Here is a 72,089-nt window from a genome sequence, read left to right on the forward strand (position 1 = left end):
TGGTGAACAATTGTGACAGCACTACCAACAGAGATGTCAAGTTGAGCACTGAGTTGTTTGATGGTGATCCGTCGATCATCTCGAACGAGTGTGTTCGCACGCTCCGCCATTGCAGGAGTCACAGCTGTGCACGGCCGGCCCGCACGCGGGAGATCAGACAGTCTTGCTTGACCTTGCGGCGATGATGACACACGCTTTGCCCAACGACTCACCGTGCTTTTGTCCACTGCCAGATCACCGTAGACATTCTGCAAGCGCCTATGAATATCTGAGATGCCCTGGTTTTCCGCCAAAAGAAACTCGATCACTGCCCGTTGTTTGCAACGCACATCCATTACAGACGCCATTTTAACAGCTCCGTACAGCGCTGCCACCTGTCGGAAGTCAATGAAACTATACGAGACGAAGCGGCAATGTTTGAAAATATTCCACAAGAAATTTCCGGTTTTTTCAACCAAACTTGGCCGAGAAAAGAAATGTGTTGCATTACTTATTGAACTGCCCTCGTAGTTTGTTTCGTTGTTTGGCACGGTAAACGGCTTTACCCACAGCCGTGAGCTGTTTCATCACCAGTCATCTTGCACGTTTTTATCCGACAAAGTGTGGTGCGATGTACCTTTCTATTCAGACTTTGGGAAAGTGGGCGCAAAGTGCAGACTGTTTCCCACACCGCTCCCAGTCGCAAGCGACGTCGGTCTCACGACAATAAATGTATAAGAATTTCTGCAAATGAGTACGTTGAGAAGTCAGCGATCACTGTATATTTCTCGACAAATGTTTCCAGGCAAATACGTCACCTTCTTACTTAAGCCACAAAGGCAACGTAGTTGGATGAATGAAAACTGTGCCCTGTGTAATTTGCGCTCAGTACTCGTCAGTAAGTTACGACCTACCAGACCCTCGAGAATCCTCGTCCACCGGAAACTTTCCCGTGCGTTACGCCGTATCTGAGCTCCGAAAGTCCTCGCCCACCACAGTGGATGGCCCCTTGAAATTGGAAATTTGTGGTAAACTGCTGAGGTCATCTGTCCCTAAGCTTACACACTACTTAATCTAACTTACACTAACTTGCGCTAAGGACAGCACACACACACACACACACACACACACACACACAGACACACACACACACACACACACACACACACACACACACACACACACTTTACTAGGGAAAACTAATGTATTAACTTTGATTTGTGATTGGGGTGCCTACTCGTTACATTTTGATTCCATTTTCTTTTTGAATAAAAATACCTGTACGCGAGAGTCGTCCTGAATACACCAGAAAGGCTAAAAGACTGATGAAGATCGTGAGAGGAGACTTACCGCCGATCGAGAACATCAAGCACTCGCTCTTTGGAAAACGATTTCGGAAAGCGATCGAGAGCATCGTGCATCATCTCGCTCCACGCACCTCTTGCGTGGCTGTTGCTTTTTGCACGGCCAGCTCTTCGTAGCTCTGTCCTGTATTTTTGAAGCAAACAAGCTCTTCGTTCTTGTCCCCAATTATACTACTTAAAGGATTGTATACAAAGAAGGGTCAAAAAATAAATTCCATACGTACGAAGTCTCGGGCACAGCTGCAAATAAATTATCGGACAACGCTGGGTTTGTCAGCTAGTATGGAGCAAAACTCTGCCTAAGAGCCCTGTGCTCTTCTAACTGCCGCGCAAGTTACGGAGATCATACCCGGCGATTTAGCGGTCCTTTCCTAGACCTTTTCCTGCTTGCGGTGTGTAGGACACTATACCCGGGCCGCTGAAACATTGCACTTGACGTTTGCGCATGAAGTTGGCAGCGTAACAGAGTAACAAGTGAAGAACGATAGGCGCTAGGCGTTCAGCGTGGGGCGCCAGCCAATCACAGCGCAGTGAGCACAGCTGTTACGTGCTGTGACGTCAAAGTTCCCGCGTTGCCGGCTTTGTTTAGTGAATGTGTATACAACGTGAATTGTATGTTGTTTACCGCGTGTTTTCGTTGTACTGTGTGCTATATCGTTGTGACTTTTGTTACGTTGTGGGTGTACATACTTGGAAAATGCCACCGAAAAGACTTCGTTCACTTAGTGACAATCCTTTGCGTCGAGGGGTGCCGCTAAACAGCCAGGCACTGGAGTTACGCAGAACTCGTGAGTTTTACGAGCAGGAGAAAAACTACGTAAGCATTCATAGACAGCCTTCAATTCCTGCCGACAAAGTGGTGGAACGTACGTCGAAAACTCTTGGTATTAGTGCAAGAACCGTAGTAAGTAAGGGAGTATTACTACAAAACTTGGAAGATACTGAAGTGAGCCGTAATGATTCCGAGCTGTCTGGATCAAATAATACATTTTTATCAACACCGGGAAAGAAGAAAAAGCGGCCTAGTCCTATCACAGATTCAGATTCTTTCCAGACTGATGCAATTCGTAGGCATGTTTATGCTTACTACAGCAGAAAAGAGTATCCGACTGTAGCTAAGTTATTAATCTCTTTAAAAGAAAGTGAACTCTTCAGGGGTGGTAAAACATCACTAAAAATTGTGCTAAAAAATATGGGTTTCCGTTACAAAACGCTAGACGGACGCAAAGTACTGTTAGAGAGGGCACATATTGTTACCGCTCGTAGTATTTTCTTGCACAAACTTGTGGGCAGAGACATTCATTCCATAATTTGGCTAGACGAAACGTGGGTTAATGCCGGGGAAGCTGTCAGTAAATGTTGGACGGATAACACACCCAGCAGTAGCGGCCATCAGCCGACAGGAAGAGGAGCTAGATTAATTGTGGTTCATGCAGGCTCCTCCAGTGGTTTTGTCCCTGACGCACTATTAGTTTTTAGATCGAAAAAGACTGGTGATTACCATGAAGATATGGATCACACACGATTTGTTGAGTGGTTCAGGAACCTTTTAAAACAATTTCCTGTCCCTACAACAGTTGTAATGGACAATGCTCCATATCATTCGGTGATACAGAACAAAGCCCCAACCACAAATGATCGGAAAGAAGTTATGGTGCAGTGGTTACAGGCTCGAAATATTGCAGCGGATATGAGTATGACAAAGGTTCTGTTGTATTCTCTTGTTAAAGAAAATAAACCTACGACACCTACATATGCAGTAGACGAAATTGCCAAGGAGCAGGGTCATACTGTAATAAGGCTGCCACCATATCACTGCCATTTCAACCCTATTGAGTTAATATGGAGTGATGTAAAAATGTATGTAAGGAACAACAACAAATCCTTTACAATAACAGAGGTGGAAAAGCTGTTGCGTGAAGCTCTTGTGACTGTGGATGCAGCCTCATGGAGAAAAAAAGTAGAGCACGTCGAGAAGCTTATACGAGCAGCACAGACAATAGAAGGAATTATCAGTGGCCATGAACAATTAATGATTTGTCTTGCTGATGACGACGATGAAGACGGTTTTGGCGATGAGTCGGACAACAGTGACGATGGCGAGCTGGATGGAATTGCGCCATTATCGCTGTAAATTGGTGAGTGAAAAATTACTAATATTGGTTATTTATTGCAATCTCGGTTATTATTTATTTTGTAAACTACGTACATTATTGATTTGAAAGTACCAGTCGTCAGATGCTTGTTTTTTTGTATTTCTTTGCTCCGTTATCGAAAGGGTGCGCATTGTTATGCTTTTACATGTATTGTTATACGGTTGTTTACTTCCTGTCATTGTAGTACAACTAAAAACGAGTTTTTATATACACTGTAATTGCTCTGTCGCTTGCATTTACGAGACGGGTTGGAAAACTGTATCGTCTGCTGTGTGTATAGAGGCTGCTGTTGCAACATCGCTATTACAGTGTAGCCAACCTAAATAGACAAAAAGCGAACTGTCAAGTGCAATGTTTCGCCGGCGGAGGTTTAGCTTGCTTTCGACACGACCCTTGTAGGGACGGCAGGCGAGCAACTTGGGCTGCACACTGTTCTCGGGACAGACTTGTGAGTCGCCCGGTACCAGCACACAGTCGGTGTGAGCGCACCGCTGTCGGAATGAAAGGAGGACCTGGGAGGGATATTGTCACGCTTGCAGTAACATCCACGCGCAGCCAGTAATTACAGCGGCACATTACCGGCCCAGTGCCAACAACACAATCACGCAGAGCTTGCGGTCCCAAATTGCCCATTTCCTAACGGCGGCACTTATATTTAAACAATATTCGCCTGCGCGCGCGCGGCGCCCGGCACTGTAATCTTCGATGCGGCCACGGTGTAATTGTAACTTGTAGCCGGCGGGGCGACGCTGTGGGATGGGGGAAGAGCGGGAACAGGAAAGGCATGGCAAGGCAGGGAAAGGCAAGCGAGGGAAAGTAACAGCAGGGCGGGCGCAGCCAGCGCGGATGCTCGGCAGGCACGATGTGCGCGCCACGCCGCGGCGGTCTGGGGAGACAGAGAGAGCGCAATCTCGCTCGCAGATCACGAACGGCGGCCGGAGAATGTCTTAATGCCTTCGTGCGAGGGTTTCACTCCATTGTCCGTGCGCTCGCGCCGCAGATTATTTTGCGAAATGGGAGGAGGAACAGGGGCGGGGAAAATAACTCCGCTTTCCCGCGAAATTGAATTGCTTTCGTCGCGGGTGGGAAGAAATCGAGGTTAAGGCAAGCAGGTGTAACGGTGCGCGGAATACTTCCCGGCCCCCAGGTTCCGACGAACTGGCTGTGCTCTCTCAGTTAGCATCCGAGCGGCTGCGGAAGCGTTTCTAAATTTCGCCCGCGGGACGTTTGATAACAAGTGGACACTTGCGCAGCTTGAAAGTGAGCCAGTATCATGGATGGAGAAATAAAATAAGAACAGACGCGCTGTACTGACCTTGATGTTTGCTGGCGCCTGAAATCTGATAAAATTGCACAGGTTTGTTGTAGCATTAAAGCTTTGCTGGTATAGATAACCACGTACAGGAATAAAATTTCCTGTTACAATCTCTTGAACTTCTCAGTCAATTCAAACTTTGTTTCGCTGTATGAGAACCCTCGAATTAATAAATGTATTAAAGTATCAGTTTCCGTTTGTTTTTGTTTCAAGGACAGAAGACTGCCTATGTACCTCGAGACTTGTCACAAAATGACTTGCTGAGGCGGTAATTGGTTGTATACAGACACATTTGTTTTTTATTGAAAGTATAAACAACACCCAGTCGTTGTTAACTGCATGTTCAGAATCTAGCCTTTGCTGTTGACAATCTTGTTCACCCTAAGATGGTGGTGGGACACACTTTACTTTGGCTTTTACGCTGATATATTGGCGGTCTCCAGCTGTAGTCAGACTGTACCCTTCGGCAAGGTTTTTCTATTTTAATTTTTTAATATTTCGGGTGACAACTTGCATTGGCATTGGCACTTTATCTCCGGTATAAAGCATTGAGTCGTCACTAATAAGAGACTACAGAATTTCGGCGTAAGAAGCACAGAAAAGCGTTCATGAATTTTTTCAGAAGTGCGATAAATCGATATAGTTCATGAGACTCAGGAAGACGATCACATTTCTTATGCAGGGCACCACTTTTCCAAGAAATACTGATCGCGAGAAGGACACCATCCTAAGTCTCATCACCAACACAGTATAAAAGCGTTTTGAGTGAACAATGTAGTCAGGTATCTTGCCTGCGTTTTATGCTCTTAGTCAGAAATCTTCAGTAACACAATAGACTGGTTCACAGCTGAAGAGTGGAAATGGAAAAGTTTCTACATACCATTTCTTCACGCATTGCTGTATTGCATGTCGCTAGACTCGATCCAGGTGCCAAACCACGAAAGACAAAGTCTTCCAAACTTGAGTTAGTACATGACGCATTGTCTTGTGCAGTGCTTATCTCTGGAGGTCCAAAATTTAAAATATTAGAGATGTGGTTATTGTTGGCTACAGTTCTATATATTCATGAGCAACATCATTAACTAAGTTCGCCAAGGGTCAACAGAGGATGATGTGAAAATCATAGCATATGCAGATGTTGTGGTAATTTGGGAAGAAAATGAGCAGAAGTTGGAATAACAACTGAACACCTGGCAGAGTGTACTTGAAGAAGCAGGCGTGGAGATCACCTTAACAAAAACTGAAGTAACGAAGTAAGGAAAATGAAAGAAATGAATGCTATAATTTGCAATGGAAAAATTATGAAAGAAGTATTTAGGAAGTAAATTAACCGAGGAAGGAGACATTACGGATGAAATTTGGAGGAAAACAGTAAAGTGTGACTTCTGGATCATAGGGTTTGACTTAGACAAAGAAAGATCTGAGCAGAAAACAAAAACAGAGATGCACTTTCTACGTGTTGTCCTCGGTAAGACGAGAAGGGACAGGATGAGGAATGAAATAATACAAAACACCGTGCAGATAAAGTTCGTTAAAAAGAAACCATGAAGACTAACAGGTTTAAATGGTTTGGACAAATTAAAAAAAAATCCAACATTTCCGAGAAGAGCCTCAGTAAAGACAAAATCTGGACGAAGAGCAATTGAAGACCGCGAACAAGATGGAGAGACCAAGTGAAGGCTGATGTGAACCAAAGAGGACTAAAAAGGGAGGAGATGCTAAATGATAGGCTGAGATAGAAAAGAGAAGCTTGGAAGAGGCTCTGTGAACGACCAGCTTAGGCACAAACGCTCCGGGAAGAAGGAATATCCTAATGAATTATTTCTGTACTTGTACGTAGGTTTGAACTTAAATAGTGGCAACTATTTATTCACAACCGATACAAAAGAGTTACATGTATGCACCTGTTACTGTTCTTCAAAGTAGTCACCAGCGTTGTGTAGAACCCGTTGCCAGCAATGTGGAAGGCGTAGTATACCGTTAGCAGAGCCTGTTCTGTCGATGGTGCGAATGGAGCGGTCTATTGCCTGTCGAATCTCTGGAACAGTTCTGAAGCGATTGCCACGAAGTGGTTCCTTAACATTCGAAATCAAATCAAAGTCACAATGACTTAAGTCTGGGGAGTATGGTGGATGGTACAGTACTTCCCAGTCCCATTGACCAAACAGAGCACTATTTAAGTTCCAACCCTCTTATTTTCACAAATAAGACGTATAGTTAGTGGGACTATGAACGAAAACTTTATTTCTGTTGTTTTGTCGAAAACTGACGTTTTTGAGACCGTGACGGTCTCCAATGCTGATCCGTGAAAACAAGAAAACAGCAATCAAACACTGTTAATAATGCTATTTATTTACGCAAATAGCGCCGTCACCGGTTTCGAATTGATAGGTATACCTTTAGATGGCTGTTCATTTATATTACAATAGTTGTTGTTTACATTAGTTTCTGGCTCTTTCTTCAACAACTGATGTAAGTATCAACAAATATAATACAAACGTGAGCAGCCGTTTGAACACAGAGCTGGCGGTTCTAAATCTCTGCGCTGTTTCCATAATAGTGGCTGGTTGTTCATTTCTTCTTTGCAGGAATCAACCTGTGAAAACTTTCTTATTGGTGCTTAGAACCAGTAAGTTCCCTGGTCTAGTACTTAATGTTGTTAATACAGTATTTATCTTGTACTTTTTCATTTTTTGTGATGAGCAACGTAGTTCTGTGATGTCTGAACAACTCAGGTTTTTAATGTACAAATGAGGCATGTACAAACAGTATTTTTTATTCCCCTGACAAATTTCAGTTGTATGGAACATTCCGTCAGTTCTCGGAGGAACATAGGCGTATTAATAACTTGAATCACAGTATTAATGTTCCACAATGATATTTATTCAGTAGTTCGTTATCAACCGGCTTTCGGCTTCTTAGGCCTGAATTTCCTGCAATCCGTGTGGCAAATTATATGCTGCCTAATCAGGTCAGGCAGTAATTACTAGACTGATTGAGCATGAAAGCAGCTGCAGGCTGAAAAAGAAAGATGCCACGTTAGCTGAACGTGCTCTGAATGAATGTCACTCATATGGTGTGAAAGTTGATGTTCGCAATAAAGGAACTACAGGCAGAAAACTAACGTTGCGTGAAATTCTGACCATTAATACGACAATCAATGAAACGTGACCTAGTCCTTAATGACCAAACCATTACTTACCCTTAATAAAATAGCTGCAGCCAGTTGCTATTTCTCTAGCCATTAGATAATACGCTTGTTGTAACTGTTCCACACCCATCCCACAGACTTCTCTCTCGCTCCCTCCCCCCCCCCCCCCCCCCCCCGTCCCTTCCCTCCTTTTGTTCAGCCTGCTCATCACATTCAGCACTTTGTCAATATTACGTTGTAGCCTGTGCCATTACTCACTTGTCCCTTTGGCTTATACATTCATATAGTTTTAATATTTGAATAAACTGTAGTATAATATTTTTTGGAGTCTCTCTAGGTTTTACATTATGCTTGTGTGTCAGCATAGTCATAAAATGTCATATCTTTGTACGCTACGAATTCTCGCTGAAGTTTTGTGGACTATCTGTTTAGTATTAAATTATCTGACGATGGCCTAAGAAACCGAAAGCCAGTTCATAATGGACAACCTCGCAAGAGACCAGTCATTCACAGCATATCGACGCGGCAGTTCAGGCGAATACAAGTGTTTCGGCACCGGAGACGACGTTTTGTAGCGTTGCAGGCAATCGAGTTTTTATTTCTCCCGAATGAGGACGGAGACAGTGATCGCGGTAACCGCCCCGCGAGTTTGCTGTGCTCAGAGAACTGTGCGGCTTGTAACTTTTATAAAACTTCTCTCGCCGGGACGGAAAAGAGCCGACACATTTTCGGGGGTGCGCGGTCGCAACCGCGGGGAGGGCAAGAAGAATCCATTCCGGCCGACCCCCCGCATCGGAGCCCGGGCAGCTATTGCCGCGAAACGAGCCAGCAGGCGACGACAACGTGTGGGGAGGGGAGGGGTCGATAAAAGCGCGAGCAAAGAGGGAATCGGCAACTGGCGCAGTCCAGCCAGCCGGGGATTGTCGCCGCCGTGCCCTCGTCAGCTCTAGTCGGCTTCTCCGTGCGGGTATGCGGTCCTATAAAACCGAGCGAGCTCCCAGCCAAAGGCGGTAGCTGTAAAATACCTTCTTTAGTGCGGCGTTCGCGGCGCGGCGGAGGTCTGCGAGCGGCCACGTCCATTAATGTTGAACAGCGCGCCGGGGCAGAAAAAGAGCGCAGAAAAGGCGAAAAAAAAACAGGGAGGGGGAAGAAGGAAAGAGGATCAGAAGGGTTGAAGCAGCCGCGCGGCGCTTACCTTGCGGAATGGGGAACGCCGGGAGGACGCGGCAGCGAGAAGAGAAAAAAAAAGGGGAAAGAAAAGAAAAACAAAACAAAAGAGCGTCTGCGGCTGGCTGGGTGGCTGCTGTGTCGTAGCGGTCGGTTGGCACCGAAACAAAAGAGCTGCGGCCGGCCGCACAGGAAGGCGCTGCCAACATGGCAGAGGCGGCGCACCGCGGCAGCTGGGGGCCCTGTTCTGTTCTGTTCAGTCCTGTTCTCCCGTGGCCAGGCCGGCTAATTGGCGCCAGCGGTTACACGTGTTGCGGCGCCCTGGCTCAACGAAACATTCCGGCGTCTCGGCTGCCCACCCCACCCCACCCCACCCCACTCCTCGTTACTTCCATTCACTTTTTTTCCCCCTAGCAGAGCCGTGTCCCTCTTTACTAAGGCTCGGAGGTAATTTGTTAACTACCTCTATAATGAACAGTTAGTGGGCGATAATACGCTCAGATACGGCCTGATTGACCACGAAGCTATTCATGTGCTTTTTTTGGGGGGCATTTATTTCGCTCGAAATTTTATAAGAAATAAAGCTTTTGTTTAAGAAACCGGTTGCTTCAGCTTTCGCCAAGCTATATTTCCGTCACTTTTATATCTAGCAGATTAGATATGCAGTATTACAATTTTTCTAATTTTCGTATTCGGTTCTTTAGGTACATAATCGACGAGGTTGAGCCGGAGATTAGGGCGCTGGCGGCAAGATTGCGTTTATACGTATTGTATCGACGACAGCGGATACTCCATCTGTTAGAACATATCTCTGACGGTAATTAGGTTTGCAATTGGGACAAATTACTTCACACCCAGCATAAAAAAATCAGATAACTACTTTGGAAAATCTGTAAATATTTATCTCTAGAGGTCGTACTCAACTTGTGGTTTAACCCAGTATACACGAAGAACGGCAGATAAACATTCCGAGTCATAATAACAAAACTTGGTGAAAGACTTTAGTGTGTGACAAAATGTGGAAACACCAAAAACAAAACACATCACCGTGCCTCACGTTGGCATTGAAAACTGCTTCCAACCGCCTCGGAATGGATAAATAAAAGCCGTATGCTTTCCAAAGGAATGTTGCAGCATACTTCCCGCAATGTAATGGCAAGTTCGGGTAACGATGGTGGAAGTGGGTAATACCGAGACCTGGTGACTGTGATGGGCACGAAGGGACGCGACAGTTCATTCTCGTGCTCGCAAAACCAGCCCGGGAGGAGACGAGCTACGGGAGCAGGGGCCCTGTCGGCTTGGCACACAGATCGCCACAGGGGAACGACCACTGTACCACGGGGTGGAGCCCGTCAGCCAAAAAGGTACTACAGTCATTGGTAGTAGTGTAACCGTAGGGACCGTGGCTGCTGATATCCTCACCGTATCCCCGCCATGTCTCACGCTTGGGACATAAACTCGGCCGTAAGGTGGAAACAGCATGAAACAGAGCTCATCGGTCCAATTGACATCCTCCCATTGCTTTACAGTACAGGTTTTTATGGCTTCGGCACCACGTGGTCCTCTGAGGGCATTTGCGTCGTTGGTGGGTGATTTCGGAATGTCACCTCACCCTGGAATTCCGTGCTTATGGAGCTCCATTCGGCTGCCAGGGATGAGGAGCTGCACAGCCAGTGCTTCACCGAGTTTTGCAGCTGTCAGCCCGTCGTTAGAGTCCCCTCGACTGACCGTTCGTCACGTGCACTCCACACACATGTGCATCCGCGATGTGACTTAGCGACTCGTGATGTTCCGCCTTCCCTGTATGCTCTGTAAATCTTAGATCCGATGTCTCTCGAAACACGAAACAAACAGTTTGGCTTCTTTTGTTAAGAAAGCGCCCACCATACGGGCGGCGACGTTTTGCACAAGTTCAAATGGACTGAGCTCCGAAATAACGCACTCAACCTTCACAGGACACAGTTCTCGGTTCAAATGCCTCTGACATCTGAGGTCATCAGTCCCCTCGATTTCGAACTTCTTAAACCTAACGAACCTAAGGACAGCACAAACATCCGTGCCCGAGGCAGGATTCGAACCTTCGACCCTTCGACCCTAGCAGCAGCGCGGTTCCGGACTGAAGCGCCTAGATCCGCTCGGCCACAGCGGCCGGCAAGACAGTTCTGTTCGCGACTGAGCACTTCCAAAGTGTTGACATTGCAGCAGTACCGTTCGTGGTCTAGAAGAACAGCGCAGTCTGCAGGCTTGGCTAGCATCTCGAGCACGCATTACTCGCCATGTTTCGGTATTCTCGTCCGACCCCTGTCTGTAGGCGGCGTAGCTTTTATCGTAACCTGTCACGTTACTGTGAAACGGCTCCTCCTGCAATATGCGGCACCTACTCGTCGACAGGCCTTCCGGTCGTAACAGAAAGGAGCGCCCTCTACAACCAGCTGGTAAGGTACGGAAGTGGCTCGGAACCTGGTGGAGCGTCTCGGAACACGGGGGCGGCTGCAGAGAAATCCGCGCAGCTTATAAGAGGCGGTTAGTCGCGGTAATCCTGCGCTACCGACACCCTCGGCCGTTCCGCCTTTAGGGCCCTGCCCCCCCCCCATCCCCCACCCCTTTTAGCCCATGCCTACCCCCCCTTTTTTTTTTACGACGGAACCGCTTTCGCGACCTCAGCCTTTCCTAAACGGTTATGGCCTTGATTAAGGGAGTAATGCCCGCCCTTTATGGCCGAGCCCAGAGATTCGCGCTTGCCGCAGAGCCTGCCTTTTTATAGCGGTCCCGCAAAATTGAAAATCGCGCCATTTTATATATATGTACATGGCGGAGTATAGGCCTAGACGTATCTATATATACATCCTGAGGCCCGGCCCCGCCTCTTTTAGAGAGCCGCCGTAAAACGGCGCGGCCAGCCCGCGTGGCTCGGCTCGGCTCGGCTCGGCTCCCCCTTTTCGGCTGGCGGCGTTCGCAGTGACGCTATTTACTGTTCCGCGCCGTGCCGGTGGCGGCGCAGGCGACCTTTATAAATTATCGCGTAATCGAATTTCGATATGCGCGCGATCCCGCGCTGTCAAAACGCCGGCGAGTATTTACTCTGATGCGAATTGTCCGCGGTTAGCCTGGCCGCGGCATAAACGAGGCACTGATTGCCCGCCAAACAGCTGACAAGGGCGCGCCGCGTTGCTGCGACTGTAAGCTGTGGGGCGTGTGTTCGGCTGCGGCTCGACCTCTGTTGGCGGCCTCTGCCGGCGGCTTTTACACCGTAGTTCGCACGTGCGCAGAGTGGAGAATAAGAATTAAAACTGTTAGACCGGGAAAATAGCGGTGATATATCGTAACGAGGCATCATCACACAACTTCACTCGGCGTGTTTACTGCGGAAAAACATCGCCCAACTGCAGGGCCTGGGAGGCTGTGGGCGATCAGTCTCGCCAAGGGCGCATGTAGTGGAAATGGTGGGGGGGGGGGGGGGGGGGTGCGGAGTGCAGAAGTTGCCCGCCGCAAAAAGAAAGAAAAAACAACTCCTTAAGAAATAACAAAGGTGTGACATCTGGCGGAGAATGAAGGGGAGGCATTTATTAGGTAAGAGTTGGAACAGTACCGTTTGAGGATTTCATAAATGAAGACAAAACCCGTGACTTTTACTGGAAAGCACCCTGTACGGACAAAAATTGTGACTAATAATGGAATAATATAACAGATCAAACACCTTCACTAATTTCGTTGCGTGTCACATATCACTATAATGAAGACACAGGAAGAAATTAGCGAATTTGAGGAATATATCTGCAACAATAAACAAAAGTCTCAAAAATGAAACGAGGAACGAAAGAAAATTAAGACAATGTCTGTCACTTCCAGTGCCTTTTTACGGAAGTGAATTGTGGGTTATAAACAAACATCAATTAAATTGCATACAAAAATTTGGAAATCTGTGGTAAGGTCTTATGGGATCAAACTGCATAGGTGATCGGTCGCTAAGCATACCCACATACATTAAGTAATGTACCTTACACTCAGGACGACACACAGACCCGGAGGACTCCAATGTCCGACGGGGCGGAGCCGCGCGGACCCTGGCAACGCGGCCAAATTGCATACAAGCAACAGAGATGAGATTACTGAGAGCAGTAAAGGAATGTTCGAGAACAGAAAGGCTCTGGAATTCGGAAATTAAGGAAGGAACTGAATGTATTATTCAGTTTCCTCAGTAAAGTACAAGAAAATAGGCCAAGTTGGAACTAATATTTCGAACGAATGAGTGAATGCAGTGTCCACAATACTTCGCGAGTGTCAGTCGTGGAAATAACAGTGTTCTTTGCGGTTGTGAGTGTGTTATGCGGGTGCTGTGTGAATTCGAACGTAGGAAAAATCTTGGCGATCGTATCCGTAATCAACGTAGGCAAAGCGCTCGGTACTTCCAGAGGCGCTGCAGCGAAGAGTTGTACCGCGTGGTAGGGTGCACGATCGCTATCCCCCCGCCATTTTCCGAGCAAATCGTATAAGATTGCCTTGAAAACCATTCTTATGCATTCCGAGCGTTTTGATTTCCTACACGGTGTTAGGCACGATAATGTTTTTTTTTTTTTTTTTTTGGTGTTTCCATGTTTTTGTTCACCCTCTGTACATTCGCCGCAAACCACTGCACCGTGGTATGTCGCTACAGGCAAGCAAAGGGAAATGGTTTATCCCACCGATGGAATAGTATTGCGCTCGATACGATGGTTTTTGACAACAGCGGAAATGTTGCAGCTGTCATGCCAGTCCAAATTCCAAATAGAGCGTTGTTTTCATTTACTTCCATCTACTCGGCACGTGTTGTAGCAGCTCTGTTCCTGTTCAAATTTAGAAATGGATTGTGCGATTTTGTTGTGGCGTCTGCAGAGATTTCAGTGCGTACCGGGAATGCAGACACGTAGCTGCATACAAACTAAAATTAAGTACCTGACTTCCTTTTCGAGGTAACACGTAAAACATTGCTAACAATTTCGCCACTACCTGTTGCAAGCCTGGGACCCATCTCGTAGTAGACACTCTCTCATCAAAACCCGGAAGGAATTTAAAGCAGATCGAGAAACCTTGGAAATAACTAAACTGTCTCTTCTAAACAGACTCTTACACGCACACAGTACCGAAAGTTAAATTTCCTTGGACAACTTCTAGTCCCTTTCAACATCTATTAGGAGTCAAGGCAAGGTCACTGCTTGTCACCATTACTGTTTAACTGTGTGCTGGAAAAATTATAACAGAATGGAAAATAGAGGAAGGAATACAAAAAGTTAATAAGTACATAAAATGGGTAGATCGTAACAAGCAACAAATTATTTGTTCTCTGCAGACAACCTCGTAATAACAGGCAGAACCTCATAGAATGCAAAGAACACACTAGAACTTCTGTAGGGAATACCTGTGAAGGGACGTCTACTAACATCGTTTGGAAAGGAGAATACATGACCAATAAAAGTAACTCTCAAAATTTTTTAAAAACAAAGCATGACAACATTAAGAAAACACACAGTTTTAAATATCTGGTTGAAAATATAAACATAAAAAGTGGAAAAAGAAACAGTTATCAGAACTGACAAAATGAAAAAAGAGACTACTTGAAAACTCAGAAATCTGTACAATAAAAATGGTTTTAAGGCATTATAATACAGTTCTAAAATCGGAAGGCCTTTGCGTGTTAGGAACACTATTTTTATCTGGATCCAAAGTGGCGTTAGAAGATTAGTAAAAGATAGATAGAAGAATCTTACGGAAATTATTAGATCCAATTAAGAGAAAGATGGCAGTTGGGTTTTGAGAAACAAAGGAAATATACCTGCTCCTCCTGCTCTAAAATATCATACGAATATCTGGAAAAGGCGTGTTACCCATCAATGCGCATCTAGAGAGAAGGACGGAAGACAGATTAACAAAGAAGATCCACGTATTGTTCCAGAACAGGAAAATAAAGGAAATGGGTGGGGAGGCGAGACAAAAAAGGATCTACGGGAACACGGCGAGTGCCCTAACCCGATTTCCCAGAAACTTGGCGCAGTGGAAGAAGGGTCAGAATAAGAGAACACTTGTCTCGGCTTATCTGATGACATTCGACCGTTTCTGAGAGAACGAACCTCGAAGTTTTCGACCTAGTAGATGCTTTTTAGCGCGCGATAAGCTCGCCTCATCTGGTGGCACAGTGGCTAGCGTACCAGCCCCTCACATTTGCGTCCGATGCTCGAAACCCGATTATCGTTTTCATTTATTTTGTTTCATTCATTTATCTACCCACTTCCGCAGAAGATTAATACACAAGGTGGGGGATATAAGAGCGCTATATTAATTGTAAATTACAAGTGGGTTTCACAATAAATTCCGTAGATTCATTGTATAATACATGTGTATATAGCACAGGGTGTTCCAAAAAGAACATACGTATTCCGAATGCATATATTTATTAAACTTTAAGACATACGAATATGAAACTTTACGCACATATTTACGAACATCTCAAGTGGGTCTGCTCCTGAAAACTGAAGGGTATGCCGAATATAGGAAGCGAGTAGGAGCAGGAAAAGTGAAGTACTGCGGTACTGCGTACGAGTTATAACTCTTTTACTTAACGTTGCGTACAGATGAGCACATAGGTGCGAAGCCGTACAGGTATCGACGCTAAGAGCTACTAGTAGTCAGACAAACTATCACTGAAGTAACAGAGTCTGTAATGACTAGCCCCCTATGAAGCAAAAGCTAAGTTGCTCGGTCAAACGCACAGCATCTGGAGCGGCGCTCGTAGATCTGCACTGCGCCGGCTAGAGGCCGCTGTCGTCAGTGTCGGTGTCGTAGTGCCAACCTACCAACTTGCACCTACGCCGTGGCATCGTGGCTACCGATACCACAAAATTAATAATCGGGTTTCGAACGTGGGGCGCAAAAGTGGGAATCCGAGACGATAGCCACCGAGACACAGCTTCCGCTAGGCTGTTTACTCGCGAAACTGCACATTAATGACCTCGAAAACTTTGACCGTGGTTTTCTCAGAAGCGGCCGAATATCTACGGATAAACCGAGACACGTGTCCGCTTATTATGGCCCCTCTCCCACTGAGCGAAGGTTCTGGGAAATGGAGCTATGGCACTCGTCGTATTCGTTTCGTTAGAAGAAATGCTCTTTGAACACACTTTACTCGAGAAAGAGAAATTCAGACAAGCAGTCAATAAATTTGAGCGTGTTCAGGAAGGTAAAACGCTCTGAAAAATAGCTCGGACTGCTCCTCGTCAATGGGATGGACAGTCGCGGCCGATGTTTCCGTACCCTTTTAGATGTATATGAATTTTGTACCGACTTGTGCGACTTCCGTCATTTCTCTGTCTCGCGTCAGTCTGTCTCGGAGTAAATCCCCACCGCCCCGAGTGTGTGTGTGTGTAGCAGCAGACAGCGAACGATTCGCGTGAACAGGACGAGGTGAGGTAAGGGTTACGCCGGCCTGCGTGGGCGCCTGTGGAAATATTTGGGCACCGCCGCCGCCGCGGCCGCCGGTAAACAGGCGAGCTGAGCGGAGCTGCGGGCGGCGCGTTTTATGTTCATTTCGCATCCTAAAATAATAACACATCCCTATAACTCATTTCGCGTCTGTTTATTCACAAACACTGGGCTCGCCGCTCCCAGCTTCGATGGCTATTGACTTTTAATTTTAAAACATGCGACCGGTACACGCGCTTTGCTTTAATTTGAAAACACGCCGTCATTCACTTCTCGATTCTCGGCGCCGGGACGTGTAATTCTTATGAAAGCATGCTCGCGTCGAGTTCACAGCCCACTGGCAGAGGGGTGCGGCCGCATATTTTAAAATGCCGCGCCGCCTGGTCTATTTTTCGAGAATGTCCCCCCGGTCGCGTTATTGGCATCGGTTCTGCTGCCGGCAGCGTGCAGCTTCGATCAGAAAATTGTTTCGTAACAGCGGTGATTGGCGCGGGTTTGTCATAGCGACAACTCGCTCCCTGTCGCAGTGCGTGCGCAGTTCAGCTGCATCTTGTTGCAGTTGACAGTCGCGTCTTTCGTTATTAATGCTAATTTTGATTCGCTCTTTTGCCCACGCCTCGAAACGATCACTGAATAATGGCCTCAATCTTCTTTCTAAGAATTATTACACAAAATACAAACGAAAACGCAACGTAACCAATAACTAAATTTTAAGTTGCTTTTATTAACAAAATGTTGGCAAAAAGGATACGACATATAAAGTTCAGTAAAATGTCTCTTTCGTAATTTGGTGCGGAAAACAAACTGAAATTAATATAAAATATCGGAGCGTTTTGGCACGAGAGTAGCTACATTTGCACAAAAAAAAAGGTGGATAAAAACATACATATGACATTCTATAATGAATAATTCCAGGGTAACGGCAATACTTTAATTAGTAATCTTTCTTCTTTGCTACACTCTTGTTTCGGCCATAGTGCCGTTCTAAAAGTAGTTACGTAGGGGTTACATTTGGTGAGTGTATTTACTTGTCACGAAATTAATTACCCATTAGTCTAGCCAGCAGTATCTTGAGACTAGAATATTCCCTCTTATATTATTGACGTTAGGTCCTGCTTGCCTGCCATGCAGAAATATATTGAATGTTCACTAAATAATAAATTCACGTACCATGCATTTGTACTTGGTTAGTGATTCGTATCAACATAATAAAAAGTAACTGTGATTCTACAGTCACACTACCCGGCAGGTAACCGTCGTTGTTCTAGGACAGACAGTGCTTTATAGAGCAGTTGAGCGCTATCTCGAAGTCAACACGTAGCCTCACTTAAGTTACACACCTGGTTGCATGAACAGAAGCGGCACTTGGTAAAACCACTTTCACCTTCAGACTGTTGTTGAGTCTTCCTGTGCATAGCCGCAAGTCTTCCTATGGTGTGTGTGTGTGTGTGTGTGTGTGTGTGTGTGTGTGTGTGTGTGTGTGTGTGTGTGTGTGTTTGTAGAGTACTTATGCGGCATGCTCAGTAATACTGTACAAAGGGCGCAGAATATGTTAATGCATGACATTCAAAAGTGGGAAAACTTGCGAAAACAGCGAAATTTTTGTTCACATTATCTTGACAAAGATTGCAGTGGATGTTTTCTTACGATTCTGCACGAGCCAACTTTTTCCTCTTTTATTTCGTAAGAATTAAATTTTAATTCAAAATGTTCACCGGTTTACATTTCAACGGTTAAATTCTAGATATGGAAAGCCCATAAGTTGTTTGAATATAAAACACAGAAGTACCATTGAAAAAAATTTTTTTTTTTGTTCATGATACATATAATTATGTACTCCTCAGAAAACACAGATTACTTATTTGCTACCCATTCTCAATGGTAGCAGGCCAATGAACTTTTTTTTACAGAACTTATAACAGTTGTTACATAATACGATGTAAATAAAACCCTGTTCGATTTTAGCGTTACTTCAGTATTCGAACAGTTGGCAGTGCAGTGTTTGTTTACAAGCGCGGTTGACTTTCCAGACGGTAAACTAATACCAGTTTTGATACACGACAGGTTGTAATTTTTCATAACGCGGGTGGTAAATAATATAGACAAATCGCTGCCATGCTCAGCATGAGTTAGATAACTGCGGCAGACATCGCTAGACAATTCAAAGACGAGAACCGGATTGACCCTACAGCTCAAAAGGGACAATCAAAGAACTTTGATGCACTTGAAAAGACGAATCTATTACAAAAAACCGAGTATCCTACACTCAGTGACCCAAATTAGCAAGTAAGGTTCTAAAGGAAAATGGACAGGAGGTACGTCCACAAAAGATTCGTAGAGCATTGAATGAAAGTGACTCTGAGAAGAGTGGCCAGGAAGAAACCGTATGTAAAATTCAAATGGCTCTGAGCACTATGCGACTTAACTTCTGAGGTCATCAGTCGCCTAGAACTTAGAACTAATTAAACCTAACTAACCTAAGGACATCACACACATCCATGCCCGAGGCAGGATTCGAACCTGCGACCGTAGCGGTCGCTCGGTTCCAGACTGTAGCGACTAGAACCGCACGGCCACTCCGGCCCGTATGTAAATAAACATGTTCGAATGAAGAGGCTATAGACTCTGTTACGAAGGAAGGAACAGTGGAACGATGTCGTTTTTACCAACGAAAGTAAATTTAACGTTTTTGGATCGGATAGACGAAGATCGGTGTAGCGGAAGAATGAACAGTTGGTAATCACGAATGTAAAGCCTACTGTAAAGCACGGAGGCGGCAGTGTTCTTGTCTGGGGGCTGACGCTCCTCATTTACGCCGGGCGCATTAGTGTTCGTCGCTAGTATTTTGGACAAGTATGTGTAGCTGAACATACTGAAAACAATTGACGCCAAAGTTCTGAAAAAATGTGGTATCAGAGACATCCGAGTTTTACCATGACAGTGACCATAAACATTAGACAGAAATATTTTTTGTACAGTTGCCCGAAAGCCTTACAACCGCCACGTAAATCACCAGACGTTAACCCTATTGAGAAAGTCTGGGGTGGATTGGAGTGACGTATTAGAAATATTTACCTTCCTAAAGAAGTATGAAGGGTGTGTGAAAAGAATAATGGGACGGTGTGTGTACAGACTATTGAAAATTACCATTAGCAGTATCCCGGAGCATTTGAAAGAGGTGATATAATAGAATTACTAACCCACAATAGACTGAAATATGCGTTTTTCAGAAAAATTTGTCTCGAAATGATAGTTCTGTAAAAAGTATCCGAATATTAAAATAACTTCAAAATATTTTTTTTAAATCACGTAATTAAAAAAAACTGTAAATTGTATTAATAAAGTTTATGCTGTTATTTACAGTACGTACAAGTTATTATGTTAACTTGCATATATTTTTTGTTTTGTTAAGAATAAAATTATGATGCTACAAAGTAGAAATTTCGTAGTGTCCGAATATTAACAACTCAATTGGAACAGGCCTCGGAAGGCCCAACGGTACCGACCTACCGCCGTGTCATCTCCAGCGCGCATGCGTCCCTGGATGCGGATATGGAGGGGAGGGGCGGGGGCAGGTGGTGGGCACACCGCTCCGCCAGTTTTCGCGGCCGCAGACGCCGCTTCTGAATGAGCCAGCTCCTCAGTTGGCCCCACAAGGGGTGCTCAGCAGACCAGAAAGGTCACCCATCCAAGTGCTGGCCAAGACCGACAGTGCTTAATTTCGGTCATCTGACGGGAACCGGTGTTACCACTGCTGCACGGCCGTCGACAAACATCAAGGTTACTCGCTGCATTTATCGCACTGTTCTCGCGTACCCAGTATCTCCTGTTCTTTTTCGGTGTTTCTAACTTACAAGCTTCGGTAACTTCATCTTATAAACAGGTTACGATTGCACCTGACGCTGAAGCGGGAGCCTGATCTGCGCTGTCTGGTTGCCTTCGCATGTCGAGTCACATCGCGTGACGTATCGCTCCAGTAGAGAACTCTTTTTGAGTGCCGCACCTCCAGCTCGTCGTGCCGGTGTGACCCGCACAGTGGAGACGGTCGGCCCCCCCCCCCCCCCCCCCCCTCCGCAGGCTGCCGCCGCCAGCACAATGGCCGGGCCAGCGCACCGGATCCTCGCTCCATTTTTACGGCCCGGCCGCCGAAAGAACCCTTCGCCATTCACCGAGGCCTTTTCACCCGTCATCCCTACCACCGTCCTTTTTGTTTGTTTTTATTTCCGTGCAGCATTTCCTCCACCTAAAGAACACTTGCTATCGTCAGACCGCCAATATTGTCGAGATCGATCTGCGACCACGATTCAGACTTGTCTGTCTGCCTTTTTCTCTCTCGCTGAATGGTTAGAGCGAACGCCAGTTGGACCAGTCGATAAGAGGAACACCAGAGACGTGCCGTGGACGTGGCTGCAAATATTCGCCTCCTAGTCTATAAATGACGGGTTTGTTTACAAATAACTCTTCTGCTACCAGCCACAATTTTATTTTATTTATGTTTTACACGATGCATTTCGGGAAATGGTTCTCATTTTCGAGTGCGTGTCTCTCTGTGTTGTATTCCAGTTTTTCGTAATTTTTTTATATCTCAAGTTCAGTATCGTCCTGTTGACTTTACTGAAATATAAAAAAAACGCAATTTTTTGTTGATTATCATTTTATCTACTTAGTGTCGAATTTTGACAGAACATCTCCTTAATTTTCTTATGTTCCATTTTTTGCAGCGTGTAATACATGTTAAACATTACTCACAGTTTTCTGTGTGCACAGTATACGTTGAGAATAACAAACGTACGTGAACAGTTACAGACATGTTTTTAGATGTAGTCAACAGAAATAATGTTACAGGTCTTCCACAGAGTATGAGCAGGTGTTTACGTGTGTATTACTGTTTCTATTTAAGTATACTGTCGAAGCATCGTACTTAAAAACAGTAACACGTAGAAGTAAGCACCATTGTAAATACACATAAGGGAATTACGATTCAGGTTGTTAAGATAAATGCCCTCTGTTCGAAAGTATATCATACTCTGTGGAAAACCTGTAATCCCATAAGATTTCACACACATTTTTGACTACATCTAAAAACAACTTTGTAACTGTTTATTTAAGTTTGTTATTCTCGATGTATGCTGTGCGCAGAAAATTGTGTGTGACGTTTAACATGTGTGAGAGACTGCACATGTGTATATAAGGAAATTCTAAGTGCAAGTTCTACCAAATTTCGTCACTAATTACGTATAAAGATAGATAATCAACTAAGAATTGCGCCTTCTTAAATGTATAGCAGTAAGGTCAACAGAACAAAGCAGAACGTCATACATAAAAAACATTACGAAAAATGGAATATTACACGGAGAAAGACGCATTTGAAAATGGAAATTATTTCCCGAAACGCTTCGTGTAGAACATAAATAAAAGAAAACTGTGACCGGCAACAGAAAAATTATTTATGAATAAACCAATTGTTTTTACAGTTGCATACTTTCACAAACCATTTCTAATGGCTCAAATAGGATAATGCGGTAAGTATTTCTCCGACTATTCAAACGTGATGCTATCTGTAGGGGAAGTTGGTGAGTGCTTCGGTGAATGCGTGGTGTACGAGTCGCTACACAAACGCAGAAGTTGCGCATTCGTTCATCAGTTTGTCCAGAGATTCCCGCCGCCTCCACGCCATACTTCACCTAACTCGCACATCTCCCATCACATAGTCCATACAGGCCTCTACGAACCAAGCCAGACGTCTTATACATTCTGCGTAGACTGTCCTTCGACAGTGTATTCTCAGTCTCTGTACCAAACGACAGGCTCCAGTTGCTTTCTCTCTCTCTTATTTGTAGAGAAGCACTACTCGAGAGATACTTTGTGACAGTTGTGCTTTGATCACGGTACGTATATCTCGCATATGGATCAGACAATGAGTTGCGAGAGATGATGGCGCGTATAGACGCATAAAGACAATAAGTCGTCCCTCGCCCAACAACCGGATAAAGAGTAGAATAGAATAGAAAATCGCGGATGTCGGAATGAATTATTCATCTTACGCTGACACCAGATGAGACACGGCTGCCTTTTCTCAGTCGTGAAACGAAGTGTCGGTCAGTTCAATGGAAGCTCGCACACTTACGATAAAAAAAAAAGTTGTGTAGGCGCCAGTGTTGAATAAAATGGTTGAAGCGACGTTCTGATACAGCGATGACGCAATCCTCACCAACTTGGCTCCAAAGGGCGCCACAGTGACACGCGCACCCTACCAAGGAACAAGCTCCATCCATCATTGCGCAAACACCCATCGCCTTTTGGTAGGTGGGGATCCCGCACCACGATATGCTCATTCAACCACTTACGTTCTAATGTATGTTTGCCGTCTGAGTTATCGACCGTTATGGCGAGCGACGCGCTTACGTTTTATTTCTCACGCGTCGCAGCTATATGGCGAAGGATATTTAATCTCAAGTTCGTGACCTTTGTTGTCTCTACGGCGTATTTTGTAGACTAGTCTCCAAGAGAAACTCCTTGTTCTTAGCTCTCTTCCCCTTCCATCGATTGGGCTTAAGATGTAGTCGCTTTTAACTCCTTTTTCGCATTAGCGTTCTAAGTTTATGACATGGGGCGCGTATGACCTAGTTGTTTTTGCGCCCTAAAACAAAACAAAACAAACAGCATTGCGTGAAAAACGGCCGGAAAGGCTGCACATACGCTCTTCCACCGAGACAACGCACCGTCGCGTCGGCAGAACACGGACTACAGTTTCTTCGCGACAAGAAATTGGGAGTAATTTCTGATGCTCGTCCCTCACCGGGCCGGGATCCTAGCGATTTCTGATGTTTCCAACCACGAACGGCTCTCTCTGTGGTCTCGTACCTTCCGGGCCGCGCCGCTACTGCAGCGATTTTCCAGTGGTCGAAGCAGACTTGTAGAAAGCGGTCGGAGCGGCTAGATAATTGTGTCGTCGACGTCGTGTAAAATGTGTACGGCCACAGGGAGATAACGTGCACACGTGATACAAGTTTCGCAGGTATCGTGTGACAGATTTGTGAGAAAAAAATATGGGGGATGTTGTAACTCGTATGCACATAGTACCTCTTTGAGCGCTCCGAACCGTGACCATTCTGCTATTAACCCTAGAATGTTAAATTACTACTAAATTAAAGTTCAATGCTCCACATTTTATTCGAAGGAAGTCATAACGTATAGGTTATGCATCAGTTAATTACCGTTATTAGATCTCGGACGGCATGTTGCATAGCAAATTAAGTGCAAAAATCGTGTTTAAAATTCTACAGCAGGCGTAAATTTTACGAGGTTTCGGTAATCGGGGGTTGAATGGTTTCCTTCTTCCTAGAACTCTCTCCAGAGCTGTGAAATGAGCCGGCGTCCCTATACTTGTGGCTTTCTTTCAGTGACGTCAGCATCCAAATACTGATAAAACACGGGTTGCGGTGACTGGAAATATAAATGTATTTCCATATTTGAACACAGGCAAATTGTTCGCGTACGAATATTCGGAAAGCGAGGACAAACCGGTATCTTTTCCGTAAAGAAATGGATTTGCAGCTATATTATTTACGAAAGTTGCCTGGGGAAAAAAAATTGTACAGAGACGATGTAGTGTGAGTTACTCGTGCTAATGTAGAGAGACAGAGCAACTGTTGACGCGGTGTGTGTAGAGCAAAGTTTGGAGGAGGCGCTAGGATAGGAGGCGGGGCTGTTGGCCGTGCTTAGCGGCCGCTTGTTGTGCCTCTGCCTGCAGCCCGGCCCGGCCCGGCCTCGTTCACAGCACGGCGTGGCTTTCGCCGCCGGGCACCGCGCACGTCTGCCCACACCGCCTCAGCACGCCAGACACAGACAGACAGAGGCAGTAAAATTCTGTGGAAACCTGCGAAACAGTTACATATGCCTGGCAAGTATCTGTTCAGACAATTTACGTATAACCCTTTTTTTTCCCTTTGTCATACGTTGGTGAAACTGACGTGTATTTCGCACACCTCTTTCTAGTCAAAGCAGAGATACGGTTTTTTCCAAACTGCTGTACCACATTTTCAAATCAATGAAGTAAGCACTGTCATAGGGAATCCTCCATTAACCATTCTAAAGTGGTATAACAGTGATTACTGGCCTATTAAAATTCTTTTGTGTTAAGACACCTTAAAAACTGAATCTGATGTACGGTACACACAACAGCGTATTGGAAGATTAACAGTCAGCACTAACTCCGGATGCCTGTTTCCGGAAGCTCTGTCAACATCGGCGTGGAGAATATTGTCAAACAGTCAATACTTGATCCCACGCGTTCAGTACGTACTGACAATACTGAGAATATTTTGAGGTCCATCAATGCTGCTCGTCAATGTTTCTAGTATTGACAACACGTCAATACGCGCCCTTAGGCGGTCGTTACATTAACAGCTCGACAATATTATTGATCGTGTGAGAGCCCCTAAACGATTCATTGTCATCGACTTTCCGACGTCACGCGAACTAACAGTTGAGTTGTTTATGCTTACCAACGAGTTCTTCCAAATATTTGATGCTGAAAGGGCGAGAAAAAAAACACATCTTCGTAGCCTCTGATGATGTCTCCCACAGCAGGGAGCGAAACGTGAGCCACAAATTGTGCGTAAGACCGTCTTATGAGTTATAAAAGACTGTGGTTTATGTAGGTAGCCTTTCACGACCTCCTTTATTAAGTAAGGTGCGTTTACCTTGTACATTACTTCCGTACATCATCGTGATCTATGTCCTGGTTGAACAACACGAGGGAATAGCCCGCAACACTCTTATCTCACTCCGTTATTAATTATTGAATCGCTTTTGTCCTTACGTTCTTATAACTTAATCCGCTTTTCTGTATAAATTGTAGATAGTCTTTCGAAAATAAACTTAACATCAAAATTGCGGATAGTAGACAAGTGAGATATTTCTACTATGGACGAAGAAAGGAGGATATCAGTAGCAGATTAACACAGGCGAAGAGATCATACCTCGCTAAAAGAAATCTACTTTTATCAAACATAGCCTTTATTTCGAGCGGGAACTTACTGAGAACGCACGTGTATGGAGCGCAACATTCTTTGACTATGTCTCTTGGACTGTGCAAAAAAACGGAGAAGAAAAGAGCCAAAGCGTTCGAGATATGGAGTTGCAGAAAGGTTCTGAAAACTACGTGGACCGATAGGAAATGAGCAGATTCTTTGTTGAATTGGCGAGGAAAGGAATATATTGAAACACTGACAATAGAGAGCCGAGACGATGGAACAAGCGTTAAGGCATCAGGGAACAACGCCTATAATGCTAGTGGGAGCTGTAGAAGGCAAAAACTGAAGGGGAAGACAGAAACTGAAATACATCCAACAAATAATTGAACACATAGGGTGCAAGTGCTTCTCTGAGAACAGGAGTTTCACAAGAGAGCTAGCGGTCCGTACCAGATCAATCTGTCGAGCATCACAAATCACAACATTAACTTCTTTGACTACCGTGGATCTGTACGATGTTATTAAACATAGAGCAGACCGATAGTGATACGTGTATACCAAACACAGGCACACCCAGGCACTAGCTCGCTAATAGCTATCTATAACTAACAGCTAAAGAGCGGCTAAATGCCAGCGCAGTTCCCAAGGCGATACAGAAAGAGTAGAATCACATCAGTCTCAAACCTAAGACCAGTAATAGAACTCACAGCAGATTTCAACATTTTTTAAATCGCTGCGTCAGCGCACGTGACACAAGAGCTGGGGTTCCTAAACTTTTTCTTACGGTGGGACACTTTGGAAGTCTCAAACCTAAGACCAGTAGTAGAACTCACAGCAGATTTCAACATTTTTTAAATCGCTGCGTCAGCGCACGTGACACAAGAGCTGGGGTTCCTAAACTTTTTGTTACGGTGGGACACTTTGGGAATCCCGGTACTTTGATGGAACGCCTTGCTTATTTTGAAGGTGAATAAATTTGTTTTTAAATAACTGGTTTTATTCCGTGTTCACTACAATTTTAAATCATAGCTGAGAGCACAAAAATAAAAATTAAAAAATAGTTAGTATCGTCAAAATGTCGGGAAAAACGGCATGTTAGTAATAGTTTTTCACGGAGTACCAGTGTTCCACGGAACGGAGTTCGGAAAACTGCGCTAGAGGTAGACGTAGGGGGTCAAATATTCCAATATATCCGGGAAGTAATCGAGGAGGTTAGGTGTAAACGGAGCTATGAGACGAAGAGATTGGCGAATGGGCGAGTGTCGTGGCAGGCCGCGTTAAAGCAGTGAGAAAAATGGTTTAGAGAGTGAAGTAATCGTGTGTCTGGAGGTTGGCTCGAACTCGACAGAGCCTTACTAGGGGTGGCTTTTGTGCAATCTTTGATCAGACTTACGCAGACGGTTATAAACGCGGGCCTACAAATTAGCAAAGATTTGCTGAGGTGAAAAGAAATGAAAAGTGGCAAAAACCGATAACTTGACGGGGTATCGAACTCGAGACCTATTGAACCGTAGTCGGACACTTTACCCGTGTGCCGCCGAGCCGAGACTCCTAACAAATGAATAAATAAATAAATATCGAGATATAATGTGGAAAGAGATACAAGCGGCAAGTGCAGGAAGTTGTATCGTTGACGGGCGAGCAGCAGTTGGCTGGGCTGCTGGAACTAGGTGGTAGGAGTGGAGGGGGGGAATCCTGGCGCCAGATTAGAGGGGGGGGGGGAGGGGAGAGTTGTGGCGACCGCAGTGTTGTGTGGGCCGCAGAAGCGCGGCCTGTCAGGGGCAGCCTGCGGTTTGGCAGGGCCGCGGCGGCGGCATTACGTTTTAACGGCGACGGGCGCGCTCGTGTCGGCGGCCGGCCGCGCCTGCATTTTACATCGCGCCCGCCGCAAACAGCGCCGCGCCGCGCCGCCAGACATCGATAACCTGACACGTGGCCGCGGCGCTCGCCTCGCCTCGCCAACCCTTGCCACCCCCTTCCTTCGCCCCTGCCCGGCCCACAGCTTCCGCCTGACCCAGAATTTCCGAGCTGACAGCACAGCCTGACAGCCCCACCCTGACACCTCGCACCGTGTCGTCCCGGAGATCGCAAACACCTGCTCAGAGTTAGAAGGTGGTGTCATTCGTGCTTCCCGTACAAAAATCTCGATTCTAACCATTACAGAGCAGAATGAGATTTTCACTCTGCAGCGGAGTGTGCGCTCATATGAAACTTTCTGGCAGATTAAAACTGTGTGCCCGACCGAGACTCGAACTCGGGACCTTTGCCTTTCGCGGGCAAGTGCTCTACCAACTGAGCTACCGAAGCACGACTCACGCCCGGTACTCACAGCTTTACTTCTGCCAGTACCTCGTCTCCTACCGTCCAAACTTTACAGAAGCTCTGCCAGGAAGTTTCATATCAGCGCACACTCCGCTGCAGAGTGAAAATCTCGTTCTGGAAACATCCCCCAGGCTGTGGCTAAGCCATGCCTCCGCAATATCCTTTCTTTCAGGAGTGCTAGTTCTGCAAGTTTCGCAGGAGAGCTTCTGTAAAGTTTGGAAGGTAGGAGACGAGGTACTGGCAGAAGTAAAGCTGTGAGTACCGGGCGTGAGTCGTGCTTCGGTAGCTCAGTTGGTAGAGCACTTGCCCGCGAAAGGCAAAGGTCCCGAGTTCGAGTCTCGGTCGGGTACACAGTTTTAATCTGCCAGGAAGTTTCATTACAGAGCATTTTACATCCACATTTTTGTACCTTGCAGCGCTCCGTACCTTGTGAAGCGGAGAGTACGAACTATAGCGGAATCCTTCGTCAGATACGATCAGGCGGAATGTCTTCGTAAATGCGAGTGTTCGGAAATTCCCGTTAGAGACTTCTAGGACTGAGCGGAGTGCGTACAAAATATTTGCAATAGGAGACCGTGTCCGGAAACGTACAGTTTCGGTCCTACGAGGGTTTCGGTTCAGATGTTAAACTCGTCCACTGTTCCTTGATGAACTGAATTAGGCGTGACGCAGTACAATTTTTAGGTAATAATTCGAAAGCAAACGTAACGAAACATCTGTTCATCACTTAAGCACATTTGTCTGTATTAACACTTAAACTTTACGTGTTGACACTATTTCAAAGCGAGTAAGAACCTAACATACTGTACGTACTGAAGCATTACACACTGCTCAATGTGGCGACCACCACCGTCGTTACAGAATGTTCTGGTACACACTGTCCATCCCACCTGGTCTCTCTTCAGTGTCTAGTGCAGCGGCCAGAACTCTTGTCTTGGAAATTGAGCTTTGCGTAGGACCCCATTGTGTGTAACATAATGCACGGCATCGTGTCTACCCTAGTGCATACCAGGACAAGCAACTTTTCTCTTCCCCTCAGCATACGTGGACGCGTTACACATCTAAATTGAAACCGTCCGAGCATAGGTTCCTGTTCAAAATATTATATATTCACTCACTCCTGCAAGTCGCTGAAGTTTCTAACGGGAATTTCCGAGTACCCTGTGTATGACTGACTCGAAAAACATTTGGCGGATAGAACACAATACGTTACTTGACGGCGACATTTTTACAGAAACGAAAGTAACATTGGGTGTAACCCAGAGAAGGATACTAGTCCCTCTATTTTCAGCGTACTTGAACCATTTATCAAACAGGATCAGCGACACAAATAGGTTTTTGGATTTCAGCTCTCTTTAAATGTAGGTAAATGTAAGGTAATTCATATAAACGAGAAAGAACCGTGTAGTACGTCATTACAAGATTAATGGTCAACATCTCGGTCAAGTCGTATCGTAAAAGTAAGAGGGCATTCAATAAAATAGAGAGACAAATTGATGTAGGAAAAAAAAATTTGTAGTAGTAGTTTTGTATACTTTCATGACTTTACGTTCGTATCCACTGGGATGAGCTGAGAACAGCTGACGGATAAAATTTCTTTTGTTTATAAGCTCAGTATTGCATTTCCACTTAGTTGAACAACGCTCAGTGACCGTTTTTTGCTTTCGGAAGCCAAAAAAACGAATGATTTACAATATGGCCAAAGTAGTAAGAGGGCGCATAACCTTTTTAACTGGATAGAACAGTTCAAAAACGGTGTAAACGTCCTGGCCCACCAGCTGAAGTGTCAACTCCTTGTCTTCGAACCCAAAGTGACGACATTACATTGAACTGTAGCAGAGACAGTTGCAGGGAATGTTGACACAGGTCATAACGTTATCAGCAACGAGTTCAGCTATATTAAAACAAGTGTAAGGTGGGTCATTAAACAATTTACGCTACGACACACGAAAACACACTCGGAAGTGTGTATGGACTAGAAAGGACGCTGTGAAATCCTTATCTAAACAAGATTTTAACTTGCGATGAAACTTGGATCCACCAATTTGGACCAGAGTCTGAAAGACAAAGCTTGGATTGGAAGCACCTCAGCTCACTTGTCCGAAAAAAATTCGGAATGCGAGCAGCACTACGAAAAGTCATGTTGAGATGCTCAGGGTCTCGTCTTTTGTAATTATTTGGAAGATCAACTTAAAGTAAACAGTGCTTATTATTCAGACATGCTGATGAATAAAATAAAGCCAGCAATAACAGAGAAACGTCGCGGACGTCAAAGAAACGGCGTGATACTGCCACACCACCCAACTAAAAAACGTGTTGGAAGATAATACCTCATTGTCCCTACAGTCCAGATTTGTTTCCCTTAGATTTTCATTTGTTGGCTCCATTTAGGAAGGCATTACGGTGAGAAGTAGTAAATTTCTCATTGTGTAAAAATACAGGTTCTTTTTCCACATCATTTAGTCCGTTTAATTAGTGAATCGCTCTCGTATTTAGGGGTAAAAGACTTGGGTTTGTTGGAACGGTTCTAGATAAATAAACTGGAACTGCAAAGGAAGTCGCATACGTACGTTAGTGCCACCTGTTCTAGAGTATTATTCCAGTGTTTGATTTCCTTATCGAGTAGGCCTGGCAGTATGCAGTAAACGAATTCAGTGACGCACTGCTAAAACCGCAACAGGTCGGTATATAGGCCATAAGAAAGTGTAGAGTACCTCAATGAGAATGACCTACTTGTCGCGAAAACCTGCTGGATCAATTTGGAGAACATGTATTCAAAGAAGACGGTGGTCATTACGCTGCTACCAACGAATATCTACCGTAGAGGTCAAGACAATAAGATGAGATTTGAGGTCACAGAGCTGAAGAACATACATCAGTGGTTTTGACCGTTAAAGAAAAAGACGAAAGCATTGGTACGATGTACCCACCGCCATGCACCATATCGTGGATTGCTCATTACGTATGTAGATTTAGCTTCCATTGGCGCCTGTAGAGGAGGGAGAAACAGTATCGGTACCCCTTTATCATTCTGCGAGGAGATATTTTGGTGACTGTCCGTCGCAGATTTTCACTGCACGACTCCCGTGTTCGTAACAAAGTACTTCCAGAAGAACTTTCTTACTTTCGGCCAGTTTACGTTATAAAAAGGCTTTCGGTCGCCAAGCTTTTTTTTTTTGTCAAAGAATCAATATTACACTTTGGGGGCGGCATCTCGACCCGCATATGGACCGATCTTATTACTGACTGGTAACCAACGTGGATTAATAGGCTATGAGTTCCAGTATACTAGCTATAGTAAGGGCGCGATAAGATGGCTACTGGCCGCGAGGTACTGATCGTTAGAAGTCGGCACCATTCGTGATCGTTAGACGTCGGCGCCATTCGGAACACTTCGTGTCGACTGTTCTGTCACAGAATGCCGCTTCCCCAGAGACCATCGAAGTTTTGACACAGTATCTACTGTCTGAAGTGTTGTGTTGTTTTGTGCGAGCAGATGATTAGTTTATTAATAACAGTAATTGTACTTATACAGGGTGTTTCAGAAATGACCGGTATATTTGAAACGGCAATAAAAACTAAACGAGCAGCGATAGAAATACACCGTTTGTTGCAATATGCTTGGGACAACAGTACATTTTCAGGCAGACAAACTTTCGAAATTACAGTAGTTACAATTTTCAACAACAGATGGCGCTGCGGTCTGGGAAACTCTATAGTACGATATTTTCCACATATCCACCATGCGTAGCAATAATATGGCGTAGTCTCTGAATGAAATTACCCGAAACCTTTGACAACGTGTCTGGCGGAATGGCTTCACATGCAGATGAGATGTACTGCTTCAGCTGTTCAATTGTTTCTGGATTCTGGCGGTACACCTGGTCTTTCAAGTGTCCCCACAGAAAGAAGTCACAGGGGTTCATGTCTGGCGAATAGGGAGGCCAATCCACGCCGCCTCCTGTATGTTTCGGATAGCCCAAAGCAATCACACGATCACCGAAATATTCATTCAGGCAATTAAAGACGTCGGCCGTGCGATGTGGCCGGGCACCATCTTGCATAAACCACGAGGTGTTCGCAGTGTCGTCTAAGGCAATTTGTACCGCCACAAATTCACGAAGAATGTCCAGATAGCGTGATGCAGTAATCTTTTCTGATCTGAAAAATGGGCCAATGATTCCTTTGGAAGAAATGGCAGCCCAGACCAGTACTTTTTGAGGATGCAGGGACGATGGGACTGCAACATGGGGCTTTTCGGTTCCCCATATGCGCCAGTTCTGTTTATTGACGAAGCCGTCCAGGTAAAAATAAGCTTCGTCAGTAAACCAAATGCTGCCCACATGCATGTCGCCGTCATCAATCCTGTGCACTATATCGTTAGCGAATGTCTCTCATGCAGCAATGGTAGCGGCGCTGAGGGGTTGCCGCGTTTGAATTTTGTATGGATAGATGTGTAAACTCTGGCGCATGAGACGATACGTGGACGTTGGCGTCATTTGGGCCGCAGCTGCAACACGGCGAACGGAAACCCGAGGCCGCTGTTGGATCACCTGCTGCACTAGCTGCGCGTTGCCCTCTGTGGTTGCCGTACGCGGTCGCCCTACCTTTCCAGCACGTTCATCCGTCACGTTCCCAGTCCGTTGAAATTTTTCAAACAGATCCTTTATTGTATCGCTTTTCGGTCCTTTGGTTACATTAAACCTCCGTTGAAAACTTTGTTTTGTTGCAACAACACTGTGTTCTAGGCGGTGGAATTCCAACACCAGAAAAATCCTCTGTTCTAAGGAATAAACCATGTTGTCTACAGCACACTTGCACGTTGTGAACAGCACACGCTTACAGCAGAAAGACGACGTACAGAATGGCGCACCCACAGACTGCGTTGTCTTCTATATCTTTCACATCACTTGCAGCGCCATCTGTTGTTGAAAATTGTAACTACTGTAATTTCGAAAGTTTGTCTGCCTGAAAATGTACTGTTGTCCCAAGCATATTGCAACAAACGGTGTATTTCTATCGCTGCTCGTTTAGTTTTTATTGCCGTTTCAAATATACCGGTCATTTTTGAAACACCCTGTATTTAAATACATCATACACTATGCGACACAATCACAAATATTTGCTAAATGTTTTGAATTTCGCTTTTCTTCTAGTCGTTGCACTGTATTACAACAGCCTTAATTTAATTTCATATTCCTTGCTGCAGTTGTTGTCTCTGTAAGTATTTTTGTGTGTTACTGGTTGAGCAAGAAAACTGCATTCGGATCGCAGTTTGACGACCACTGGAAGCGTGTGGTAGACCACGATATGAGGAGCTGCTTGCATAATACGTATTTTCTTGGCTGAGCCCCAAATTTCCGTTAATAAGTGCTCGGGAAAGCTTTAGATAATCAGTAAAATCTCGTCACCTAGGGTCATTCAGTCACAGGAAGAAAACAGTACAGATATGAAAGAAAATAAGGGTAACAGATAAAAAGGAAAGAGACAAAAGAGCGTATGACCATTCGCAAATTACAGATATGTCGTTAACACTAAACAGCTAGTTATGCGTCATGTTGAGTTGTCACTCTGACGGTGCGGCAGTGGAGGGCAGTCGCGCCTACATGTCTCCCCCCCCCCCCCCCCCCCCTCGTGACCGTTTCACCTCCCTTCGCTGGGCCGCGCCCCCACCCCTGTAAACCTCTGTTTTTTGTCTCGCGTTTTAGCTGTTGTTCGCAGCCGTCCCACCGTCACAAAAACAGCGCGGGGGAAAAACTGTCAATTTGTGTTCAGCCTGTAATGCCATTAAATCCACTTTAAAGTTAATCCTTTACTATTTGACCCGCATAACCGCCAGCACAGAGTAGAGCGGGCTTCCTAAAAAACAAAACAAAAAAGTAAATTGAACTGCAAGCAGATTAAGTTTACATTCGGCGACAAATTGAATATTCAACGAGTTGCCATCTATTTGGCGATCCAACGATTATCATTGTCATACTACTGTGGGGCATATTGCGTCACAGCAGGGGAATGGCGGCGAGCATTAAACACACACACACACTGTAGGTGCACGGGGTGTTTTATATTTATCTACACGGGTCGCGTTTTTCTGCTTGTCGTAGCTTCACATTTTGCGGCGCACTTCGCTGTTTGAAGTTGATGTATGTTTTACGCTTTGCCGCCGTAAAATATGTAAAAACAACACGTGCGGACAGGCGGCATTCACGCGCGATTTCCGACCCGATACATTTAGCGAAACCGTTATTACGTCGAATTGTGTTCTCGATGCACCGTAAAGATTCTGACCAACGATTCATATCTCGTATACCTGTTACCTCGCCCATTACAAAACTCCCGCTTTACTCAATGACGTGTTTTTCCCGTGGTCGGGTGAAAATCAGGATAGGACATCGAAATAAGGCCAAGTGCTATTGCTATCATATGTTGCTTCAGAACATAAAAATTAAAGAGTGAGAAGTAAACTAGCATTTTTTCTACCACGAGATGTCAGTTACTCATATTACGTATTGTACACTTTAACATTGTAAACCAAAGTAACCCAAACGTAGAAGTCGGTTATTTGTGCTGGATACAAACTACCGAGCGAGTTAGCCTGTCATTGAGCGCTGACCCTCCATCGAGAACCACTGACTTGTTTTTAGTTCTAATACCATACGTTTTTTTCCACCGTTTACGATCTTCAGTACAAGTTTTTGGGGGATTCAACAGGCCCGTAAATCAGACCAACACCTCATGAAAATTTATTTGTTTTCCAGTAAACGAAAATATAAGCAGGAGCCAACATTCTCAAACTGATTTGTTTTGGTACTGTAAACTTAAGAGGACAAAAACTTGGCTGAGTGACAGGTTCCATAATTTTGCAAAGAGTACCTGCAACATTTTCTTCCACGAGGTCACTAGTTGCTTCTTTCCTGTATAGTTTATCGATGATTCGCAATGCAGGGTAGTGGATATACTTCAGACCGCACCGAGGTAACTCCATTTGTAACAAATACAAACGGTCATAAAATGGCGACTGCTCTTACCTTTATACCACCCTATAATTTGACAGAGACATACGTCATTGTCTTGAAACAGCTTGATGGCTAATTTCAAAACGTGCATACCTAATAGTGAAGGAGGCACGCCTCCGGTATTCGGGAAATAGCGTACAGCCACCAGACTACCGATGGGTCTCACGACGCTCCCTGATGCTGTTAGAACCATAAAATATTCTTATGGGTACTGTAACTTAGTCAGATGGTATTGAAGTTACATTCACTGTTTGCGTTGGCAGTTTAAAAGATAGCAAAGATAGCAGAACGGGGTTGGGTTGTTTGGGGGAAGAGACCAAACTGTGAGGTCATCTGTCTCATCGGACTAGGGAAGAACGGGAAGGAAGTCGGCCGTGCTCTTTCAAAGGAACCATCCCGGCATTTGCCTGGAGCGATTTAGGGATTGAACTGTCGTCCTCCCGAATGCGAGTCCACTGTGCTAACCACTGCGCCACCTCGCTCGGTATAGCAGAACGAATACGTCCCAAAATATACGGCATCGGCATGAAACTGCATTGGAGAACCGAAAAAATTGTGAAAAGTGACCCGGGGACATCGAGCAAATTTAACGGAAGGAGCAGCACTCTCGGAAGTGTGTCTTCCGTGGGCGCGAGCTGCCTCGCGCCGCCGTTTGCACGTGCGTAGGTCGCACGCTCTCTGCGGCTTCTCTTCGTCACTGTGTCGCCCGCAGCTCTCGTCCGCCAGTCCTAAACCCCGGCGGCGACCCTCGTCGCAACGCAGAACCTAATTACGGCCGCGAAGCGGGCGAGGGCTGCGCGCCTGCCGGATCAGCAGTTACGCTTGCTCGGGAGGGGGCGCGTTGTTAGCGCGCGCTGGGTGGTATTTTGATCACTAAATGAACTCGCCCGTGCTGCCGCCTGGGGAGACAAACACGATTAGCGCCGCCTGTGCCGCCACCGCTGCTGCCATCTGTTGGCGACGAGCCATTCGGCGCGGAACGGTCGCCGCGCAATATAAATAAAACACGGCAGGGGAGCTGAGCGCGGGCCTTAGTAGTACAGCCGGCCCATTTGACTTATATTTCATTTATCTTGCTCCCTTTCCCCAGCTCTGGCAGTCCACATCTCTGCGGCTGCTGGCGCGAGGGCTGCAAGTCACGCAGGCGACACTGCCAGACCCCACTTCCCTACAGCCCCTAGTCTTTCCCACCCTTCATCCTTTAATCAATTTACAAGACCGCGAAACACTCGAGTGGAGGGGTGCGGTGTGCAGGGGTGGCATAGAGGGTACGGCGTCACCCAGCCAGGGGAGAAAGGCAGAGGGTCATGCCACGAGCGAGCGCCAGTAGGGGAAACTGCCAGAGGGGGACGTGAAGAGGGGGACGCGGCTATTGTTAAAAATAAACGAGGGTCCAGTACATAATGGCAGAGGCAGCCTGGGAGCCTCTCTCGTTAAACAGAAAGTGAATATTAAATTGAGTGCTGATTCCCCTTCGGCCGGGCAACGGCGGCGGCCCCGGGCGGACATAAAATAGTCGTTCTCTATCTGTAACGCGGTCCAGCCATAACCCACCCAGCCATCACGCTCCTGCCCTGCTGCGGATATGAGATTCTTTCCCGCGCCTCCCTTGCTTCCCCGCCTCGCCCCTGGGGCATGCGAATTTTGTGTAGGGTGTAGCGAGGAGGGTAGGACAGGGAGGGCGAGGTGAGACGAAGCACAGAACGGGCGAAAAGGGGAGGTTGTAAAGAAATAGGCGAGGGTGGGATTTGTGCGGCTTGATGGTCCGTTTGAGGGTTTTAGAGGGCGGGGCGTCGAGAGGACTCCTCTCCCTCTCTCTCTCTCTCTCTCTCTCTCTCTGATCTTCCATTCCGCCATCTGCCTCACTGGTGAGCCTGTAAACCCAGCGGAGTCGGGCGCGCACAGAGGGTGGGTTTATCTAAGGCAGGCCGCGATGGTGTGTGTCAGCGGTAGGAGGCAAGGGCTTTGTAACTCAGCCACCCACGTGTGGGCGAAGAGGGACTGGCGTCATGCGAAAAAAGGCTTAAGTAAAATATTCACGAGTATAAAACGTGTGGCTTGGCGTATACAGACTCCGTGATTAAAAAAAAAAAAAAAAAAAAAAAAAAAAAAGCACAAGCGTCGTTGCGTGCAGTTGGACAACCCCTGCTGATTTTTGCTTCGACGGCAAACAGCTCTTTCATACTGACATAAGTTAACAACGAAAAGTCTGACTAATCGCTAATATTAACGTAACTTTGCAGTTTTATCCGGCGTTCCTATTAGATTGCCGTTAAAGGTACACGAGGTACAGTGTTAGTAATGAGCGGTCGCCGAGCTGGATATCTGTAACGGTTTATGCTCTGGATAATGCCCTTGTTTAATAAAAAACGTGACTCGTCAACAATAGGCGCTTCAACCGTTCAGACATCAAAAATGGTTCAAATGGCTCTGAGCACTATGGGACTTAACTGCTGAGGTCATCAGTCCCCTAGAACTTAGAACTACTTAAACCTAACTAACCTAAGGACAACACACACATATCCATGCCCGAGGCACGATTCGAACCTGCGACCGTAGCGGTCGCGCGGTGCCAGACTGGAGCGCCTAGAACCGCTCGGCCACTTCGGCCGGCGTGCAGATATCGCACGCGAAAATGAGAGAGAGAATTGTGTCTATTTTAAAAGCCTCTGAGGCGCCCTCTCGTGATCGCCTGAAAAAAAGATTTACTTATTAAGGAAATAAATCAGTGGAATTCGTATGTATGTACGCTTCTTGTGTAACTCAAGTCCCATTCATATAACATTCAAACGAAAAACGTGTGTTTGTTGCAACTACATTAAATGCCGTGTAGTGAAAAACAGATACTAGCATACAGAGTGGATTCAAGACTTACGACTCAACTCGTCGCTCTTAACGGAACAAAATCGACAGATGTAAAGGGGTACCGCAAGAAAGGGTGATAGGACCGTTACTGTTCACAATGCATATAAATAGTCAAGTAGAAAGCGGTGCAAGCCCTTTGAGACTATTCGCAGGTGATGCTGTCATGTATAAGAAAGTTAACAACGCCAGAAGACAGTACCGACTCGTAGAATGACCTACGCAGCTCTGGCAGTAAATAAATGCAACGTATTGCGCATACGGAAGAAATCCACTGCTGTAAATCCACGATATTAACGACAAACTACTGGAAACAGTATCTGCGATGAAATATCTAGGTGTTACCTCATGTGGGACGACTATATAAACAAACAGCAGGAACAGTAGATGACCTGCTAGGGTTCATACGAATAATCTTAGCCGGCAGTTGTGGTTGAGCGGTTCTAGGCGCTACAGTCTGGAACCGCGCGACCGCTACGGTCGCAGGTTCGAATCCTGCCTTGGGCACGGATGTGTGTGACGTCCTTAGGTTAGTTAGGTTTAAGTAGTTCTCAGTTCTAGGGGACTGATGACCTCAGAATATAAGTCCCATAGTGCTCAGAGCCATTTGAACCAATAATCTTACGAAAATGTGAATCGTCCCCCAAGGAAGTGTCTTGCATAGTGCTTGTTCGACCGATTATTCAGTATTGCTCATCAGTCTGGGGCTGTTACCGTGTAGGACAAACTCCAATGGCGATGCTAGAATAGAGACGATGTGCATCACGGAGAAATTTACTATTGAAATTTCGGGCGAGAACCTTCCGGAAGGAGTCTGACAACACAGCTACCTCCCACGTACATCTCGCGAAATGACCAGGACAATAATATTATAGAAATGAGAGCTAATGCGTAACGACAACGAAACTTTCCACGCTTCATACCCTTATGGGACAGAGAAGGGATGGCTCAGTTAATCAGTTAATGGTATCAGGAGTACCATCCACCATAGTGTCAGGTGGCATGCGGAGTATTTATACAGCGTCAAAACGTGTTAACAGTCAACATAGATTACACGAAAACATTCCACAGGAAAATCGGTACCATCTCAGTAACACCAAAATAGACAACTTTCTTCCATGAATGTCCAAAAATTCTGATATGTAGGAGGTGGATCTAATTTATATAATTCGAAAGTCAAATTGAATCATTATCATCAAGATGCTATTCTTGCAGCTTACACTGCCAGCAGAATAAATAAACTATTTGTGACTTACGTAACACTGCCATCCCTAATTTGCCAATTCATGTGTGTGTACCCGTAGTGTTTTCACTGTAGTCATAAATATGGCGTTGTGCTGCTTGTTACGAGGTAAATTTTCGCTGCGAATAATTATCAGTGAAGTTCATGATACGGAAATTACCTGATACTGAACAGTCGAGAATTTCAAAAGATGTACACAATACTTTGTGTGTGTGTGTGTGTGTGTGTGTGTGTGTGTGTGTGTGTGTGTGTGAGTGAGATATATATATATATATATATATATATATATATATATATATATATATCAGTAGTGTATCGACAGACTGACTTGATTGCGTAACTTACGACGTTAGCACAAGCACGGAAATTAGCAGTATTTTGCTCGCCCATTAGCGATCGAAGATATTTTGCGTTTGAAGCTGCTGAACATCGGTGGCACGCTGACAAGCTCATAGGAAATCAGATAATGGGTTGTTAGAATGGAAATAATTGTCTAGCGAGTATGCTGTTTTTCTTCCTTTCGTTTTCGATTAAAAGGAAAAAAATTAACATTTTGAAACAACAGTAACAATGTGTGTCAGAAGATGATACGCAAACTAATTTAACTCTTCGTCTAAGTTTTTTTGCAGTGTACGTATTATTCCTTTATTTTAATCATGCCTAGGTTGGCCCGAAATTAGATCTGCTGGTAAGGTGCCGGAAATAGAGGAAAGGTTGTCACTTAAGGTTAATTTCGATCGAAAATAATTGCTGTTTTTCTTATGGCAGAAATAGTTATTTCGAGTCGTTGCACGTTGCTGCGAGACGTCAGTCATATAAAATCATAAATTTCCTCTTCCTTTCAGGGCGTTTAGAGACATTACATATTTCCCAAATATTTCTACCTTGTGTAGCCTACTTTGTCCCCACAGTTTCACAATGAGACATTTTTTTCTGTTACTTTTAAGGTAAACAAATGAATGCCAAAATTCCGATATGATAAATGTACGATGAATAAACATCCAAGTTTGTATGCAAGTAGGGTTTGTTAGCAACTCAGAATTATTGAACAGCAGTCATGGCAAAAGTTGTATAGCATATTAATTTTAATCCCAACTCTGAGAGAACTGCTTCCTTCCAGTTTAAACACAAGCAAGAATCCACTATGTGAAGACAGGTGGAAATTATTACGGGATTTTTTTTTAAAATCTCCTGATTAAACTGCTGTTTTTCTAGAAGTTGATACTGAAATGAAATTTGCAAGCAATAGGAAGCTATTATTTTCTTGTTTGCTCGCTTCACTCGATAAAATCAGCAACTGTTGAGCTTACACTAGTTTCCTGTTGGCCTTTCCAGAGAAACTCAATCTCACCAGCAGAGCGGGAGAAATACCGGCCACGTAGCTCACCTGATCCTGAACACAAGAAAATGAAAAAGGAGGAGAAAGACTGCCACGTAAGTTACAGAAGTTGACATTCCGTCAGTACTATGATAAATGCAGTGCTTGACAAATTAAAATGGTCCTCTAAAATTTTAAGTGTCTCTCCTGAAACTATAAATAACTTCAATCTGCGTTGAACTCTTCCACTAAGTCTTCCGGTGTTGTTTGTCTGTTACTTATATGTTGAGAGAATTTATGAAAATTTTTTTAATAGTTGTAGCGAAGGAAATAAATATTGTTCAGTGTTACAACTAAAACTAGAAAGTGTCCTAGTTAAGGATCTGATACTTAACATTGTGTTTCAGGCAAGTGATGGGGAGAAGAGTGATCAGGACCTCGTAGTGGATGATGCAAGCGAGGTAAGGGACGTTGCTTACTTTGATGTAATTGTGTGCTTAAGCTAAACACATTATTGAAGCACTACCATAATATGCTAGTTCTTAATGCTGACAATGAGCTGCAGTTCCAAAAGGTATTAGATGCACACTATATTTTCTGTCTCCACCAACATCTGACTTTGAATTGCTTTAATGTTGCTCTTTATATACTAATAGGGGTAATGAAATGAAAGTCGATCATTCTTTTGTCATGCAGGATCCTGTTTCACCACCAAATGGCACTGCATCCCCTCGAGAAAATGGACTTGACAAGCTTGCACCAAAGAAGGAACACATTGGACCACACAGGTACACACATTGTAGATTTCTCACACAATGTACATGTAAGAATGTTCGTTTATTTCTGTGTGAGAAAGAAAGAGCATGTACTTTCTTAAACTCCACCAAGGGATAAATTGCAGATTGGTACTTGGAGATATGTAGGCTTATTGTTAGCATTATTTGATATTACATACAAATATTTCAGTGCATATACTTATCGACTGCACAATATGTTAACAAACAGGTTGTGAGGCACACGGGTCTATACTTTTTGAGATAATCATAACTTTGTGCCCGTGTAAGTGAAATTCAGCGCAAGAAACTTAAGTTAATGATTCTGTTGACAAATTAAAAACTTTTTTTTTTCTTGAAAGGCACCTCTCAGAAATATACAATATTCAAAATGAATAAATAATTTTTCTTTTTTATTTGTCTCTTTCTCTTAGCAGCTCACAGCATTCACTCTTCTACTTTATTTTTTATGCCTCACAATAAGTAGGCATATGCCACCGAATTACTCTCTGTGCACGGCGGTCCAGCTTTTTAAGTTTCCTACGTTAAGTAATACGGCCGTCAGTTAATATCAAAAGTGTTTTACCAGCCTTAATCCTATTTCGTGTGGCATGCCTGAACTGTGAATTGTTTCGTCCAATCGGTTATGAGCGGGACAGAAGTTAAACTTGGAATGTGAACAATAGTGCAACATATTTTTACAGATACCACATGGGAAAAGTTGGCATAGCAGTGAATTCTGCTGACTTACAGGAGGTGGACAAAAATACGGAAATACAAAAAACAACACAACATATTACGGTGCCTAATACGACATAGAAAACCCGAAACAGCTTCGAGTCATCTTGGAATGGATAAATGCAGGTCCTGTATGGTTTTCGAGGGATTCTTATACCATTCCTCAAGCGAGATACTGCCGAGCTTAGCTGACAGTGATGGAAGTGGATAGCAATCGTGCACCCTTCTCTTCAAAGTAGACCACAAAGGCTCAGTAATAGATGTCGTGGCAGTCGTGGCCAGGGGGAATGCAAAAATTCATCCCTGTGCTCACAGAACCTGTCTCGGGACCTAGCGTACACACACCCGGCCAAATGACTTTCACCCATTGTTCTATACTCTGGGTTTTTACGGTTTCGGCAACACGCATTCCTGTTACGGGCATTTCTATCACTGATGTGTGATTTTGGAATTGCAGCTTTCCTGTAATTGCCTGCCTACAGAGCTCTGTTCGTGTTGTTTTGGTGCTGATAATTTTTGTGAGTGTGACATACAGTTCTGCAATGACTTTGCAAATGTCCTCAGTTTTCCTCTACAATAGTGTTTAGTGACCATCTGTCACGATTCTTCAGTGCACACTTTGGTCCGCCTTGTGACTTAAAGGATGACGATTTTCCACTTTCGCTGCACGCAGTATAAATCTTAGGTACGGTGCCAAACTCTTTGGCCCCCTCGGTCACGGAAGCACCCACCGTACGTGCACCGACAGTCTGGCCCACGTTCGAACTCCCTCAGCTCCGACACAGTGCGCTCACGACAACACGGAGCACTGTTCTGACCAGGATTGTCATATGCGACATACTGAGGTCATCGAACAGGCGCTCTTCCTAGTCAGATACGACACCACAACCTGTAGACTCGATTAGTTTAAGCACGAATTTCTCACACTGGCTCCATATTTTTGTCCGAGCCCCGTACGTTTAGCGATGAAGCACACAATAGTCAGTGAGTGCCCTCGATTAAATGTGGATGTTTGTGAGCTTTCATTTGCTACCACACACTCTTGTTGGAGAAGGAAACTGAGGAAAATGTGTTGGTATATTTTTGGCTCTCCAGTTAGGTTGACGATTCCTTCATAAAGCACAATATTTGATTAGTTTGACTGGATAAATTCTTTTGATATTATGATGACTTGTGGCCTTAGATGTCCTCTCCACACAGACTCTAAACTGAAAGGAATTATCGGTGCTATTTATAACTCTCCTTTGATGCATATTTGTTTCTTGATGACTGTATTAATGTACTGTGAAACAAACATCTGTTTTTTTATGTAATTAGCACATTCGAATGTCTGAACATTACCGATAAAATGTCGTCGATCAAATGTTTATTTGCCGGAGCCATTACAAAGGTATCGGGAAAGATGTAAAAACACAAATCCTCCAATAAACCAGTTATCAAACCTTAACCAAATACTACGAGTATCATCGGAGAAGTCGACGTGCAAACTGTGGGACGGTGAAGTAGTACAGATTAGTGCCGTTGTCGGTAAGAAAGTGATACGGGAGTGTGCGATTGTCTCCGTAATACCACTGTCTACTGTAATGTCGCAGATATTTTAAGTTTAACCTTTATAATGTTCCAGCCCGAGGAGTGGAACGTCGTCAAACGCGAGCACTCCCTCGACGAAGAAACTGGACGGCGAGAAACCGACGACTCCGATCTCCAAGTCCGTGACTCCGACTAGCGGTGGCAGTAGTGGGGGCGGCAGCGCCGCGGGGGCGGCCGGGGGTAGTGGGCTGAAGCCGGTGGTGAAGCCGCCCTCGCTGTACCCGCACTACCTCGCAGGGGCCGGGCCCCACGAGCTGCAGTCGTACGGTGCCGCTCTGCACAACAACTTGCCGCCTGCACTCAACAGTTACCCGAGGCCGCCTCTGGTCAGCTACGAGCCGCACCCGCAGATGAGAGCACCCCTCGGGCCTGCCGGCCTCGGAGGCATTCCGGGAGGAAAACCGTAAGTTGCCGGTCTGTACGGTGTACTGAATATTGTCGAGGGACTGGCGTACCTCGGTGTTGCGAGAGTCGAGCTAAAAACGAATGTAATTTTTTGGTCTTCTGCTTAGTCTTACAGCTTAGCAAAAGTATTCTAGCTTTCACGGATCACATTATTCTTTAATAATCCCAGCAACACAGAAGGGAGAAATATAATTATTTACGGTAATGTCTGAGCCAACTTTTGTAATATTCACTTGTAGTCCTGGAATTGCAGGTGAATTAATGGTGTGCAGTTGTCACTCTGAACTCACAGGAGACTAAAATAATAGTCTTCTTTGGAGCCAACTACATACGAATTGTTTTGAGGCTCGGTGAAGTTTGTTTACTCACGACCGAACGGATTCCCCCAGAATTGGGCCGTTGCCGTGGGACGATAAAAAGAGCCGTCGTTTCTTTTACACTGACCGGCCACGTTGGCGTGCAGCTGCCGTAGACCTCTTCCCGGCAAGGAAATCTCCGTCGTGTGAAATATCGTTGTGAGCCTTCGTAGGGTTCCAGTGTTTGTTTAAGGTGGATTCATTTCGGGTACCACATTGTTCGTACTTAGTTGTCTTGCCCGTCACAATTAGCCCACTTTATCAGCCGTACCTTGGCCAGTTACTACAAAAATTCTGCCTGGAGTTATTTTGAGCCATGCACTGCCGTGTTCACATTTGAAATGTTCTCCATATGATAACATTATTTGGGGGTGCTCAACTTTGCAGTACATTGTTGTCCTTTCCTCACAACTTCTGTGTGTCTCATTCCATCCGAAGCAAGGTATGCCAGTATGAAGAGTTTGTGTACTTGAACTTATTGGAGAATGTATGGAAGTAACATGGAATCACACATATAAAAAAATTATTGTAGCAATGTACTGTACGGATTTGAACATTTTAAATCTTTGTTTGTCATGAATACTAAGTGTGCAGTGCCTCACATTTCAGTGATTGAGTCCTGTGTCACAAATTGATTTCGTGTGTGTGTGTGTGTGTGTGTGTGTGTGTGTGTGTGTGTGTGTGTGTGTGTGAGTGAGTGAGTGAGAGAGAGAGAGAGAGAATAGTTTGTGAAGTAGGATATCACTGATATTATTAAAGAGTTTTAAATGGGTAGTGAATTTCTGTGGGTCTGTTACTTGAGGTATAGCTTAAAAATATTTGTTATACATGCAGTGTTATTCAGACATAATATTTCTTTGAACAGGGCTTACTCCTTCCATGTCAGCTCAGATGGCCAAATGCAGCCCGTGCCATTCCCTCCAGACGCACTCATCGGTCCAGGCATTCCGCGACATGCTCGCCAGATCAATACGCTGGCACACGGAGAGGTTGTTTGTGCAGTCACTATCAGCAACCCTACAAAGTATGTTTACACCGGTGGTAAAGGTTGTGTGAAAGTGTGGGACATCAGCCAGCCTGGCTCAAAGAGCCCTGTTTCGCAGCTGGACTGTTTGGTAAGTGTCGAGAAATGCTGTTCAGTGTCTGTTCTAGTTATCGATTAAATTCTGTCCTACCTTAAATTTAGTTAGCAAATACGGTTGAGATGTGACACGAAAGCTAGAGCTGTGCCGAGAAAACTCGCGACAATAGAATAGTGCAAATTCAGTCATTTCTACCCTACAGAGGTTAAAGTCAGCAGCATAAAAAAGTAATGAGGACAGATGTACACATACGGTACACAGAAAATACTGAGCGGTTGACAGTAGCACAAGAAAGCAGCAGAGATGTACAATAATCTCTCAGTCCATTCCTTAACAAACCTCAAAACATAGATTAATTTAAGCCAGTGTTTTAGGTTGGGTCAGAGGATTGTAGACTATCTGTGTGTTCTTTGAAATAATACTTTAGAGCAACAGTTGCCAGCACACTGTTTTAGTTTGCCTTTTTTCCTCCGGTAAAAATTACAGGGAGAGGTACTGGTGGATTGTGAGTGTGAAGTCCAGGAGGCATTCCTAGGTAGTTTATTTGGTTAGAACAGTTACCACTAAAGACAAGGATTGAAACTTAACTCTTGTCTGTGATTTGCTCTTTTATCTCTTAAGGAGTTTTAATAGAGTTCCAACATTTGTCACACCTGTACTCACTTCCCAGGATTTTATCAGTGTGAAGGCTGTAAAAAAAGGAATATGTCAATAACAGTGACTGTAAATAGTGCTTTGTGGCAACTACCAAAAAAGAAGAAAAGTCTTTACTACTTAATAGCATGTTTGCTTTGTTTGAAGAATCTTCAACAGCTCACCCTCAACTTGAAGAAGAGAGTGGAGGTTCCACGAGACAAGGGCTATTTGTCATATTAGCATGCCAGTTAAAGTGTTCCACCAGTAATGCTGACGTGTTTTGCTACTTACAGCAACGCGACAACTACATCCGCTCTGTGAAGTTGCTGCCAGACGGCAGGACTCTGATCGTCGGGGGAGAGGCGAGCAATCTCAGCATCTGGGACTTGGCGTCCCCTACACCGCGGATAAAAGCCGAGCTGACTTCTAGTGCGCCAGCTTGCTACGCCCTTGCTATCAGCCCAGATTCGAAGGTAACCGATCCCCAGTGTGTGTTGTTGTTCAGTGGTATTAACTATATTTGGTTAGTTCTGCAATGTGTATCAGTTTTACACATATATTTGATATGTCATCTCACTTCAGTTTAAGAGCAAGGAAAAAACATAGTTCACACATACAGTCACTTACATATGTGTATAGGCCTTGCTTGACAAGAATGGGGCACAGTCGGCTGTGGCATTATATTAGGAACCACCTAAGCATTTGATTGAAGTCATTTAGGGAAGCCAGGTAAAATTTGAATCAGAATGGCCGTAATGTACCCCCTTGTAATTCATATCCTAGCACACTACTCAGTCTGACAACAATTTTTAAGCCGTTTTCCATATTAAACCAACTTGATTTTCGTAAAGTTGGTTTTGACTTTGTGATGAAAGATGGAAAAGCAGAATAATATTGTGAAATTGTCACACGTACAAGACATAATTGACTCACTGACTACAAATACATTTAAAATTATGTAGATATTTTGAGACAATAGAACCTGTTGATGGTAGTGTACAGATATATAGTGTGAAGGGAAAAAATCTTAATTCTTTTGTTGTCCAATAGTGTAGTTTTAATCAGTTTTTTGTGATGAAAAATTGAATGTCTGAACAACTTCAGTTTGTATTCACCTTCAGCACTATAATATTTGTACTCCAAATAGTGTTAACACAAAATGTCAAATTGTACCTCAGACTGACTGATTAACAAGCGTTCGTTCTCCTATGTCTTCTCTTTGTTAGTAAGAGTAATGACTTCATCTAATGCTAATTTAAAACCGCTATAGTATTTACATTTCACAGTTTGAGCTCCACCATGTCCTCATCCATCTACACAACATAACTTCTTCTCTCTGTACGTGCAGTTCTTTTAATAGCGGTTTTTGATAGTTGTTAATTTTCTGAATGAGATAGTGAGTTGTAACCACATGTGTTCAATATATTTACAATTTTCCAGTACGTACTATTACCAACATTGTTTCTCAGAATGTGTTGATGCTTATGTTAGCAGTACTACTACTGAATATGTGTGTGTATATGTTGTTCGAACAACATTACCTGTTTCCAAACAGTAAAATATACAAAAATTACTTTTGAATTGGCGTAATTGATTCAGTATCTGGAAATGATTGAATTAATACAAAACACTGCTTGACCAATATTGGACTAGTTCTATATGTTACTGTAACTACTTTCTTTGGTTAATGCAATATACTGTTACTTTTTACTTTTGGACTATTTCTCTAAATATGCTGACAGATTACAGTCTTAAGAGCATACATTTTCCCTCTTCCTTTCATCCAGTTTTCTTATAACCCAAGAATAACTCATTACTGCAGGCCATCTCAAAATTTGTATTCATGAGCAGTAAATCTAATTTTGTAATTAGTGAAAAGTGCACTTTTTACTTACTGTAGACGAAACCCTTACTATCTTATTTGGGTGGATGAAGGGGGGAGGGGGGGGGGGAGAGAAGCATTAAATGTGGCAGAAGAAAGACAGAGAATGGCGAAATACTGAAGGACAAATTTTTTAGGGCACGATTTAGCGGTACACAATATTGTAACCAGGGAAATAAATTAGTCATTTACATTCTGTTAATTCCCATTGTCAACATATTGTTACTTTGTTAAGTACTTCATGTGATTTAACCTTCCTCTCTTCTTTCCTCATTTCTTCCTTTTCCTTTGGTGATTTCTGAAGAAGAAAAAATTATATGTGATATGTGTGATAAATTGTTTAATTGAAGGCAGTACTTTCATACTGTAATAAATTCACAAAGTGCCCAAGCTTCACACTGGTAGCAATTGGATGATGTCTTGGGTGGCAGTAATAAATTATGTACACAAACCTTCCTCGTGAATCAGTCAGTTTGTTAGTGGACACTGTACCAAAATCCGTACAGTATTCCCTCAGATTAGATGTAACACACAGACCGAAAAAAGACATGTCAAGCGATCTGTAATCTGTATAAATATGGTACATGTAGCTGTATAATGTTATGTATTTTTTAAATTTTTTTTCCAGGTGTGCTTCAGCTGCTGCTCAGATGGCAACATTGCTGTATGGGACCTCCACAATCAGACTCTGGTACGACAGTTCCAGGGTCATACGGATGGTGCCTCTTGTATAGACATTTCAGCAGATGGCACTAAATTGTGGACTGGTGGACTCGACAATACAGTGCGGTCGTGGGACTTACGTGAAGGCAGACAGTTACAACAACATGATTTTACATCCCAAATATTCTCACTTGGTTACTGCCCTACAGGTGAATGGCTTGCTGTTGGAATGGAGAACTCCAATGTTGAGGTGAGTGCAGCAATGGGTTATTCCCATACCAGCTATTAACACAATACCTGAGCAAAATTCCAGTGTGTGAGGAATTTTAAGCTAACAGTGGTAGCTGTGGAAGCATTCATCTGTGAGCTGAATCTCTGAATCTGGTTTTTGATTCTGAAGAGCTGTATAATGCGGGGGAAGTGGGGGGGGGGGGGGGGGGGGGGAGAAGATCAGAGTAATGGTTTGTGTGTGTGTGTGTTTGCAATTCTCACTAGTGGCTTTCAGCAAATGCGTGATTTATTTCGAGAATTGAATACCCTCTACATTTAACTACTGGCAAGCTATAATTTACAAGTATACAGTGAGATTTGTACTTGTGTCCGTAATCATTAATCACATTAAATATTGGGTCTCAATTAACAATATGTATTAAGTGATGCTAGTGCGGAATATGTGTGTTCTAAAGTACATGTTACATGAACACCTCTGCTCTGGATTGGGGCATAATGTTGGTGTCTTCCCACGTGCTATTATTAGAAGTTTGCTTCGGGTTAAATAAGTTTCTCTCCTGAGTTCTCATTTCAGTTGTTCCCGAAATCCCTTGTTGTAAATGCCAGGTTAGTTTTTAACAGGGATGCTATCGCTATAGCCGTTTTCGTCCTTTCTTATCTTTTTGCAATCTGAACTTATACTCATATGTACTTGAGTGTCAGCATGAAGTTAAGCCTTTCTAAAAAAAAAACCTTACTTCTTTCTGGTCTACACATACAGTATAGATTTGCTGCACTCTGATAATATTAAAGCAGTTTTTGTAAAGGTTGATCAATAATGTCCTGAAGATTTTTGTAGCCATTGAAATGTAGGAAAATTACCTAATATACATGGTGTTGCAAAATAGTACCAAGAAAGTTTGAGTGGTTGTAGAGGCTGTCTTGAGGGACAAATTAAGGGTAGAAGCCTGTGTCCGGAAATGTCAGCCAGTGACACTACAGAATGTTAAAATTATAGGTGCTAGTCTGCTGTTAGGCCACCACTTCGGCAGCAAATTTGACTTTGTACGCTGACTGACTATAGGCGGAACATCTTTCAGTGTTGTTTGTTAACTAGTAAATTCGGAGTAGGAAATAAAAACTTCGAAATTCATCGATGACATTGTAATTCTGTCACAGACAGAAAAGGACCTGGAAGAGAAGTTGAATGGAATGGACAGTGTTTTGAAAAAAGGATATAAGATGAATATCAACAAAAGCAAAATGAGGATAATGGAATGTAGTCGAATTAAATTGGGTGATGCTACGGGAATTACATTAGGAAATGAGAGACTTAAAGTAGTAAATGAGTTTTGGTATTTGGGCAGCAAAATAACTGATCATGGTTGAAGTAGAGAGGATATAAAATGTAGACTGGCAATGGCAAGGAAAATGTTTCTGAAGAGGAGAGATTTGTTAACATTGAGTATAGATTTAAGTGTCAGGAAGTCGTTTCTGAAAGTATTTGTATGGAGTGTAGCTATGTATGGGAATGAAACATGGACGATAAATACACTCCTGGAAATGGAAAAAAGAACACATTGACACCTGTGTGTCAGACCCACCATACTTGCTCCGGACACTGCGAGAGGGCTGTACAAGCAATGATCACACGCACGGCACAGCGGACACACCAGGAACCGCGGTGTTGGCCGTCGAATGGCGCTAGCTGTGCAGCATTTGTGCACCGCCGCCGTCAGTGTCAGCCAGTTTGCCGTGGCATACGGAGCTCCATCGCAGTCTTTAACACTGGTAGCATGCCGCGACAGCGTGGACGTGAACCGTATGTGCAGTTGACGGACTTTGAGCGAGGGCGTATAGTGGGCATGCGGGAGGCCGGGTGGACGTACCGCCGAATTGCTCAACACGTGGGGTGTGAGGTCTCCACAGTACATCGATGTTGTCGCCAGTGGTCGGCGGAAGGTGCACGTGCCCGTCGACCTGGGACCGGACCGCAGCGACGCACGAATGCACGCCAAGACCGTAGGAGCCTACGCAGTGCCGTAGGGGACCGCACCGCCACTTCCCAGCAAATTAGGGACACTGTTGCTCCTGGGGTATCGGCGAGGACCATTCGCAACCGTCTCCATGAAGCTGGGCTACGGTCCCGCACACCGTTAGGCCGTCTTCTGCTCAGACAGGCGTGAATGGAGGGACGAATGGAGACGTGTCGTCTTCAGCGATGAGAGTCACTTCTGCCTTCGTGCCAATGATGGTCGTATGCGTGTTTGGCGCCGTGCAGGTGAGCACCACAATCAGGACTGCATACGACCGAGGCACACAGGGCCAACACCCGGCATCATGGTGTGGGGAGCGATCTCCTACACTGGCCGTACACCACTGGTGATCGTCGAGGGGACACTGAATAGTGCACGGTACATCCAAACCGTCATCAAACCCATCGTTTTACCATTCCTAGACCGGCAAGGGAACTTGCTGTCCCAACAGGACAATGCACCTCCGCATGTATCCCGTGCCACCCAACGTGCTCTAGAAGGTGTAAGTCAACTACCCTGGCCAGCAAGATCTCCGGATCTGTCCCCCATTGAGCATGTTTGGGACTGGATGAAGCGTCGTCTCATGCGGTCTGCACGTCCAGCACGAACGCTGGTCCAACTGAGGCGCCAGGTGGAAATGGCATGGCAAGCCGTTCCACAGGACTACATCCAGCACTCTACGATCGTCTCCATGGGAGAATAGCAGCCTGCATTGCTGTGAAAGGTGGATATACACTGTACTAGTGCCGACATTGTGCATGCTCTGTTGCCTGTGTGTATGTGCCTGTGGTTCTGTCAGTGTGATCATGTGATGTATCTGACCCCAGGAATGTGTCAATAAGGTTTCCCCTTCCTGGGACAATGAATTCACGGTGTTCTTATTTCAATTTCCAGGAGTGTAGTTTGGACAAGAAGAGAATAGAAGCTTTCGAAATGTGGTGCTACAGAAGAATGCTGAAGATTAGATGGGTAGGCCACATAACTAATGAGGAGCTATTGAAAAGAATTGGGGAGAAGAGAAAGACTAGAAGAAGGGATCGGTTGGTAGGACACGTTCTGAGGCATCAAGGGATCACCAGTTTAGTATTGGAGGGAAGTGTGGAGGGTAAAAATTGTAGAGGGAGACCGAGAGATGAATACACTAAGCAGATTCAGAAGGATGTAGGTTGCAGTAGGTACTGGGAGATGAAGAAGTTTGCACAGGATAGAGTAGCATGGAGAGCTGCAACAAACCAGTCTCTGGACTGAAGACGACAACAACAACAACAACAATAACATCAAAAAGCTGCTGCATAGGGAGGCCTCGTCTCTTACGCATGTGATGCTGTTGCCTTGGTGGATGACGGTTCCAGACATGTGTTCCCATCCTCAATTTGTTCCTCAAGACACTATATACAACCCCTCGAAGTTTGTAAATGGCATTTTGTAACGGCCTTTATATAGGAAACGTCATTTGGTACTTCACATTTGATGTATCTTCTGCATATGTGCAGAGTTTCAAACAGTTCCAATATCAATTGTACAATTTGTGCTGTATGATAAAACTGGACCAATAAAAAATGAAATGAAATGAAATCAAATCAAATGGCAGGGCTATAGTGAACCATCAAAAGGGCACCTGTGTAAGACCCTCATTACAAGCATTGTGCTGTAATGGAATTTTTGGTTTTGTAAAAAGAAATTGTGGTGAAAATCCATAAAGTTCGTGTGCAGTGTATGGTAATGATGCAGTTGATAAGATTACTGTTGGGTGATAGGTATAGAGAGTGAAAGCATCATGGGCTCCACGATCAGCCGCGTTAGAGACGTCCCGTCACATCCACTGCTACCAATATGGTGAGTTGCAGGAGCTCCATCATTTGTACAGACCAGTGCACCACAACTTTGAACATGATGAGATAATTGTAATTCGTGCAGTGAAAACATGGCTACGAGCACAGGACAATAACCTTATCAAAAGGAAACACTGGTTCTGGCATAAGGCCTTAGAACATAATGGAGACCAAGTAGAAAAATAATACATTCAGAAGAAACATTGAATTATATTGCCACCAACTCTAGCTCTTAAGAATAAATATGATATGATAAATTGTAGAGCATTGTTTACTGAATGACCCTCAAATTAAAAGTGTAGCTTTTCAAGGTACTGAATACATTGTAAATTGCTGATAAGCAGACAGCTGATGTAATTTTTCTCTCTTTGGGGAAGAAAGCATCTAGTACCCATGCACAGATGACATGGTACTGACTCAAATTAAAATTATAGTAAAAACAATACTAATAAAAAATTAATAGTGAATCTTGTGTAATTGTAAAGTTTCCTGTCTTTTGAGGATTAGTGTCATTGTTAAATGTTCTGTAGTCTTCATCCCCCCCACCCCCCCCCCCCCCCTTCTTTTACATCCTACTTAAAACATGCAGAGAGAGAGAGAGAGAGAGAGAGAGAGAGAGAGAGAGAGAGAGAGAGAGAGAGAGAGAGAGATATGGCACAACATTATACTCATTATAGTACATTGTAAGAAATTGAACAAATTGCTTTGAAAAAAGCCCTTTTCGTACCTTTTGTGGGTCAGAATGCTTATTTTTAAATATTTGTTCATGTATTGTTTCAACAGGTGCTACATGCAGCTAAACCAGACAAATACCAACTTCATCTTCACGAATCATGTGTGCTTTCTCTGAGGTTCGCTGCATGTGGGAAATGGTTTGTGTCCACTGGCAAGGACAATCTCCTCAATGCATGGCGAACTCCATATGGAGCATCTATTTTCCAGGTAATTATCAGTATTATAAGGTTTCATATTCTTGGCTCCAGATGCTAATTTATATCACCTAAACTACAAATAGTACTTTCAATTGTTTTTAGTGTAGTATGAGATTGTGTAAGGAGTGACAGAACAAACTAGTGATACAACAAACAGAAAAATGTTTACTGTGAAACACCAAAGTGCATTGTCTCACTGATTTATTTTCATCCATAGTAATTAATAACAATTTGTGTAGCAAAACAGTAAAAAACAGTCCTCCAAATTATGACAGTTGTCCATCAACAGCTACTTGTGACCTATGCTTCCACCTCTCCTTTTTCCATCTCTGTATTGCAGAAGAAAGAGGGAATATCTCTGTTTAGTGCTAAAATATAATAAATTGCAAAGAATGAAAATGTAAGAACTGTACCTGAGTGCTGTGGAGATAACAGCAAAATTATAATTGTGGGAAAGATAACAGAAACACATTATTTGAGGAAAATAATTTTTTTTTGTTTAGCAAAGGAAAAATTTCTCAGTTTCGTGAAGCTTTTCGATATTCTGCAGAAATACTTTCATGTATTAGTGTTCAATGTGCTAATGTGCCTAATGTGAAAGCAACCCTGATTGGATTTTAGATTTTAATAAGCAATGAAAACTGATAATTTGCTGGTATATATCATTGTGTCCGGAGCTCGTGGTCTCGCGGTAGCGTTCTCGCTTCTTGAGCACGGGGTCCTGGATTCGATTCCCAGAGGTGTCAGGGATTTTCACCTGCCCCGAGATGACTGGGTGGTGTTATGTCATCTTCATCATCATCCTTCATCCCCATTACAGTCAGAGGAAGGCAACGGCAAACCACTTCCACTAGGAGCTTGCCTAGTACAGCGGTGCAGATCTCCCGCATCGTTCCCCTACGCTCTGTCGAGAAGCATGAGACTTCATTTCATTCATTCATTCATTCGTATATCATCATGACACTGCAGTGATATTGTTTCATTTATTGTGGCTGAATTAGGCTGATTTACTGAGCATTGTTTATAAAATATTTGTCTTCGATACTAGAAATGTCAGTGAAGTTCACAGCAAAGATGTAATGGAATGGCTCCCAGAAGGAATTCCACATACTGCAGTCGGGTATGTTAATCTTTTGACACTTCCATTAAGGAAAATTATGTAGGGACATCTAATTGACACAGTTTTGGACACTAACAAAGCACTGTCAGGAGTAACTATGTCACAGGAGTGTCAAGTTTCATGTGTAGGTACACATCATAATGAAATCTAAACCTTTGTAGACACTATGGTTTGTAAACTGGAATTACAGCTGGAAATAACAAGAGAATAGTGGACATAAAAATGGAGATAGAAAACTGTCAACCCAGAGTAAAGTTACAGAAATTCAGAACGGTGAAGCATTTTCACTGATTGATGTGAATCATAGATAAGTGAACAGTAGATTACAAACAAAATAAGAGAGAATAAAATAACATTTTATTCGGTTCTTGATCAGCTTCAGACTGTACCATGTTGATTGCAGGTTTACTGTCTAACATTATATGAAGTGCTATGAAGCAGAAAAACATTTGTGATGAAAGACTTTTGTATATTTTGGACTCCTGGGAAGTAGAACACTTCTGTAGAGGAGACTGCATAAAACACATTTCTGCAACTTTTTCACAAGTATAGTTTAATTGTTTTGGAACCGTTTGAAATTGGCATGAAAGAAGATACTTAAGGAACCCCTAGGTCTGTTGCAAAAGCATCCAGCATTAGTATGGGAATGTTACTGAAATGTCTGTGACCTTACGTGTAAATTTTTGGTTACAATATTCTGTTGTCTACACAAAAGGCTGATGAGCATCCAAATTTGTGGTAGATTCTATTGTCTCCAGTGCACACTTGTGTAAGGAGAAATCAGGACTCAGGACGCGCGCGCGCGCCTCTGTGTGTGTGTGTGTGTGTGTGTGTGTGTGTGTGTGTGTGTGGTGTTGTTGTTTTTTTTTTTTTTTTTGGGGGGGGGGGGCATTGATCTACATTTGTACACCAGAAGTCATCATATTGTATGTGACAGTATAAATTATGCTCCAGTACTGTTCATACAGTAGAAAAAGAATGGGTAGCTCTGAGGGATGAAGTAGTGAAGGCAGCAGAGGATCAAGTAGGTAATAAGAAGACGGCTAGTAGAAATCCTTGGGTAACAGAAGAAATATTAAATTTAATTGATGAAAGGAGAAAATATAGAAATTCAGTAAATGAAGCAGGCAAAAAGGAATACAAATGTCTCAAAAATGAGATTGACAGGAAGCAGGGATGGTTAGAGGACAAATGTAAGGATGTAGAGGCTCATCTCACTAAGGGTAAGATAGATACTGCCTACAGGAAAATTAAAGAGACCTTTGGAGAAAAGAGAACCACTTGCATGAATATCAATAGCTCAGATGGAAACCCAGTTCTAAGCAAAGAAGGGAAAGCAGAAAGGTGGAAGGGGTATATAGAGGGTCTATACAAGGGCGATGTACTTGAGGACAATATTATGGAAACGGAAGAGGATGTAGATGGAGATGAAATGAACTATCCGTTTAATAAGTCACAGCTGCAAAATACTAAGGCGAATTATTTGCAGATGAATGGAAAAACTGGTAAAAGCTGACCTCGGGGAAGATTAGTTTGGATTCCGTAAAAATGTTGGAACACGTGAGGCAATACTGACCTACAACTTATCTTAGAAGAAACATTAAGGAAAGCCAAACCTACATTTCTAGCATTTGTAGACTTAGAGAAAGCTTTTTACAATGTTGACTGGAATACTCTCTTTCAAATTCTGAAGGTGGCAGGGTTAAAATACAGGGAGCGAAAGGCTATTTATAATTTGTACAGAAAGCAGATGGCAGTTACAAGAGTCGAGGAACATGAAAGGGAAACAGTGGTTGGGAAGGGAGTGAGACAGGGTTGTAGCCTATCCCTAATGTTATTCAATCTGTATATTGAGCAAGCAGTGAAGGAAACAAAAGTAAAATTCGGAATAGGTATTAAAATCCATGGAGAAGAAATAAAATCTTTGAAGGTCACTGATGACATTGTAATTCTGCCAGAGACAGCAAATGACTTGGAAGAGCAGTTGAATGGAATGGACAGTGTCTTGAAAGGAGGATATAAGCTGAACATCAACCAAAGCAAAACAAGGATAATGGAATGTAGTTGAATTAAGTTGGGTGATGCTGAGGGAATTAGATTAGGAAATGAGACACTTAAAGTAGTAAAGGAGTTTTGCTATTTGGGGAGCAAAATAACTGATGATGGTCGAAGTAGAGAGGATATAAAGTGTAGACTGGCAATGGCAAGGAATGCGTTTCTGAAGAAGAGAAATTTGTTAACATCGAGTACAGATTTAAGTGTCAGGATGTCGTTTCTGAAAGTATTTGCATGGAGTGTAGTCATGTATGGAAGCGAAACGTGGACGATAAATAGTTTGGACAAGAAGAGAATAGAAGCTTTCGAAATGTGGTGCTACAGAAGAATGCTGAAGATTAGATGTGTAGATCACATAACTAATGAGGAGGTATTGAATAGAATTGGGGAGAAGAGGAGTTCGTGGCACAACTTGACAAGAAGAAGGGACCGGTTGGTAGGACATGTTCTGAGGCATCAAGGGATCACCAATTTAGTATTGGAGGGCAGCGTGGAGGGTAAAAATCATAGGGGGAGACCAAGAGATGAATACACTAAGCAGATTCAGAAGGATGTAGGTTGCAGTAGGTACTGGGCTTGCACAGGATAGAGTAGCATGCAGAGCTGCATCAAACCAGTCTCATGACTGAAGAGCACAACAACAAGAACTACTACTACTACTACTGCTACTACTACAAACAACTGTTACTCCTCCTCCTGTACCACTGAATTATTATGGGTGACTGAAATGTGTGTTCATACTGTATTCCTTCCCATCTCAATGGTGTTTTCATTGGTTGATTAGTGATTCTGCTCGAGGGAAAGCTCTTCTGCTCTGTCATTGCTTAATCTGTTGATCAGTTTCCATCTTCAGTACACAAAATAAAGTTCTCAGTTTTTTAATGTAGATTCCTCAGACAAATATTAAGGACTGTATTTATAGAGGAAAGTAGATGTAGATAGGATTGTTGAAGTATTGATACTGTAAACTGAGACAACTTTGCCAAGCAAGACAGCTTTGCCACTTTATGAAGTAAGATTTTATTTGGCACCCTACCAGATTCCTTAATCATCCAGTAGAGGTGCAAGTGCTTTCATTGCACATGGCAATCTATGAAAACGACAGATTTTGCATGCATTTTAGGTGTACAGAAGTGTCTCACATTGCCCAGTCATTCTGACCTAAGTAAAAACTATTTCTTTTGTTCAGTGCAGTGTATAATTAAGTTTTTGAATCTCTTTTAGAAATAAAATAGAGTGTTGTATTTAGTATAATAATAAAACTTGGCAATGTTGACCAGGAAATGTGGTAAAAATTGTAGAACTTTCCCAGTTTAGAATTTTGCGTTTTTCTTACTTCTTTCATACTTTTTTCCTTAACTGATCTTTTTTTGGTCTCTGCACATGTCGTTAAAATGCTGAGGCTCGTTAGAATCGAACTGGAAGCACACAGGTGTGAAAATTTTTGCTGTGAAGAGGATCGTAACTCAGCCATTTGTGAACATAATCAAATGAATGCCACAATGGCCCAGCATCTTACCCAAATAATGCTTGAAATGTTTGTTGTGATAAAATTCTTGATTAAAAAGTGTGTCAAGCAATTTAATAAATGACTGTATAGGGAAACTTATTAACATCTATGGAGACAAGGAGTTCAAGATGTCGCATCTTTATACAACAGACAGGGAAAGAGGTTTCATTTCCCATATGTGCCAGTTGAAGCCACCCTGAGTGTAAAAGACATGGGGCACATAAATTTTTCTTTTCTGAAAATATTGAGCATTTCTTTTAACTTTGAAGATCTGAAATTTTGTTTATACCTTTCTGTATAACTTTCTTCTGTATAACTGCCTTTGCATTAAAGTGTTTACTGCTTTAAACATCTGTTTCTGCAATTTCTTGGCCATTTCTGCTCATTTTAACACCATCTCATTTTTTAACATACAAGTAATAACTAAGTTGTTATCTGGTCACATGTTATGAAACTAGACATCAAGACTCATGTTTTAGGATGGCTTCAAAAATGTTTTTTGAATTATTAGGTAACAAAACAGGTAGAAGGAAAAAAAATGTGTCCAAGTTGTCCCAGTTTACAGTGTTGTGTCCGTGTTTCTGTTTCTTTTTGTAATGATATGGAAAGACTTCCAGGCAACGAGAAGCTGTGCAACGCAGGTTTTAATAAATGTTTGTTTAAAATGACACCCCATGTCTCCAATTTACTCTTCATCAAATGGGAACCTGTTTTGGCTTATAAAGAATGTCATTCATCTGAACACTGTAAATACACAATGACAACAGGCTTTACAAGGCAAATAGTTACATTGAGTACACTATATTACATATTCATTTTGTACTTGCTCTATAGCACATTGGCAACAATGGTACATGTGATATACATGATTCATGTTAACTTGCGTCTTGACCCCTATATTTTTAACTCTCTCCACACTCCAACTGACATTTGTTGTCTTTATTTGTTTTGCAGTCAAAGGAGTCGTCATCCGTGCTGAGCTGCGATATTTCAGCTGATGACAAGTATATTGTGACAGGCTCGGGTGACAAGAAAGCAACTGTGTATGAAGTTATCTACTGACCAATTTACCCATTCTTCTGAAATACTGCAGATGTGATACTGTGAATGTGTTTCCGGCTTGAAGAACTAAGTGTAATTTTGACAATACACACCAATAAGAAAGTGCTTGGATCCTGAGCATACTGCTGCACAGTTAAATATGACATATTGTGAGTATAAAAAAGGAGGAAGTGTTTGGAAACTCTGAAAGAACTCAGGTGCATTATGTTGAGGAACAAACTGTTATTAGTGGACAACATGGAGTTAAAGATAAAACAATGGGCCTATTGTATAGAGAAAATATATGGCACCATTCATTTTCTAATTGTTGACTACACACATGTAATAAATTTTATTGATGTCGTACACCTTTAAAATAGTTTTATCTGAAGTTCTTGTGCTCTTAATGTAAATGTGTATGTAGTTTCTTATAAAATAGATTTTTAGTTTTGCTCACAAAAAGACTGCTGCATAATATTTATGATATTGGCATGTATGTGTGGGAAGGATTTTGAGCTTCATACACTTGTCACTGGATCTGAAGAAATATATTTTCCATAAATTTAGGATTATCACATGTTGGTAACTAAAGCTTAGAGATGTAAACTCTGTTTCTTTTGATGTCTTATTACCATTACTCATTTTATGGTAACTTTCTTTAATACTTCAGATGTCCCTAAGTTATTTTAATTGTTTTTGCTTATCTTGTTTCTACAGAATTAGTCAAGATTTGTAAAATGTGAGTCAAATTGCTTAGTTTTTGAGGTATTTTCTCATTATGTCATATTATGAAAGCCTTTGTCGTTGTTGAATAACCAATATTAAGTGGACCACATATGATCACTGTTTGAAATGATTATTGTGTTTGACAGTTGTGGAGAATATTGTCTGAAGCTCAAAGTTGTTCACTCAAATATCTTGAATGGTACTACAATGGTAAAACCTTTGTCTGTAGTTTTGTTTGGCTGTATTGAAAGTTATATCAGCCTGGAGGAATCATTCTTTTTTGTTATTTGATATCTTTGTAGGGTGCTGAACACCATAACGCAAAAGCTGATGTTTTTTGACCTGAAAATAATTTATTATTCACAAACATTGTTTTATTGTGAATGCTTTTGTTAATTACATCTTCGTACTTTGATAAATATTGTTGCTCTACTCAACTGTACAATGTGAGAATAATAGATTTCTGTCATTATTGACTTTTTTATTTTTTCATTCATAATTATAAATATGATGAAAATAAAATAAATTTGACATTTTTGTTTGTAAGCAGTGTTCCATGTGGTCTCTAAATTATAATGCATTGATATTAATATAGATCTACCTAAGTGAGCAACTCACTCTATAATCACTTTGTTCAAATTTCTTTATTATGTTTCTATTGATTTAATCAATTGAACTGTACAGCTTTATTACCTTTCTATGTAGTAATTGAGTAACTAAATCACAAAGTGGTTATAGGTATGAGAAAAGCTTATGGGTGGTTCTCCTAGCTAGGTTTATACTTGCATATTATTGGGTACTGCTTGTATTTATCAGCAGGACCTGCCACCTAAATTTAATCTTCATCCTATGGTCAGACATAATAGTACATTTTTCCAATGTACCAAACAGTTTGTGATGGGACTACAGATGATCATTTTTCGTGCTTCAATGAACATTGTTAAAGTAAAGGTGTTGCTAGGTGCTATCATACAGCAAACATGAAAAGCACAAAAATTTTAATGTGAAGACAAAAACTGGCTTCTTCATTGACTAAATGTGCATGCATTTTGTGACTACCTTGTGCCAATAAGTCACAGTTTCAAGCACTGCTGATTACATGTACCAATTATATTAAGAAAAGTTAATGCATTACTTAAATATTTGTTGGCAGAATGATTACAACTGTTGTTCATTAGGTTGAGAATGTAATTTGCCACATTGGCTGCATTGTTTCAAATTATTTAAAGAACAGAACCTTATATTAAACATTCAAACATGTTTTTCAAGTGTGATACCCATTTGAAAATGCAAACATAAAACACACACACATCAGTTTTGATCTAGACAACTACCAGTGTGGTAACCTGTATCACCTGAATTTGATGGAGATAGGTGGAATTTTTATTTTTTATGTCTTTTCTGTGGGACAGGCTTGTGGTGGTGTGTTTTCTATCACTAAATTACTCTCTTTATTACTAACATCTTTGCTATGTTTCTGTTCTGGTTTTTAAAATTTGTATCATCTTCTTCACATCCATAAGGTGCATTTTTCAAGTCTTTTCAATAGAGTAGAGGACATATTTGCCGTTAAAAGATGCAGCCAAACTTCTTTGATGTCTTGCCATTTTTTCTTCCTTGTTTGAGAACAAGAAAGAAGTGGAGCAGCAGCTACATATTCTTTGCAATACAGTAATTAGCAAATCTTTTCTCACAGAGACACTAGATATAATGCTTTGTTCCAGTTTTAGCTTTGCAATTCGAGCTTTATGGAGCTGTAAAAGTCATATATTGCATTTTGTAGAAAGACATTTTAATAATGCTGTTTGCTAGTTTGTTTACAATAGTAGTATTGTGACATACCATTGAGTGCCTAACTTCAGTGATGACATGGAATTTGTTTTAGATCAAGATTATGCTAATCTGATCACTGTTTCAAGCATTGGTATCTGTTCTTGTTAATTGATGAAACTAAGTTTTACTGTTGCCTTTTGTGAGAATGTTTTCTTGTGGATGCTTTTTATGGTCAGTTTGAAGTTAAAATTTTTCAAGACTCTAAAACCATATTTCTGACCCCATATCTTCATTGAAAGGAAAGTTATAATTTTCCATAGAGAATAATGTTATAATTTTCTTCTAGAACATACTCAGGAGTTGATTGTGGTACATAAGCAAACTATGAATTAGAAATGATAGCAGAGAGAAAGAAGTTTGTTAATGTATGTAAATGCTCTCATTTAAGAAATGTGTTTGCTTTTTGGACATGGGATACGTCAGGTTGACCTGGCAAGTCGAGGCGTGGACCAGTTTCAACCCACTTCAAAGCTTGACCAACACTGTCACTCATCAGATATTTAATGCTACTCATTTAATATATTTGTATGATTTTTTTCCCAATAAGCAGTGCTATACTGTGAATTATGGCTTCAAATATACAGCAAATACGTGCTGCTGTTGTACAGGTTGTTTACCTGAAGGGGGGGAAATTTGATATTTTATTTTTATAGCCAGTGCACACTTGAAAATTTTTCAGATATATCTCATTAAGGCAGCTAATTAATGCTACAAGCTATTAGCAGAAGCTCAGATCATCTACCACTCTTGGGCACACCGTGGAAAAAAAAAAAAAAAAAAAAAAAAATCACAGAGCAACATGGTACCTCACAAGAATTAAGCAAATATTCCCTTCAAACAGGACAAGAGAACATATGTTTCAGTTGCCTCTTCAATTTACTGTGATATGTATATAAGCTATACATACTGATAACACAGGAAAGATCTACCTGTGATTCTATTACTGTAAGTCATTTATACATGTCAAGTAAAACAAGCAGCCACATTCTACCTCAGAATGAAACAAGTATTTTTAATTTTTGTTTTCCTTCTTCAGAAGTGTAAGTAATACACACAGAAAAAATATTTCTACAAAATGTATATTGTAAAATATGTGACGATTTATGTGCTGCTTAATGAGTGTTGTTATTCAGAATTCTGTATTGATGACCTCTTTAGAAATTTTTCATAAGTTGCTCCATCATGGAGGATTCAGGTATCCAATGAAGTTTTCTTTTAATGAACTCTGTAGCTGAAACTAATCCTTCCTAATAATTAAGAGTGGTTTCAAGAATCATTATAATCTATTGGAAGTTCTTCTGTTCAGACAAAGCTGTTTGATATAACTGTTATCTGTGTGTGACGCAGAGATCAGTTTTAAAAGGGCAAGATATTTCTGTTGCTTTGTGTAACTATGAAAATTAAAATGTTTCTTTGTGCATAATAAAAAATGATATATCATTTAATGTTAAATTTTGTGTTTACTAAGGATTATGCACCTGATTTTTGATTTGTTTGTGAATAACAAATTTCATGCCTTCTACTGTCTGATTACTGCCTACATTTCCTCATGTCCAGTCTGTCTTACAAATGTCTAGTGTCTCTCTCTCTCTCTCTCTCTCTCTCTCTCTCTCTCTCTCTCTCTCTCTCTCTCTCTCACACACACACACACACACACACACACACACACACACACACACACACACACAGTGGGAACAAAGAATATATCCATGGTAAATTATTTAGACTGCTCTTGAATCAAAAAGTATTTTGTTAGTTTTGTTACAAAAAGGTACACCACAGGTTCTAGAGAGAACACTTGTGGCACTGCATACAGTGTGACCCAAAAAGTATACATACTTTAGGAGAATGACACAAACTGCAGACGTAATCCTATAATTAAATTTTCCTCTGCTGTAGTGTGTGTATTGTGGTTGGTAGTACAGATAAGTTGGTTAATTGAAACTTGGACAGAATGCAAAATTTGCTCATATGTGTTGGGTCACGATAGATTCATGTACGTTCTGATACACTGTTTTAATTTGTCAGGGCTTTTCTGAACGGTTTGAGGAAAGGATAAAACGTTCTTGAATTTGACAGTGGAGCTACTTTTTGGTAAAAAAATTAACAATCTTAAGTATTTCTGTTTCAGGGGAATGCAATTTTTCCAACCTTTGCCAAGGGAGTAGATTCCATCTGGAATGTCAGTGGACAGCTTGGAGTAAGGATGCTTGTGGAGTATTGGCAGGCAGCACTGTGTCGGGAGTTTGTTCCTGGGGCCGTGGGGTAGTTCTCTTGTGACCTTCTGTACCACGCTACATCAACTTGGTGCCAATTTTTGGTTGCTTGCCGTGCCCGTCACAAATGTGTCGACTTTGAGCTGTCCAGTGACATTTCAGTATAGCATAAACCGGTTGAGGAAAATCAGTTTACATACAATACACAGCACGACATGTATTACAGCTATTCTCATTACATGACATTTATTGGCTGTGATAACTCCAAATGAAATGATCTCCTTACAACATAATTCATCTCTCATGCTATATACAGATCAATCTGTCACCACAACATAAATACAAAATCTCTACATGTAAGTACTATGCCCTCTCTGCCATATGCCGCATTATCATTACATCGAGCATCAAAGCTGTCATCTGATTACAGTAAGTTCAGCCCACTCCACTGATATACAAACTTTGCACGTATGAAGTTATCTGGGATAAAGTAGAGGGAGCAGAAGGCTATCTATAACTTGTACAGGAACAAGGTTGCAATTATAGCAGGTAGAACACATGATGTACTGAACAGAGCTGGACAGACAAGGAATATGTGGCACAATTTGACCAAAAGAAGGAATTAGGTGATAGGACACGTTCTGAGATATCAAGGGATTATCAATTTAGCATTGGAGGGAAGTGTGGGTAGTAAAAATTGTAGAGGGAGACCGAGAGGTGAATACATTAAGCAGATTCAGAAAGATGTACGATACAGGAGATGAAGAGGCTCGCACAAAATAGAGTAGCATGGAGAGTTGCATCAAACCAGTCTTTGGACTGAAGGCTACAGCAACAGAAGACATGAAAGGGAAACAATAATTGAGAAGGAAGTGACACATGGTTGCAACCTATCCCCATATTATTTAATCTTGTGATTGAGTAAGTAGTAAAGGAAACCGAGAAAAAATTTAAAAAGGGTGTTAAAGCTCAGGGACAGAAAATAAAAACTTCCAGTTGTTGAAACAATTGGCAATAATATGCACAAAAGAGATTTTATTCTGTTACTGGTTTCAGGCACCTAGCAACCTTCTTAGGCTGTACAGAAAAATACCACAAATAAGTCTGAGACAGCAGACGTGTGTGCAAGTTGTGTTTGCATGAGTGTGTGTGTGTGTGTATTGCTGACAAAGGCCTTAATGGCCGAAAGCTACAATTGTGTGAATCTTTTTGTTGTGCCTATCGCAACTCAGCATCTCTGCTATATGGTGAGTAGCAACTTTCCTTCCTGAAAATTGTTACATTCCATCCTGGATTTTCCATTGTTTGACAAATAGGAAAAAGTTAGATAAGAGTATTAAAATTCAGGAATGAATCTTTAAAAATTTAAAAGATAAATGGTACATACTTAAAATCATTGCACTGTTTGTGAGCATGAGATGTATGCAGAATATTGCTGTGATCCTAGAAACAACACAAAAAATAGGTGATACAATAATGATTCCATTAATGCAAAAAGAACTTGTAAATGCTTACATGTGGTTCACAGTGCCTTTACGAAAATGATATAAGCAAACCAACCAAACAGGTGGTATAGACATGATATGCATAGCTTGATGTTGGTATCTGGGCTCGGGGGAGGGGGTAAAATGACAGAACACAATCTTACACAATTGTAGTTGCCACAAGGCATCAACAAAAAAATGATGTAAGTACATGTAAGCAGCGTTATTAGTAACATAGAAAAACCTAAGGATAGATAAAATAAGTTGATATAAATGACAGATGGCATTATGGAAGGAAAATTTGCAAACAAATTTCCGAAACGGCTGTAGTAATGACAGTTGCGTGCTAACATGGCACCTGTCGGCAAAAACAAGCTCATCGTGAGGCCGGAAGCTGTAACTGGGGTAAGTGGAGAGAATTCTCGATCAGTAGCTAATATCATCAGAAAGTAACTATAGAGGAAGGAATCGTGGGCATAGTTGTATGTTTCTATTATAGTGAAACAACTAGTATTATAATATATGTGTGTCACAAGTACAATTTGTGAATGAATTGTAACTAGTGGCATTCATACTAATTCTAAGTTATCTTAAGTTTTAGAACACATCACTGAACTCTTGTAGAGAGGTGAGTAACATGCTAGCTGGAAGTATGGCCGTACAAACAGCACGCGAAATGCACCGAGAGGCAAGAAGCAATAACTGGAGAAAATGCAGAAAAAATTCCTAGCTACTCGCCAAAATGAAGGGTCAAAAATATCATTAGTAGAAAGGAAAAGTGGGCATCATTGTATATTTCTATTACAGTCGAATAGCTATTTCAGAAATGTATACAAAAGTCCTTAATATGCATCACGAAGTAAATGTAACTAGTGACATATGTATTAGTTGTAGAAAATAAGTGCAATGTGTTAGACTATCTGACGCTGAATGAGTAAAAGTGCTTATTAACTGTAATACAGGTATACAACAATGCCCAAGTTTTCTTTCTCATATAGTTATTTTTGACCATTCATTTTGGCTACTGGAAAGGAACTGTTTCCCCATTTTTTCCATTTGCTGCTTCTCACATCTTGGCGCATCTCACACGCTGTTCATGCGGCTGTATGTCCTCCTTGCACACTAATAAAATCCCTACACAAGTTCAGCAATCTATTGTAAAACTTAAGGTACCATACAATTAGTGTGAAGGCTGCTAGTTACAAATCTTTCACGAACTGTAATTGCGACATTAATATATTCAGTACTAGTTGTTACACTGTAATAGAAGCATACAGTTGTGCCCATGTGTCCTTCCTCTGTAGTTACTTTCTGACCCCTAATACTATCTGCTGATTGAGGTGTTTCTCCATTTACCCCAGTTACAGGTGCTAGCTCCATGAAGTGCTTGCTTTGCCAAAGAGTTCCATGCTAGCACGCTACTGTCCTCACTACAGCTGTTTTGGAGATTAGTTTCCAAATTTCCCATCCATAGTGCTACCTGTCATTCATATTAACTTACTTTACTTATCATTAGGTTTTTCAATATTACTTATAATGCTGCTTATGTACACTTACATTTTTTATGTTGATGCCTTATGGCAACTACGACTGTGTAAGATTTTTTGTTTGTTACTTTTAATCATCCTTTTACCCCCACCCTGAAATCGAACCTAAAGCTATACATGGCATTGGGTGATCAACTCCAGTTCTGTCATGATGTGTGAACTACTTGTTTGGTTTCCTCATACCATTTTTGTACAGGCACTATGAAACACATGTAAGCATTTACAAGTTCTCTTTGTTTTAATGGAATCATTATTGTATTTCATATTCTTTGTGTATTTTTTATGACCACAGCAATATTCTGCATACATTTCACACCCACAAATAATGTGATAATTACAAGTATGTACCATTTTATCTTTAAATTTTTAAACTTTTCATTCCTAACTTTTAATATTCTTATGTAACTTTTTCTTATTTGTGGTATTTTTCTGAACAACCTTTTGAAGAAGGGCACTAGGTGCCTGAAACTGGCAAAAGAATAAAATTTGTTCTGTGGAAATGGTTGCTGAGTATCTCAACAAACAGAAATACAGAAGTTGAAGCTGGAGAAAATACTGAAAAACTTAGATATCTGCCAATGACTTTGTAATTATATTGGACAGCCAGCAGTTTGGAAGATCTGTTGATTAGAATGGACAGTGTCTTGAAAAGCGGTTACAAGATGAACATCTGTCAAAGTAAGGTAAACAAGTGCAGTCAAATTTGATGAGTTGATACTGAGTTAAATTATAAAATTAGGTACTGAAAGTAGTAGGCATGTTCTTATATTTCGGTGGCAAAATAAGATGATAGCTGAGATAAAGAGAAACTGATAATAGCAAAAAAATTTTCTGAAAAAGAGAGATGTCAACACCTAATACGAATTTAAGCATTACTAAGCTTAGTCTGACACTATTTTTCTAGAATGTAGAATTTTATGGAAGTGGAATGTAGACATTACATAAAAGAAAATACAAACTCTTGAAATGTGATGCTACTTGAGAATACTGAAGATTTGATGGATTGTTTAGGTAACTTATGAGTAAGCGCTGTGTCATATTAGCACACCTTGACTGCAAATCTTAAGACACAAATGAATAGCTAATTTGGTCCTGGCATGGGTTGGGGTTGTGGGGAGGAGTGTAAAAATTGTAGAAGCACCAAGTCTTGAGAAGTGAAAATAGGTGTCTATGGACATGGGATGTTTTAGTTCAAATAATGGAAAGTCAAAGTTGGACTATAAACAATATTATGAAAAGGATAGATTGCTACTTACTGTAAAGATGACACATTGAGTTGCAGAAGGCACAGTGAAAAGATTGTTCCACATTTTAGCTTTTGGCTGAAGTCTTATTCAGAGAATAAGACCAGAAGGTCAGAGATAGCTGTCATCCGTGGATTGAATAGTACTACAAATGAACTATTTTAAAATGGCCCGAATATTCATTTTTGTCTCGTGCTGGTTCAAATGTAAACGTCAGCTCCATATTAGGATTTGTTTTGCACATTTATTATGCCAAACCAGTATTGGGCAGTCAGAATGTTAAAACCTACACAGTTACAAACTTATTTGTGACAGACATTTTGTTGTGCCTATTTGCAACTCAGCATCTCTGCTACATGGTGAGTAGCAATTTTCCTTTTCTTATAATGTTACATTGGGGAGTAGATGGCCACCGAGTAAGTGACGCCAGAAACCATTTCCAGAAAGTTAAGTGATTTAGACAGGACAGGACAGGAATATAATTTAGTTTAACGCTGACAACAAATTAAATACGTGCATTAGTGTATCGTTTAGTCTTGCCGTTAAAGGTTTGACTTTTTTTTGCGTATTTTTTCAGAAAACACGAAAAGATCGTAACTTCGCGAAGTCGCGCTTAGGCTTAAATTTTGTAAACGTGTTTGTTTCTTGTTTCAAGGTAATTTAACTAGTTTCTCGGTAACAAATAAGTAAACTACCGTAAATAGCGTATAACTTCATTGTTTTAATACAGACTTCAGAAAAACAGTGTAACTTTATATCAGAAACTTGCCTATATACATTTGTTTATAGGCCTATTCTCGTAACGTTTTTGGAGAATCAAAGTTAAAGTATATCGTTTAATTGTCCTTTTTTCATTCCATCGAGTGAAATATATAATAAATAGCGTATACCTTCGTTGTTTTAATACAGATCTCAGAAAAACAGCGGAATTTTAAATCAGAAACTTGCTTATATACATTTGTGAATAGGCTTAATTCTTGTAACGTCTTTTTTGATTTTCGGTAATTTAATTGATTTATTCTAGCTAAAGTATTATTTTTGCCATGAGTGAGAAGTGCCTGACTTGCCGTAGAATTGTTAGTTCCGGGGTTTGGTGTGATGGATGCAGTATTTTTTTTCACTGGGGGGATTGCAGTGGCGTGGGTGTTGGGAAAGTGGATCAGGCTCATCAGTGGTTATGTAGGATTTGCAGCAGAGATAGGAAGATAGTGGAACAGGAGGGGAAAATTGCTGCCCTTCAGGCTGAGCTAGATCAGGCTAGGGAAGATCTGGACAGGTTAAGGAGGGAGAAGGGCAAAGAGAGGTGGGAAGTGGCAACAGGTAGCAGAAGGAACAGGCCTAGAACTAAGTCTGACAGTTTTGTGGTGAATGTCAAAAATAAGTTTGACCTGTTGCTTCAGTTAGAAACTGATGAGCCTCAAGCAGAGGTAGGTGTAGACAGGACACAACAAACTTTCAATAGGAAATTGAAAAAGAATCTAGGAAAGTCATCGAAAAGGAAGAAAGTTTTGTTGTTAGGCAGTTCTCATGCCAGAGGTGTAGGCCAACTTCTGCAGGAGGAATTAGGACCAGAATACCAGGTCACAAATTTTTTCAAACCAAGTGCTAGTCTGGATCAGGTGACAGAGGATTTAGGTTCACTCTGTAAAGGATTTACCAGGGAAGACACCGTGGTTATTGTGGGAGGGCCAGGGAACAGCATCGACAGAGATCCTGGGTACAGTATAGAGTGTGACCTGATAAAGATTGCGTCGGCATCGAGACAGACCAATGTTGAATTTGTATCTGTCCTGAGACGCCATGACCGGCCTCATTTGAACTCTTCTGTTGGGAGAGTTAATTTGGAGTTGGAACGGCTGCTTGAGTCGGGTGTGGGGGCTCATATTGGTGTGGTTCCTGTTGATTATCTCAGTAGGTGGGACTATACCAGGCATGGCCTACATCTCAACAAGAAAGGGAAGGGGAAACTGGCTGGGGTAATAGCAGGAAATTTAAGGGGGGGGAGACACTGCCATGAATGGTAAAATACCAGTGGTTACAGGTGTTGGAGCAGCACCTTTTTTTAGGATAGGTAAGACAGCAAGATGTCAAGTTCTACGAGAGGTCAGGATTGAAACAAATCTTCAGTTTAGGAAAGAAATTAAACAGCACAATTCTAGCACATTGGATCACCAATCACAGCTATCAATTATAAATTTTCACCAATCACGAGAAATTTTATCTCCACCAAGTTGTATCTCAGTCCTAGGTAATTGCATTGATGAATTAAAGTCACCCAACCCAATTGACATAATCTGCCTCTCTGAACACCATGTGACCACTGGTATAGGAACTAGGCCTAAGCACAATGAGAAACTCAGACAGGAGAGTACTGCAAATGTTAGAATAAGGAAAGGTTCTCATAAAAGTATAATTAAAAATAATGTAAGTATATTTCACCAAAATATTGGGAGTTTAAAGAATAAAGTAGATGAGCTTCTGGTTTGTTTAGAAGATTTAGAAGCTGAGAATGAAATAGATATACTATGCCTGTCTGAGCATCACATTGTTACTGATATGAATAAGGTAAATGTAAGTGGTTATAAGCTCTCTGCACATGTAATGAGAGAAAATATGGAGAAAGGAGGAGTTGCCATATATGTCAAAAGTTATCATTGTGCAAAAAGTATTGAAACAAAAAAGTTTTGTGTAGAGAAACATATAGAAGCATGTGCCTGTGAGCTTAAATTAAATAAAGGCACATTTATAATTGTAACTGTATATAGGTCCCCATCAGGAAATTTTCATCTATTTCTGAAAAATTTGGACTCCTTGTTGTGCTATCTGTCAGACAGGGGGAAGCAAATTATTATTTGTGGGGACTTCAATGTAGATTCTCTGAAAGAGGGTAATAGGAAAAATGACCTTGAAGTATTACTCGGTTCTTTCAATTTGACACCCGTTATTGATTTTCCTACTCGGGTGGTAAAGGATAGCAGCTCACTGATAGATAACTTCTTTATAGACCAAGATAAGTTTAACCAGATAAATGCTCAGCCTGTTGAGAATGGTCTTTCTGATCATGGTGCACAGCTAGTTACAATATATGACATAGCTCCATTCAGCAATACTAAACAGTCCTCCAAAGTAGTACGTTCAGTCAACGATTTAACAATTGCAAATTTCAGGGAAAGCCTACAGCAGTTAGACTGGGATGAGGTGTACCGTGAACCTGATGCCAATTTAAAATATAATTTATTTCATGACATTTTTGTAAATGCATTTGAAAACTGCTTCCCCAAGAAAATAGTTAAATATACTCGTAAGAAACCTTGTAACAAACCATGGCTTACTGAGGGTATAAAAATATCTTGTAACCGGAAAAGGGAAATGTATCTGACAGCAAGAAAGAGTAGTGACCCAGAAACTATCAAAAATTATAAAAACTACTGTGTTATATTAAGAAAAGTTATTAAAAAATCCAGGAGTATGTGTATCATGTCTGAAATCAGCAACTCTGATAATAAAATTAAAACAATTTGGAATATTATTAAAAGAGAAACAGGTCAACCAAGAGCAGAGGAAGACAGTATTACCATCAAATTGAATGAAAACTTTACGAACAAAAAGTCAGAAGTTGAAAATATTTTTAATAATCATTTTCTAAATGTTGTGGATATAGTAGGATCCAGGTGTTCATTAGAAGATGCTAGGCTGTTAATGGAAGAGGCCATACCTATGCAATTTGATACAATTGAAATCTCACCCACTTCTCCCTCTGAAATTAGGAAAATAATAAACTTGCTTAAAAGCAAAAACTCACATGGAATTGATGGCATTTCCAGCAAAATACTAAAAGCTTGTTCTCAACAGATA

General features: G+C 42.3%; 1 protein-coding gene and 1 non-coding gene across 2 annotated transcripts; one reads left to right on the plus strand and one right to left on the minus strand.

The window, feature by feature from the left end:
• Window positions 1-9,339: 9,339 nt before the first annotated feature.
• LOC124735553 (transducin-like enhancer protein 4) lies at window positions 9,340-59,213 on the plus strand. The gene is made up of 10 exons (XM_047248566.1): window positions 9,340-9,516; window positions 40,341-40,439; window positions 40,731-40,784; window positions 41,020-41,111; window positions 43,459-43,827; window positions 45,051-45,300; window positions 46,197-46,376; window positions 48,414-48,698; window positions 53,310-53,468; window positions 59,098-59,213. Exons 1-10 carry the CDS (start codon window positions 9,340-9,342, stop codon window positions 59,203-59,205), a joined length of 1,773 nt encoding a protein of 590 aa, XP_047104522.1. The 3' UTR covers window positions 59,206-59,213.
• On the minus strand, window positions 27,796-27,870 carry Trnas-cga. Its single transcript has one exon. It is a non-coding gene; the product is annotated as a tRNA-Ser (tRNA).
• Window positions 59,214-72,089: the final 12,876 nt, after the last annotated feature.

Source organism: Schistocerca piceifrons, unplaced genomic scaffold (genome assembly GCF_021461385.2).
Source record: "Schistocerca piceifrons isolate TAMUIC-IGC-003096 unplaced genomic scaffold, iqSchPice1.1 HiC_scaffold_1683, whole genome shotgun sequence".
Lineage (NCBI taxonomy): Eukaryota > Metazoa > Arthropoda > Insecta > Orthoptera > Acrididae > Schistocerca > Schistocerca piceifrons.

Excerpts from the sequence above, each read along its gene's own strand:
- LOC124735553 (XM_047248566.1), top strand. The coding sequence starts at position 9,340 with ATGGCAGAGGCGGCGCACCGCGGCAGCTGGGGGCCCTGTTCTGTTCTG. Across the intron at positions 40,785-41,019 it reads TAGTGGATGATGCAAGCGAG|GATCCTGTTTCACCACCAAA; the intron begins GTAAGGGACGTT and ends TTTGTCATGCAG. Across the intron at positions 53,469-59,097 it reads ATGGAGCATCTATTTTCCAG|TCAAAGGAGTCGTCATCCGT; the intron begins GTAATTATCAGT and ends TTTGTTTTGCAG.